General features: G+C 39.4%; 1 protein-coding gene and 1 long non-coding RNA gene across 4 annotated transcripts in view; one reads left to right on the top strand and one right to left on the bottom strand.

The window, feature by feature from the left end:
- sptssa (serine palmitoyltransferase, small subunit A) overlaps window positions 1-7208 on the top strand; it is an 11118-nt gene extending 3910 nt beyond the window's left edge. For all 3 annotated transcript variants that reach the window (XM_052020159.1, XM_052020169.1, XM_052020178.1), the window contains exons 2-3: window positions 1490-1626; window positions 6513-7208. In XM_052020159.1, coding sequence (XP_051876119.1) covers window positions 1524-1626; window positions 6513-6616 — 207 coding nt within the window. In that variant the 5' untranslated portion in view covers window positions 1490-1523 and the 3' untranslated portion in view covers window positions 6617-7208. The remainder of the gene's footprint in view (window positions 1-1489; window positions 1627-6512) is intronic.
- A 19680-nt stretch (window positions 7209-26888) lies between these two features.
- On the bottom strand, window positions 26889-71210 carry LOC127572677 (uncharacterized). The gene is made up of 4 exons (XR_007956653.1): window positions 71092-71210; window positions 46002-46097; window positions 33826-33895; window positions 26889-27033 (listed from the first exon to the last, which is right to left on the bottom strand). It is a non-coding gene; the product is annotated as an uncharacterized LOC127572677 (long non-coding RNA).
- Window positions 71211-72089: the final 879 nt, after the last annotated feature.

Genomic DNA, 72089 nt, shown 5'->3' with positions numbered 1-72089 from the left:
GGCTTTTTCTTAATCCTTCCCCTACCTTACCTGCTAAGATGTAATGGCGATAATACCCTCTTCCACTAAATGCAGGATGTAGGTAATACTTGAAGCATTAGCACCTATAATAGTGTTAGCTGATGCTTACAAACACTGCATGTAAACATAATGAATGCAGACTTTGATTGGGTGAACTAATGAAAAGTAGTGGTATTGTTGATGGTGAGCAGGGTACTCAGGCTACAGAATATTACTGATCAGCTGGTAAGATGGGCAGTGGCAGATGGAATTTGATCCTATTAAGTGTGAAGTGATGCATTTTTGGGGTGGGGATCCAATAAGGATAGGACATGCACCATGAATAATAGGGCCTGAGGGAGTTTTGAGGAGCAATGATTTTCATGTCCAAAGATTTGTTAAGGTGGCAGCATGGGTAGATAGGAGGTAGTGAAGAAGGCACAGGGGATACTTGCCTTCATTAGCTGGTGCATGGAGTACCAGAGCAGAGAGATCTTGGTACAACTTCATAAAACATTGATTAAGACAGTGCTTGAATGTTGTTTGCAGTTCTGGTTGCCTCACTAAAAGAAAGACTTGATTGCAACGAAGATGGTGCTGGGATTTGCCAAGATGTTGCCTCGGATGGAATGTTTCAGTTATGAAGAGAGACTGCATAGGCTGGCTTTGTTTTCCTGGAGCTGGAGAATGTGATAGAAGAATACAAAATTATGAGGTGTAGATGGGGTGGATAGTATATAGCTTTTTTCTCCCCATGGCAGTGGTATCTAAAACCAAATAGGTTTGAGGCAGGGGTAAAGGTTTAGAGGGGATCCGAGGAAGTATTTTTTACTCAGTGGATGATTGCAATCTGAAACACAATCTGGAGGCAGATACTCTCATAACATTTAAGCAGCTCCTGGACTAGTTCTTGAAGTGCCAAGGCTTGACAGGCTATGGCACAAGTGCTGGTGAATGGGATTAGTATTGATAGGTACTTGGCATAGATGTGGAGGGCAGAAGGGCTTATTTCTCTGTTGCATGACTGTTGTTGTATGACAGCTTTGCTTGTAAAGGTCAGAACTCGGATAAATTGAACACACTGTCATTTTGTATAAACTGTCTGGAAAAACAATGTCAAGCCACTCCACTTTCTCCCAGTAGGCTGAAGATTTGATTCGCAGCCTGTGATGATTTAAACCATGTGCAAATGTCTTTGGGACATGTTTTTAGATGCACATTTGTTTTTGTGGTATACAAAGAGGCAACATTTCTATTTTGGAATGAACATTTCTGGTGGGATTTTACAATTTCAATATCTGATGGTGTCATTTGAATCTCCTGTATTTTAACCAAAATTGGCTTGCTGCAATAGTGTGATTAAATTCCTTTTTTGTTGTTTGGCTTTGCACAAAAATTGCATTATTTTGGATTGAAATGGTGTAGTTCCAGGAAGTAGTTGGCACAGTAAATGGAGTCCTAGTAATTAATGTGTATATCTTCTCTCTAGCTTGCAATCTTTGGAGGAATCCAAGGCAGTGACCATGGCACTGGGGACAGCGTGGAAACAAATGTCTTGGCTTTACTACCAGTACCTGTTGGTTACAGCACTATATATGCTCGAGCCATGGGAAAGGACCATATTCAGTATCCTTCTAAAATGTGTTTGTCATTGTGTTTCAGTCAACCAATACATGAGAATTCTACTAAGTGACAATTTGTAAGGTTTAGAAACAGGAAGCAAATTGTACAAAATGCTTTGTCAACAATAAATGTGCATGTCCTTGAAAATCCAAGGCTTTTTTGCTTTCAGTGGACTAAAGAGCAAAAATTACAGTAGTAGCATTTAAAGTCATCAACCCTGATCTAAATAAAAGTTGCTCACTCAATATCACACCAATGTAAGGAGAGTTTGGTGCATTTAGTATCCAGTTGGATAACGTCCTGTTTCAGCTTAACAAAGAGCCACATTATTGCTGATTATTCTTTGTTGTAGACAATATCATGGACTTTATCTGAAAGTGCAGCTGCGATTGCATAACATTTTTTAATATTACCTAAAATGGAGTTTGTGATTATTGTGATTAATGCATTATTGTGGTTCATATAAAAATAATCTCTTTAAAGGCGTCCTATTACCAAATTGTCTTTTTTTTAAACTGGTGCGTGTTCCAATTTAACATAGCTAAAACCGACACACTGATCCTTTTTATCTTTTATTCCTTAAATCCTCTGAAAATGCTATAACCAGTAATATCAGCCTGAAGTTTCTGCTAAAGAGGAAATAGTTTCATGCTTTTTATGCTGTGTAACTTTGAGAGTCCCATGGAAGCGGAAGCTGAAGTTCAAATTCCCACACAGTTGTTTGCTGGAAATTTCCCTCTGCATCTGCTGTTGGATTCTTCCTGAAGTTTTGTGGTGGAGCACAAACATCCGCAAATTTGCACTTGCATTGAAGTCTGCCCACTATTCTTGTGCCTGGCACAACAGTGAGCTCATTCTCTTGAAAGGAAGAGATGAAATACTAATTTACTTTGTACTTCCGGTGCTTTTGTTTTAATGTGTTTAATTTTAATAATGGTTTTGAATATTTGAATGTTGGAGACAGTCAAGTGTTCCAGCACTGTCAGCTTTGGCAGGCCATTCAGGCTTTGTGACAGGGCTTAACTAAATATTACAATTGGTCAGGAATGCCAGTTGGTGGGATCCTGTGCTACTGAAGGTTTTGCCAATCAACTTGGAGCCCACTTCTTGTTCCGTATACTGACTGCTTACAAAAGAGACAGAATGAAGATTTGAGTACAAAATGTTTAAGTTTCTGGCAGTATTTTTCAAATTTTAATGAGGGTGATATGCTAATAACAGTCAGACTAGTTACTGTTGATAAAGTCCATTACACACTTATTTAAGTAACATTGTGCAATAGTAAATTTTGGGTTGTTTTTTTCCTCCTCTAGTTTCCAAGGTATGTATGAATATTTAGATATAAAAAGGGTCAGTGTGTTGGTTTTAGCTATGTTAAATCAGAACACGCACCAGTTTAAAAAAAGACAATTTGGTAATAGGACGCCTTTAAAGAGATTATTTTTATATGAACCACAATAATGCATTACAAGTAACCATCACAAACAAACTCCATTTTAGGTAATATTAAAAAGTGTTATGCAATCGCAGCTGCACTTTCAGATAAAGTCCATGATATTGTCTACAACAAAGAATAATCAGCAATAATGTGGCTCTTTGTTAAGCTGAAACAGGAATTTATCCAACTGGATATAAAACGCTGATAATTGTTGAACTGTACTAGTCTTCAGAAGAGTAAATGCAGCACTGGGTGGAATGGAGTTGAAGAGAGAATGAGAAGGTAAGGGCAATATATTGAATAATTTCAGACTTTTTAAAATAAGATGTCTGTGAACTCATTTGGTTCACTAATAGTTTCTAGGAAGGGAAATCTGTTTTCCTTGCCCAGTCTGGTCGAGGTGTGGTGCCAGACATTTAATTGCCTTTGAAATGGTTGAGGAAACCATTCATAGAACAGTACAGCACAGGAGTAGGCCCTACGGCCCACGATGTTGTGCCAGACTAATTAAACTAGTAATTAAAAGCCTAACTAAACTAGTCCCTTCTGCGTACACGTCATGTCCCTCCAATTTCTGCATGTTCATGTGCCTATTTAAGAGCCTCTTAAACACCTCTATCGTATTTCTCTTCACTCCCATCCCTGGCAGTGCATTCCAGTCACCCACCACTGTGTTTAAAACAAAACTTGCCCCTTACATCTGCTTTGAACTTGCCCCCTCTCACCTTAAACGCATGTCCTCTAGTATTAGACATTTCGACCTTGGGAGAAAGATACTGGCTAGCTACTCTATGCCCTTCATAATCTTAACCTTCTATCAGGTCTCCCCTCAGCCTCTGCCTCTCCTGAGAAAACAACCCAAATTTGTCCAACTTCTCACAGAAGATGCCCTCTAATCCAGCATCCTGGTAAACCTCTTCTACACCCTGTCCAAAGCCTCCACATCCTTCATATAATGGGGTGACCAGAATTGAATTCAATACTCCATATGCTCAGAATTTTATAAACTTGCAACGTAATTTCCTGACTCTTGAACTCAATACCTCGACTAATAAAGGCAAGCATGTCATATGCCTCCTTTACCACCCTATCAACTTGTATGGCCATTTTCAGGGAGCTACGGACTTGGACCCCAAGATCCCTCTGTACATGAAATTCATTTCTAGCAATAAATCCGACTACTGGCATTCCATGCCGAAAAGGTAATACTTTTAAAAGTTAGCCATGAAAGAAGTAACTTGCAGAGTTGTAGACTGACAGCCATATTTTGTGAGTTCGAGCCCCATCCCAAAGGATCACACAAATCTAGTTTTGCAGTCAAGTGCTGGACTGAGGGTGTGCTGTGGATGATGTTTTTCTGATGGGATATTAAAACGAGGCTCCACCTGGTTGCTAAGGTTGATGTAATACACCCCACAGCACTGTATTTGGTGTCCTGACCCCAGTGTTTATCTTTCTAACTGTTAGATGAAAAACAAATTATCTGGTCATCGTTGCACAGTTCTTTGTGGGAAGTGCACGTATTGACTGCTGCCAATCTTGTACTACAACAGTAACTACACTTCAAAATTAATGGCTTGAATGTGGTTTGGGACATGTAGTGATCACAAGATCACAAGACAAGGGAGCAGAAGCAGGCCATTCGGCCCATCGAGTCTGCTCCAAGGAAAAGGGAAACAGAAATGGGGTGGGGGAAAAAAAACTATTCTAATCCCATTTTCCAGCCTTATCCCCATACCCCTTGATACCCTGACTATTTAGATATCTGTCTATCTCCTCCTTGAACACCCCCACTGATCTGGCCTCCACTGCTGTGCGTGGCAAGGAGTTCCACAATTTCACCACCCTCTGGGTAAAGAAATTTCTCCTCATCTCTGTCTTGAAACTGTACCCTCTAATTCTAAGATTGTGCCCTCTGGTTCTGGACTCGCCCACCAAGGGAAACAGCCTAGCCACATCTACTCTATCCTTACCTGTCAACATTTTAAATGTCGCGACGAGGTCCCCTCTCATCCTTCTGTACTCCAGTGAGTACAGTCCAAGAGCCGACAAACGCTCATCAAATGTAGTGTAATGTAAATCATTCATTTTTTTCCTTCCATGTACGAGTTTGCTTGTGTTCCAGGCAAGCATGACTGTCACTTTCTACTCAACAAAGTCTATGCCTTGGGAAGGAGCAGTTAGTATAGAAGCAAAATTTTTTTTGACTATTTATGATTAGAGTAGTGCAGAACTGGTATTGTCACTTATCCTTTAGTAAGGAAAGGGTGTCATTTCATTATATTAAGTATTGTACATGAAGTTTTATACAAATGTATGTTACTGATGTCCCCTTTGAATTGTTAATATTTTGAGGCTGATGCTCTTGCATTGTTTTGCTGACTTGAGATTGTTTTCCATCATTTTCACATGCCACAGGAGATTCATGAGCTGGTTTATTTGATGAGTGCCAGGTTGCATCCAACTTTTAAGTTTTCTGCTATATTTTTATTTTATAATGTGAGGTGAGTTTGAAGAAATGGTGTAGTTTCTCCCCCTAGTACTTCATTGTAGTTGAGCCCAAGAAGTTTGCATCTGCTCAGTGATATCATTTAAATTAGTTGTAAATGAACTTTGGATCATCCTGTATCTCTTTGAAACTAACCAAATCAAACTGCAACTCAAAATTCAGTTTGCTGTTGATGTAGCCTTTTCAATCATTCGCTGATCAAACATGTTCCCAGGGTTGTTTACAGCTGAAGATAATCAATACTTTGAAGAAATAAAATGCTAATTTGGTCCATTTGCACTAAGGTAGCATCAGAAGGGCATTGAATGATTGTCATTTGCCTGCTGTTTAGCATTGTTTTGACCTGCAGAGGCTAATTACCAAGCTAATATGCTACAGTTCCCTCTAATACTTCTGTCCATGCTCCCGCCAAACTTTAAAACATGTAGTCACAAATTGAACAACTTCCAAAATGTTTGGATAGTGTTTTTAAAATACAGATTAGTTCATCTGCTTGATTCAGTCTTGGAAACCAAGCATGGCAGAAAAGTGTTTTTGAGTTTTATAGGAGAATGCTAATCACAGTTAATATTGTTGATATACAGTGAATTCCACTGAGGACTATGTGAACTCGAGCAAGGAAAAGTTCAAAATATTTGCATTCTTCTCATCCCCCACCCTCCCCTTCAGTAATTCTCACCAGAGAAATTGAATTCTTTGCAGGTTGTTGGATGTATACATATTCTTGGTAAGAACTGTAACATGTAGTATGAGTTCTGCCTCTTAGTTAAGTGTTGTTCACCAATCAAAATATTTGGTTAGAAACTCCTGTTATGTTTAATTGTCTTTCTAAACGCCAATATAGAAGAACTTGAGACCAGTACCATCTTTAATGTTTGTATATCCATTTCTGGTCATGTGTGATGCTTTTATTGAAATCTATTCCTTAACATTACTACTTAGACTCCCTATTGATATCTATTGTTGGGATGGCTGTGTACACAGGTTATGTGTTCATGCCTCAGCACATTATGGCAATATTGCACTACTTTGAGATTGTTCAATGACTGCCTTAAGCCTGGACCAAGGACCAGAAGTACACAAAGGAGAAGGAAGATCTCTAGTAACTGTTTGCACCTCGGTTATCACTAAGAATGTTGTTGAAGATCAACTTGAATGGATTACAAAACTAGAAGCTTGCAGAGTGGCAGACCAAAATAGAATGGAGTGTATTTCATGGTTTTGTATTTATTGTTTTAATATACATTCTTTCAACGTAACGAGCTGCCCTTGTTAATCTAGTTATTGTATTTACTGATAACAGTACTTGCCTTTTTTTACAGTGTGCATATTGCACTGTGAATGCATTATTGTATCTTTATATAAATGTCATTATTGTAGAATGTTCCATATGTAATTCAACTATATCTAGGACCTTAATGATCAAATATTTGGTAAAATGCCACATTTGATAATATACCAAGGTATGAGAACTTAAATTTTTAACTTTTCTGAATTTTTGGCACCTAGTTGGAATTTCATGAGATGCATATTTTGAAGTATCATTTTTTAATACCATTTAAAAATGCCCACCTGTAAAGACTTGTATAGATGTCATATTTTTGGTGTCCTAAATTAAATATAAAATTCCTATGATGACTTTCCCTTGTTTTGGTTTATTTGGTATTGAGGTTGGCCAGTGTGCTTAGTATTGCTTGGCCTTTAAGTGAGAATGTATGTCTCTTGTGTTACTGCTTGTGACAATATTCATCATGGGTAAGATGGAGTGCAACACGACTCAACTTGCTATTTTAACTCCTAGTAAAGAACCCATTGCAAATTTTCTTCTAGCACTGCTATTGTTAACTTCCAAAGGACATGGATGATGTATTTTGCAAACAGATATTAACTGCATATGTGAGTTTGTCATATAAACAAACCAGTTTTTGGGTTGAAGGTTTGCCAAAGGCTTATCAGCAGCAACATGTAGAGCAACAATGCTGCTTGTTCCTTTGATGCCAGTGCAGTCAATAGCAAGATGAGCATTCCTTTGTTTTTCTGTTTTGCAATGTGTGTTCCTAGGGTTGATCACAAGACTGTTGCCAATGAACTTGTTTGATACCATGCTGCATATTTTAGTCTTAGTAGGTGCCATGTACTCCCAAATGCAGTGCTTTTCTGCTTTCCTGTTTATCAGCTTGGAAAGACCTACTTCCAGTGCTGAGAAGTGGTCTTATGGTGCCGACAGCTGGGTAAATCAATGAGGTAAATTACTGAGATTGATCAGTTGGAATGCAGACATTTAAAGATAGAAACTTTCCTGAAAATTCCCAGATTTGTTTGAATGACCAGACATCTATGGATGTGGATAATCAATGTGGACAATACTTTCTACCAAAGATTCTACAAACTAAATTTGAACCTGTTCAAAAGGAAGTTGGTAATCAACAAAGATGAATATGAAGCTAAAGTTACAGATCATTACTCTGGCTTTATTGTTGATTTGTGCCTTATACTGTAGAATTCACTATAGTTGGTGCAGTATCTTGCTGTTTGGAGGAAATTTACCCAGGCTTTAAACATTAAGATGAGATCTTTATTAGTCACGTACATCGAAACACACAGTGAAAAGCATCTATTTTGCGTAGAGTGTTCTGGGGGCAGCCCACAAGTGCCAACATAGCATGCCCACAACTTCCTAACCCATATGTCTTTGGAATGTGGGAGGAAACTGGAGCACCCAGAGGAAACCCATGCAGACACGGGAAGAACGTACAAACTCCTTTACAGGCGGTGGCTGGAATTGAACCCAGGTCGCTGGCGCTGTCATAGCATTACACTACACTACTGTGCCTGCCCTGCATTAATTTTCTTGGTCGGGGATTAATCTGTTGATCTATTTTGTAGACTCTTTAGAAGCTAATTCTGTAGGAGTCCTTGGTAGTAATTATTAATCACTGCCTGCAAGGTAACCTGGCAGATCTAGTCATCTGATCATTCCAATTGTAATGTTGATTTTGCTATTCAATTTGGGAATGAGGGGTAATTGTAGCCAAATGCTGGAAGGAAATGGTGTGAGGGAGTAAGATTTGGGTCACAAGGAAAGGTTGAATGGAAAAGGAAAGGAACTGCAGGATGACTAAGGATTAGTACTTTGGGATATGGATATTGCTAGCAAGGGTAGTGTTTATTGCCATCCTTAATTGTCTTTGAAGATTATGATGAACCATCTTTTTGAATTGATGCAGTCCTTCATGAAGGTACTTCTATCATGATGGGGAGCTGTGTGGTAGTGGGAGGAGGAGGAGGAGGAGTAGTAACTTGCAGGTATTTCCATGATATTGTAAAATAGGGAAAACAGTGCTGTGAAGGAATTGGATAGTATTACCCTTTCACTAACTATTTAAAATGAGCAGAGATGACGGTTTTAAATGTTGCCTTCTGACTGGTTGCATGTAAAATCCACTTGCATTTCATTCCATTAATTTGAGATGACAATTGGGTGATCCACTCTGTTGGTTTGCTGCCTGTGTGACAAATTTCAAAGTTTTTTTTCCCAACACTTCCTCCCCACCCCCCTCCAACTCCAATAAATCCACTGTTGTTCCATTGCCAAAGTTAGTAACGCCCTAAAATCTCAAGCTTGAGGTCTCATGCAGCAGCGGCATTACATTTGTGAAGTAGTAGAATTCTACTGAACTCTTGACACACTCGGAATACATGAACATATGGCTATGTATTAAATAGGTTACAACAAATATCTGTTGAAGGAAGAATTGGTACTTTGATGTGAAATCTAATGTACATTACCTCCATATTTGTAATCTTACAGTAAGTTGGTGCCTGTATTATTCATTGATCACAAAATCCATGGATGAAAAATCCCTCAAGTTCCAGATCGTCTCATCCTGTTGATGTGCAAGCATGATTGAACTACAAACAGTCAATTTCTGGTATTTACATGCAGTGACAAAAAGCCTCAGACCTAAAGGCCCTAATTTGTAGCATTATATCAATTTTCTTGTAAACTACAAATGTAACTTAGAAAAAAAATTTGATGTGCAGCTGAACAACAGTCCTGTAATTCTATATTTGCAGTAAGTCCACCTAATTGTAGCTAAAGAACGAGACATACTTTCTTTGTCATCTTTTTTAGATTTTTATTAATATAGCAATCCTATTTTTTTCTGATGTTCCAAAAGGCTCTAATTTTGAACAGGACATATCAATTTGTATTCATAAGAGATACTAAAGCTTGCTTGATAGTCAGGTTTTTATTAAATATTTTTATTCATATGCAAGCTGAACTAATCACATATATTTGAATGATTTCTCTTCAGTCTTCCATTCTGCTACTTGCGGCAATGTACTAAGTTCCTATTTAGCTGCTGTTAACCTTGGGTAGTGTGACTGGATTTAATGGAATAACCACCAAATTGAGATGTGACAATAATATGATACTGGACAAATTTTATAAAATGTCTAACCTCATGACTCAACCCTTTGGACAATTTCCAATGACTGATGTGGTTCTCTTGGTCTTAGTACTTCAATGGCTATCACATTAAAAGTGGTAATTAATCTATCTCTATTGCCTGACATTTAAGTAGATACATTACAGTGTAACTGTGATAGCAAAGTACACAGGTGATTTTTAAAAAAAAATTCCAGTGTGGTTTAATTTTAATTCATTCTAGGTTAATTAAGGAAACTTGGGTATAAATATTAATGCCTGCCTGGACTTTAATAATCTGGATTGTGTCTTTCAAACACTGGAATCCCAAACTATCTTTCTCACTTCACTTAAGGATTCTTAATTTTTTGGGGGCATAGTGGCAAAAATTTCAAGTATAGCATTACTGATCTATGAAAATTAGTAAGCAGTTACTCATCACTGGTATTCTGTTCATCTTCAGTTTCTCTTTTTCCCCTTTGGTTATAGCTATTTACTTATTCTTTACCTTTCAACCCCAGTAGTTTATAGTAGGAATTAACCAGGACCAAAATATGACATTTTTCCAGAAAATTGCCAGGTACCCTTTTATGGGGTTAATTTCATTGGCAATTCTTAAACAATGTTCACAATCTCCTGAACAATCACTGAGCCTGGGTTTTATCAAGTCTGCTACTGGGAATAATCACCATAAATGGATTTTTCTTTTGACTGTCTTCTCATAGTTCAGCAGACAGTCTTTTATTTGATCAGTCCACTGCATTTCTGCAACCTTGTACTTGAAATGGTGTAAAATACTTGAAAAAATTTAACAGAAATAAAACCATGCTGTTAATATCAGCAGATCATGCAGCATTTGTGGAGAAAGGGTTAATGCCTCAGGTTAGTGATTAGCCCTTAGAGTAAACATTGTAACTTCAGCAGTAAACAATTTGGCGTGCTCACAAAGTCAATTTACTCGATCAGCATTTTGGTCCATGTGATCAATATTCTCATGGCCAACCTTCCCAAATAAACATGCACGTAATTTGGCTTGATTGTATTGACTGCACAAGATACCCATTGTATGTGTAACTACTTGTGTATTTTTACCATCATGCTGGTTGAAGATGTTATCTATTCTCTTATTATTCTTGCTGCTCCCAGAAGAGAATCACCCTGACAGTTCTGGTCTGTGAATCATAGTCCAAGAGCAGGCACAACAAATCAAAATTCAAAATCCTTCATTCTTTTATCTCTCGAGAAACAAAGGACTGCAGATGTTGGAATATCTAGATGAAAAACACTATAATGCTGGAGGAACTCAGCAGGCCAGGCCGCATCCGTGGAGAAAAGCAGGCAGTCAACATTTCAGGTCAGAACCTTTCAGGACTGGAGATAGGGGAAGCCCAATATATAGGAGGGAAGAGCAGAGCAGTGATAGGTGGACAAAAGAGGGGAAGTGGGGTGGGCACAGGTTGGTGATAGGTAGATGCAGGTAAGAGTCAGTGATAGGTGTAGGGGAGGAGGGGAGAGCAGATCCACTGGGTGATGGGTCAAAGGTAAGGAGGAAAAAATCTTTTTTAAAAAAAAGAGGCTAGGAAAAGGAAGAAGAGAGGCACAGTGGGGGGGGGGGGGAATGTTACTGAAAGTGGGAGAATTCAATGTTCATGCCATTGGGCTGCAAGGTTCCAGATGAAAAATGGGGTGCTGTTCCTCCAGTTTGCGCTTGGACTTCTGGTAGTGGAGGAGGCAGAGGACTGACGTATCTATGATGGAGGGGGAGTTGAAGTGACTCAATGGGGAGATGGAGTGCAGGTGTTCTGCGAAACAGTCACCTAGTCTGCGTTTGGTCTCTCCAATGTAGAGGAGATGTGTCAGTCCTCAATCTCCACTGCCAGGAGAAGTCCAAGCGCAAACTTTAGGAACAGCACCTCATTTTCTGTCTTGCAGCTCAACGGCATGAACATTTGAATTCTCCCACTTTAAGTAATTCCCTCAACCACCACCACCACCCCCACCTCTTTATTCCCCTCACCATCATGCTTCTTTTCTTCCCTTTCCTAGCCTCTTTCTATGTTTTTCCCTCACCTTTTTAAGATATCTTTATTAGTCACATGTACATCAAAACGCACAGTAAAATGCATCTTTTGCATAGCGTTCTGGGGGCAGCCCACAAGTGTCGCCACACTTCCAGCACCAACATAGCATGCCCACAACTTCCTAACCCATATGTCTTTGGAATGTGGGAGGAAATCCACGCAGTCAAGGGGAGAACGTACAAACTCCTTACAGATAACAGCCAGAATTGAACCCGGGTTGCTGGCGCTGTAATAGTGTTATGTTAACTGCTACACTACCGTGCTTATCACCCGGTGGGTCTGCTCTGCACTCCACCCCCGCACCTGCCTATCACTATCTCTTACCTGCATCTACCTATCACCACCTCGTGCCCACTCCACCTCCCCTCTTGTCCACCCATCACTGCTCTGCTCTTCCCTCCTATATATTGGGCTTCCCCTTTTCCTATTTCTAGTCCTGTAGGGTTCTGACTTGAAACATTGACCGCCTGCTTTTCTCCATGGATGCTGTCTGGCCTGCTGAGTTCCTCCAGCATCATGTGTTTTTCATTCTTTTATCCCTCATTGCATATCAAGCAATGGAATATAATTTGGTTTATAACATCCATTGATAGCTTTGCCTTTCTTAACTTATTTCCTGATGGGCAGAATTGATAAAACGTTAAGTTTTGATCCCAAGTGTGGTTGGGGGTGAAGGGAGAGTGAAGTAGAATTTGATTATTGAGAACTGCCTCTTCACTCTCTCGTATAACTTACATTCTATGTATTATCGGAACCTACATGTCTGTGATGCTGCTGCAAGCAAGTTTTTCATTGTACCTCACTGTACTTGTGCACTTGACAATGAACTTGACTTGAAGGAATTTGAAGGTGAGAATGTTAAAATACATTTCAATGGGGTGAAAGTTATTTGGGTTCTATAATAGGTAGGCAACCCCAAATGTCAAAGATGGAAATCATCAGCATTGTCACAGCTTGGAATTCAGTCATTCAAGCCAGGGTGGCCTTTTAATGTTGTGCTGAACTTCTCTACGTCCCAATAATGCCATGAAAACAAATACTTATTTGGTTCAGTCTTAGTTGAGCAACCAGTCTTCTTGTTCCTGATTCCTATCCAGTGACTGCCACTGAATATCAAGAAAATGAAGTTAGGATCGTGACTGCTACAATGCTGTCAAAAGTGGGAGAGGCTGTGTTATATTTTCAAATGTGTTTTTAAAAAAAATAGCAACATGAAAAAGGTAGCAGAGTTGCCAAAGAATGAATATAGCAGTTTTTGTAGAATTTCAAGGAAATATAATTTTGTAGCTCTCAATTAGTGTGAAGGAATTCAAATTTGATTCAGAATTAATAAGAACTGCATTGCATAATGCACGTCACTATGATTTGAATATAACCCAGAAGGAAACATGGCGGAATTTGATCTAGCCCTGCTTGTCGTGTAAAATTAGCAGGCTCAAGCCCATCGTATCCTAAGATTTCCCTATTTACTCACAGTAACAAAGTATTGATGGTAGAGGAAATGCACTAAAATTTATTTCCAGGCTTGAAGCAGGAAGCTGTCCCTTGATGCTGTATGCCAAAAAAGGGTGTGTCATATGCTAATAATAACTTGGAGTGTTTAATTAAAATGAATGTCTGTCAAAACAAAATTAAACCAAATAGAAGCAAGTTCACTACAATCCTCGCAGCATCTGCCATTACAGTGCAAATTTTATAGTCCAATCATTAACTGAAACAAAAAATACACTGCAACATTTGTTTTTTAAGGTGTCTACTGTATACCATTTAAGGTATTTCACTTAATTGTTAGTTGTGACTTTTTCTACCACTTCTGATAAAATTCTAATTATGCAGATACATTCTTGAAACTTTCCTAGCCCAATGTGTTTAATATGCAGTTAGGTGCAGCATTATCTTGATGCCTCAAAAAAAACTCTCGTCTTTTCTGGGTCTCAGCCTGTCAAATTTATATCACACCCTAAATGTTATTCAGTTTTTCAGAAGCTGAAATTTATCTGCTGTGCATTTACTTTATTCAGTTTTCTTTCCTGCTGTCAAATTCATATTTAATTTCAGGGAGTTCAGTGATTTTATGATTAACTGTCATCTGTTTCTGTGCAATGGAGTGTTGACAGTCTAGTTTAATTCTGAACAATATTTTAGCTTTAATTACTAATATTCATTTTCAGTTTTATCCTGTCCTTGGTTTCTATTTAGTCCATTGTCTTCAGATTCAGATTAGTTTATTGTCATATACACCAGGGTGCAATAAAATTCCTTGCTCGTGTGAAGCTCAAAATAAACAGTATACATGGTAATAACAGAACTTAAAATAGAGAGTACAAAATAACAATGGTGCAAAGATAGTAGTGCAAGCTGAAGTAGTGCAAAAAGAAACATTAAAGTGACAATAACACCATAACCGAGAGGTAGAATTAAGAGAATGAGAATGTCCCAGCATCACTGGGAAGGGGGATGTGAAAAAGGTGATTGCTAATGCTTTCAGACTTCTGAACCAATGATGTCCCATTATTTCTCACTTTTCCTCCTTGCCAAATGAATATGTGTAATTGGTGCTGGTTCGTAACCAAGCCATTGATTATCCAATACTCATTATTTTTACATCATTCCAAAATTAGTTAAGTATATTTCACTAATATTTTGCCAATAATTTTAAAATTGAGAAAAGTACACTTGGTTACCTTTTGGTAGATGGAACATCAACGTAACTAGAGTTAACATGGCACATTTCCTAAATTTATGATCTCCTGTATCCTGTAGGTTATAAGCCACAACTGCATGAGAATGTCACCACAGTTTCCCTTTCAATCAGTAAACTAACCTGACTTGGAAGTATATCATTGTTCCTTCTTTATAGCTTGAACTAAATCCTGGAATATACTAAACAAAATTCTGTAAGTACCTTAATCAAAAGGACTGTAGCAGTTCAAGAAGATGGGTTCACTTGGTTCTCTCAAATGACATTTACAGTTGGGCAATAAATGTTGATCTTCCCAATGTTGCACACCAATAAAATTCAGGGTCACCAAGCAGTTGCAGGTTAGATGTAAAGCAAAATAATTGTCTCTGCACCAACTTCAGGATAGCAGCTTTCTCCTCCACAAGTGTGACACCTTGCACTCGTCAGTTCATTAAATTTTGATATTCTTTTGTTTGATTATCAAATTTATTTTGCTATAGAGGTAAGCTTGTGCCTGTTCCAATAGGAACTGTCTGGGCCTTTCCAAACTCAAGTTGTTCAAAATCTAAAAAATTAATGTTCATCTCCATTCAATCCTAGCCTTTGTTGCTATGTTCATACCTTAAAATTCAGTATTAAATCACATGCCCTCTGAGAGTAAGTTATGATCAAAGAGCAATGAAGTGCAGCTGGCTCCACTATTTGCAAATGGATTTCATTGGCTTGTGGGCAGTTTGAAAGCATTAAGATTTTGCAAGTCAAAGCTGAATTTAAGATTTGGAGATGAGCAAGTGATAACAATATCAATAAGATGGTGCCACCAGTCTTGGATTTTATCCATTAAATCTACTTTTGAAATCCAAGTGACATCTTGGTAATTATTTTTAAAATTTCAGCACAGCAACCAGTTGTGGAGTTAGAAAAGGTGATTAGTCCAACTGTCATGGACCTTTTAATAACCCAGGCAGTCTGCACTATTGTGAATTTTTCCTAACTGAACTGTCTATTGAAAGTTTTTTTTTACTTGATTCCCATAGTTAGTTAATTGACAAGAAACTAGACCACATCAATTGAAAATCAGATTTACTTGATTCAACCCTGACCAACTACAGTTTGGAGTTGATATTTGGATGGTTCCACAGTACATTAGAGCATTTGAACATCTTTGTAAATATGTGTTTTAACCTTCAGTTCTGCTCTTCGCCATGTCTTTGCAGATACTTTTTACAATATTCAGAAGGACAAGTTTTTGATAAGATCCTGTTATGCATATTTCCTACCCTTGGGTAAGTGGGGAAGGATGAAGAAAAGAGTTATTTCATGGAGTGAGTGGTAAAACAATGGGCATCTAGAGGAGAAGCAGATTGCATTCATTCAAATGCAAATTGGAATTATTTCAGAAAATATTTTGGGATGCAATACAAGTTATTTGAGAATTCTAGTCCTAGTTAGTCTGCCTTTTATTTGGATCATTACTGAAAATCCACCTAAATTTGGACAGGTATACGGATCAGGCTGTTGGAAAATTTGCATGTTGGAGAAATTCAAAGAGAAATTCATAAGGCAATATTACTGTTTTGACAAAAATACTGAAGGTCTTTAGTTCAATGCATTTCACCACAGCTGGCTTTTTCAAGCTTGAAGGGAAACTGCTCAAATAGCTGTCGGGTTGGGGTGGGGGCTAGTGTGTGGGAAGAAGGAAAACTGGTGGAAACAATGTTGTTACTGTCTGTGCCAACCATCTGCTCCATGGTTGTGGCAGCTACTCTTGCAGCAGATGTCATCTAGCTCTCTGGCTGATCCAGGACTAGTGTTTCTCTAGAAAAATGTCTCTGTTCATTGTCACAAAGCGCCATCAGAACTTGTTTAAAACAAAGGGTCATGGTATCTTGATGGTTGTGACCATTCTGCACAAACTGTTGACTATTTTTTTTCAGAAATCACCCTGAGATGCAACCTACTGGGATGAATACTAATTATGCATAATATGACATTCACATATCCCTGTGATATGGTTGGAGGGTTTGCAATGCAGTTTCCTTTGGGAAGATGTTAGAAACAAGTTGATTTACATGAGACGTGTTGCATTTTAAACCGATGTAACATGACAACTGAGGTGAAGATTGTCCTACTACAGTGTATTACAATGTCTTTGCATCATGAAGTGCCCACAAATAAATTGTCAGTCTAAGCAAACCAATAATGAAAATGAGGTCGGCCCTACACATCTGCTCTGACACCCCCCCCCCCCAGACAGAACTTCCCTTGGCCCTCTCCTTTCATCCCACTAGCCTCTTCATCTAACAATTCATCCTTTGCTATTTTGCCAGCTCAACTGCGATGCCGCCACCAATCACATCTTCCCCTTTCCACTCCTCTCTGCTTTCCACAGGGACCACCTTGGTCCACTCACCCTTCCCCAACCAGCCCTTCCTGTCCCTGGTACTTTCCCCTGCACTGTAGGAAGTGTAACACTTATCCCTTCACTTCCTCCCTCACCACCATCCAGGGACCTAAACAGCCCTTCCAGTTGAGGCAGAGGTTCACCTGCACCTCTTCCAATCTGGTCTACTGCATTCAATGCTTCCTCTACACTGGTGAAACTAAGTGTAGACTAGGTGACTGTTTTGCAGAGCACCTGAGCTGTGTCCGCAACCGCCATCTCAAGCTCTGTTTTCATGTTATGTCAACTCCCCATTCCATTTTGAACACTACTTGTCTGTCCTCAACCTTCTCCATTGTTATGGAGAGGCCAAAGACACAATAGTGATGCAAGCATAAGTGATCAAGCTATTTCAGATCAGTATTTTTCACCAGCTTGTGTAAGCCACACTCCCTCTGCTCTTCTCTCACACACACTCACCTGTCCAACTAGTTTTCTTCTGTTCATCCCTCCCATTATCTTTACCCGACATCCACCCCCCACCCCCCAACCACCCCGTGTTCCATTTGCCGATCATTAGCTCCCCATCTGGTTCCACCTATCATCAATCAGCCTCTGTCCCATCCCCCTTCCTACTACTATATACTAGCAATCTTTCCTGGTCCATCTCAGTCCTGATTCAGGGTCTTGACCCCAAACGTCGACTTGCACCTTTTGTCTCCACAGAGGTTGATTAGCTCACTGAGTTCTTCCAGCGTTCTGTTTTTGTTGTTGAATGAAGTCATGGCTGAGCACAAGAGATTACTCGTAATCAAAGGCAGTACCTAGGCACACTATTTCTGCATTCGTCAGTCTTTTGAATTGTAACATACTAAACTTAAAGGATGTATTTGCATTTATCAGACACTCTTCAGACCCTGAACCACAAGGAAAAAAACCATATAATAAGCAGGACAATTGTGACAGTAAATAGACATGCAGAATTCTGGTCGAAAATTTCTTGCTTGAAAGTGCCCCTGTGCTTTGTAAAGCAAACTCTTGATTGTTGAATAGAGTGCATTTTTGGGAAGTTCCTCACCATCTATGTTGCTGCTGAGTAATTGAATGGAGGTAGTTAAACCTGGACAATGCTCCTTTACTGGCTTCAACCACAGGTGCAACATGTGCCAAAGTGAAACATCACTTCTGGCTGCTAACTCAATGCACAGTAAAAGGCGATTTCTTGTATGGTCCAAACTGTCCCTGCCTGACCTCCCTCTTAGTGGTTGTTTTACAGATAAGTTGAGGGTTTCTTGTCAAGAAACTCCTTGGTGCCACTAGTGTTTGTGAGAAACAAAATTGGAACAGCTGTTATAAAGGCTCACATAAGCCTAAGTGACAGCTGGTGAAAAATACTGATCTGCAGTAGCCTGAGGTCACTTATGCTTGCATCACTTTTGTCTTTCATATAAATCCTTGTCTATATCTCAGCCCTGTGCAAACCTTTAATATTTAATTTCATGGCTGTACGTTGTTTATCGTCGTGCTTGCCCCCACATTAAACTATAATGGCACACCATCATTTTCAATGCCAACTAGAAAAGGTAGAACATAATTAGCACTAAACTCAGCTAAATTTCATGGTCAGCACTTTCAGCAGGTTAATGGAGACCAAAATAAGTCCCATCTATGACTGTGTAATCTAGATCAAAATAACTAAAAGTAAATACAAACAAGCGAGGGTTTGGCATTCTTAGTCATTCAGTAAGAGTGTTTTACTAGCACTAGGCATTACTTTGACGTGTAACATTGACTTGATATTCTGACTGAAGTTTGGAGTTCTCCTGTTTATGTTGTGGAGGGAACCCATATTTGCTTAAATTGTTGTGTTGAACTTCATGTGAATTCGGTCGAAGGACATCGATGTTGATGCACTTGCAAGGACAACTCTGCCATCACTGTAGGTTTGTATTAAAACAAACAAAAATAAGATTCTAATAAGTAAATTCTGAAGAAATCCAGAAATCACAAGACAATATACCCATTGTCTGAGAGTCATACAGCATGGAAACAGGCCCTTCGGCCCAACTCGTCCATGCCAACTGTGTTGCCCAACGAGCTTGTCCCATCTGCCGGTGTTTGGCTCGCAGCCCTCTAAACCTCGCCTATCCATGTACTTATCTAGATGGCTTTTAAATGTTGCTAATGTGCCCACCTCGACCACTATTTCTGGCAACTCACCATTTGCATGAAGAAGCTGCCCCTGATGCCCCTTTTAAATCTCTCGCTTATGATCTTAAACCTATACCCTCTTATTTTTAGCTTGCCCTCTCTGGGGGAGAAAAATCTATGTGCTTTCACCCTGTCTATGCCCCTCATGGTCTTTTATACCTCATATCAAGTCACCCCTCAATCTCCTACATTCCAGGGAATAAAGTCCAAGGCTACAGAACCTCTCCTTGTAGCTCAGGCCCCCAAGTTCAGGCAACATCCTGGTAAATTTTTTCTGCACTCTTTCTAGTTTAATAACATCTTTCCAGGAAAAGGGTGACCAAAACTGTACTGAGTACTCCAAGTGTGGCCTCACCAACATTTGATAGAACTGCAATGCAACTTCCCAACTCCTTTCCTCAATGCCCTGACTGATGAAGGCCGGTGTGGCAAATTCCTTCTTCACCACCCTATCTACCTGTGGTGCTGCTTTCAGTGAACTATGCACTTGCACTTCTGGGCCCCTCTGTTCCATAACACTCCCCAGGACTCTACCATTCACTGTACAAGTCCTACCTGGTTTGGTCTCCCAAAATGCAATACTTCACATTTATCTGGATTGAAAACCATTTGTCAATCCTCAGCCCACTTAACCAGCTGATTGATCCCCCTGCAACTTTTTAAACCTTCGACACTGTCCGCCTATTTTAGTATCATCTGCAGACTTGCTAACCATACCTTGTACGTTCAGATCCAAATCATTTATATAAATTACAAACAACAAAGGTTGCAGTACCAACCCCTGTGACACACCACTAGACACAGGCCTCCAGTCCGAGAAACAACACTCAACCATCATCCTCCACTTCCTACCACTGAGCCAATTATGAATCCAATCAGCTATCTCCCCCTGGATCCCATGAGATCTAACCTTGCAGACTAGTCTGCCGTGAGGGACCTTGTCTGTAGGATAATTGAGCCTGGACTTAAAAATTAGTGATTCATAAACTCTTGGGGTCCACCATGAAACAGTAGATCCAGCATGACATCCTACATGGTCAGTTCTTTACTTTCCAGATCAGAGGAAATTAAAGACTTCATTACTTTTTTTTTGAAACATGCCTTTTCAGCATTTCTGCTCACTCCCTATCAGAAGGCACATTAAAAGCATTTTATTTGGCATATTCTCTCCTTGCCCATAGCCTGTCTGTCCCTGTGCCTCTGCTATGGATGATGTTATAGATGTTAAACTTTCTCACTTATTGTTTGAAATTTGGATGGGCTTGCATCAATGATCTTGTTCTTTCACTGACTCAAGAATGTGGGGTGCATGTTGTTTTCTGATTCATCAGCTATTTCTCAAATACAACATGCTTGTTCTCTTTCTCTAACGTTATGCTAATAATCTTATAATCTGGAAAGGGTGGCCTGAAAGAGTTGTGTTGGCAAATTTTAGAACAGCTTTCAAAATGGAGCAAGACATAGGTCCTCCTCAGGTTACAACAGAGTTCCAGTCCTGAGAACTGTTCGTTTAATTCAGCCATTCACATTTCTCTGCAAGATGTAATGATACTGCCGCAAACTGAGTTCCCACCTGGCAGAAGATGCCTGCAGCCCCGCAGCAGCCGTCCCCTGGATCTCCCAAATGCCCGTTCATAGATATGGGCTGTGCATAAGTTGGGCATTCATAAGCTGGGGGGGACCTGTAGATATTTGTAAAAAAAAATTATATGGCTCTGGAAGTGGAGGAGGAAGAGGGAGTGGAACTAATTGGATAGATTTTTCGGAGACAGGACTCACACATTGTTATGACTATGTTATGATAGACACAGATCTGGTGGGAAACTCTGGATCTGAAGAAATTTTAGATCATCATTTCCTCTCAGATTGTGCTGCAACCACGAGTTTTTTTTAAAATTAAGTTTGATTTTCAGACTACTTAATTGGAATTTAACATTTGAAAATCTGTAGAAATATAGAAAGTTGCAGCAAGGATGTATTCAGTTAATCTTGTCTCAAGCAATAGAAAACCAGTCCTACTATTCCATGCTGTGACAATCTTATGTACAAGGACATTTCTCCTAACTTCATCCCTCTTTTTTTTAAAATGGAAATTTTAAATTGATGACACTCCCTAACAAGGGAAAGTGATCTTCTCTCGTCACTCATTTAAAATTCATCACAATTTAAAAAAAACTTAAAACTCCCCAGGCTTTTCTACTCCAGTTAATTATCGTTTGCAAAGCTCCGGATTCAGTATGGTAACTCGGACTCAATGAGCTGATGCATGGGATTTGTTATGATGAATTTGTTCTTTATTTCACTGATTCTCTTGTTCCAAAGGATGTCTCGAAACAACCTGGTTAGGTAGTTGTTCTGTGCTGGAAGGTAGGGGGTAGGCAGAATGAACAGATAGAACAAGGTGCAGTATGGTTGTTTAGAACTGTCTTTCAATGTTAGTTTCCTGTTATTCTGGTGAATGTACATCAGACTATTAAAGGAAAGATTTATTTTCTATAATGAGATGCCCAAAAGGTAACCTTAATAGTTGCATATGATATTATTTCTTTATTTGTAATCTGGCCATTAATAAATGCTTCAGCCTGTCTATCTGCCCTTAGATTTCCAAAACTTATATTATTTTTTTCATCCACTCACTTTGGCATATTATCAGTCAGCATGTTGCTACAGTCTTCAGGTGGTTAATGCGTTTGAACTCCACAGTTATTTTGCATGTTGTTTTTCAGGAGCTATTCACGTTTTACAGCAGTAACATGTTCACTGAAGGTTTCACATTGAAATCAATCAGCAAGCACAGAAATTGTTGGTTGGCTGATTCCGAATACATTAAAATAGTTTGAAATTGACAAGTAGCTTGTTTGGAAATAGATGCCACAGGCAAACAAATTTATTCAAAAAGAAAGATTGAATAACCCAGTCAGTATCTTTGTATGTTAAATCGTTGCTCTCCATCTGGTTTATTTTTATTAGTGCTAATCAAAGGGGAGAAGGCTGCAAAGCTATAATCAAAGATTAGGGGAATGGAACTAATTGGCTAGCTCCTTCAGAGTCAGTACTGGCATGATGGGCCAAATGCCATTCTTTGTGCTGCATGATTTATGAAACATTTTTGTACTCGAGGACAATTCTGCAATGGTGTCAGCGTAAGCTGGTGACTTATCCCAATCCTCTGGCATTATGACTGTGAAGCAGGCAGCAGGTGTCTGTGTAAATGCCAATGCCTCTTAAACATTGCTACCATATCTGCTTCTATCACCTCCCCTGGCAGCACATTCCAGGCACCACCCCCCCCCCCCCACTCTGTGTATAAAAAGAAATTGCCTAGCACATCTTTAAACATCCCCCCCCACCCCCTCACCTTAAACCTAGGCCCTCTAGTATTTGACATTTCCATCCTGGGAAAAAGACTCTGACAATCTATCCTGTCTACACCTCTCGTAATTTTATGTACTTCGATCAGGTTGCCCCTCAGCCTCTGATGCTCCAGAGAAAACAATTCATGTTTATCCAACTTCTCTTTATAGCTTACACGTTCCAATCCAGGGAAGAACCTCTTCTGCACCCTCTCCAAAGCTTACACATCCTTCCTATAGTATGGCAACCAGAACTGTATGCAATACTCTGAATGTGGCCTAACCAAAGTTTTATACAACTGCAACATGACTGGCCAATTTTTATACTCAGTGCCCTGACCAATGGAGGCAAGTATACTGCATGCTTCTTTACCACCCTATCCACTTGTGTTGCCATCTTCAGGGAGCTGTGGAGTTGTACCTCAACATCGCTCTGTAGATCAATGTTTCTAAGAGTCCTGCCATTTACTGTATACATTTTTACTTGTACTTGACCTCCCAAAATACATCACCTCATACTTCTCCAGATTAAACTCCATCTGCCATTTCTCTGCCTAAATTTCCAACTGATCTATATCTTGCTGTAGTAACACATAAAAAGCTGGAGGAACTCAGCCGGTCAGGCACCATCTATGCAGGGAGTCCAGATGAAGGGTCTCAACCTGAAATTTCAACTGTGCATTTCCATCCATAGATGCTGCCTGACCCGCTGAGTTCCTCAGCGCTTTTTTGTGTTACTTCAGATTCCAGCATCTGCAGTGTCTTGTGTTCTCTATATCTTGTTGTATCCTTTGACTTCCTATCCAGAGCTCTGAATTCTAATGTCATCTGCAAACTTACTAATCGGACCACCTACATTAATATATATTACAAAAACAGAGGTCCCGGCACCCTTAATAGTCTTAGATTTGTTGTCAATTAAATGCAGCACATGTTAAAACACATATGATAATGACTTAGCCTAATAAATATATTTATCGCGATTAGTTAAGACAACTCAGATTTACTACATAGTTCAAACATTTACTTTTTAGTTTCACAACCTTAAAACTCATTAACCCCTTAGCTACACAACTCTGTAGTTACTTTCACAACTTCCAAAATCAACTATTTGTATTTAGATATTACCTTTGAGGTGAACCTGGCCAGGAATTGACTTGGCGAGTTCTTCTCTGAGTCCCTAACTCAGTGTTGGCTTCTTTAGTGGTTGGTCTCTGGAGCCAGGTTGGTCTCAGGTCATCCCGTAAGGCATCTTTATGTACATTTCTTTGCATACTTTACAAAAAAATCATACGCTACAAGTCCAGACCTTATCCATACATGTTTCTTTAATCCCTTGAAATTCCTGCTGGTGCTGTTCCACATTTAGCTCAACCACTGGTTCTTTAAATATGTTTATTTGTACTTTTGCATTTTATCAGACTCTTTCTTTCATAAGATGTCAGTTCCCAAAACATCTGTATCTGTGTGTTCTCTTCAGGTAATGGGATAATTCAGAGCCGAAAAACACGATGGTGCTGGAGGAACTCAGCAGGCCAGGCAGCATCCGTGGAGAAAAGCAGGCAGTCAATGTTTTAAGGGTTCTGACCCAAAACATGTCCTGAAGAAGGGTCGACTGCCTGCTTTTCTCCATGGATGCTGCCTGGCCTGCTGAGTTCCTCCGGTATAATTGTGTTTTTCATCTAGATTCCAGCATCTACAGTCCTTTGTTTCTCTAATTCACGAAGTTGTAAAGGTAACTTACCTTTGTTCTCACCTTGATGATGACCAGGTGTCAGTCATGTGACCTTCCTTCACTGTGCTACTTTGTTCTTGGTTACCAGGCACCTCTTTCTAGCCAGCAGTGTCCTCCCAGAGTCTGATAGGGTACTCAACATCTCTCTCTGGCTACTACGCTTATCACTCAATGGATTATAGATAGCATTATTATCAAGATTATATGTTGCATTTTCTATCAGTACTTTTCCAGGCCCCTGTGATATTGTTATCTGGCTCTGAGCAGAGACCTCATGTTCTTGGGTCTGAATGGAGCTTCCACCTTCATCACCCAACTTGTTCCATTGGAATTTTTTGCCTCATTGTTTTCAACAGTGCTTTCCCCAAACTTAATTGAAGGAAAAGTTAAATTCTGAAAATGTTGTTATAGAAAATGTTATTGAAATAAAATTTGTTTACACTTTTACCTTTTTCCAGCTTTGACTGTATTTATGTGGTGTTGATTTAGGATTGAATTTTAGCAGCCTGAGCATGGCAAGTGAGTACAATTCCAGCCAGTAGCCAGAGTTAGCCAATCAGAACCAAAGAATCATTCCTCTGTAAATTGGGTATGGCGAAGGAGAAGTTTGGCAAGGAAGAAATCCTTAGTTTTGACATATCCTTTGAGCCCTTGATTAAACAGTTTATTGACATTGTGTTTTCATTAACATGAAGACAAACCATTAAGATGAAGAAAACTAAAACTAAGAAAAAAATAAAGAAAAATGTAAGAGAAAAGTTCTCTTGCTATGTTTTATTTAAAAAGTAATTGTGCAGGATGAGATGTTGGAGTTTCTGGTATCTGATTTAATGTTGACTTTGGCTAACTGTGTGGGTGGGTGGGTTGGGGGCAGGGATGTGTGTGAAAGGTGTACAGTATAATGAATTAATGTTTTCTTTTTGAAATGCAGGCTGTCCTTTGACAATCCTTCCTGTGATGAGACTGTCCTGGAGAACATGAGAAATAATTTAATTCAGGTTGCTGAGGCAATAGCTAAGTTCTTTTCCAGCATTCCTGCACCTATAAGATTTGAATAATGCTTGGTTTTGGTCTTGGGACTAACTCTAACATAAACATGGAAATAAACTAAAACTGTAAGAAAAGGCCAACATTTCAAATTTCTATTTGTTTTTCAATTTTACTTTGATTTTATTCTGAAAGCAGAATTGCTGATGCTGTTATTGTTCTTGTATAATAAGATGTCAGTTTAAAGTGTTTTTTTTTGCAATTCAGATTTGTTATTTTGACATAGAAGCACAAAGATTTGGATGCACCCAAGCAAATTGTTGAGAAATCAATCTTGCAGGCAATAACACAATGATCACTGTGTGTTTCCATCTACATAGAATTTATAGATTAGACCCATCTGGTCCAGGATAAGGTTTATGCACCATACGGACCTCCTCTCACCCTTCTTCATGTAATTGCCACCTTGACATTTATCTCTCCTGCATGTTCATACAAGTTCCCCTTGAATGGATCTATACTATTCACTTTATATATTTCTTGTTCCAATGCATTCTACTTTCTGGTAAAGAATTTTCTCCTAAATTCCACATTTATTGGTGATTCATTCATGACCCCTAATGTCGAAAACCCAAACGGATATATCTCTACATCTATCTTACGGAGCCCAACCATAATCGTTAACGCTTTATCAATGCATCCCCCTCAAGCCATTTTTTCCATGGCAAAGAGCCCCAACTTGTTCAATCTTTACTAATGGACAATTCAATTCATTATAATCCTTGTAAATATTTTCTTATACCATCTAGAATTCCTCTTGTATCTTTTATAACATGGAGATCAAAAATCATACGCAGAATTCCAAATATTATTTAAGCTCTGACACTCAGATTAAAAAAAGCTATATTTAGCCACTGTAGGTGAAGACACTTATAAATAGATTTCCACTGGGAAGTGGATATATTTACCGTTAGCTGTTCTGTTCCTTTTTGTATTCATTATAAATTATGAGGAAAGATCAGAAAAGCTCAGCAGAACATTCAAGAAGAATATGAAGTTTAAACCTTGCTCAATATAGATTATTAAGTAAAATTTTAAAAAAGGTATGCTTAGAAACTGAGACAAGAGGACATACATAAATTTTGGACAGATAATTGCAAGGAATTGTTCTTAAATTCAAAATAATCTAAATAGGGTGAGCCGGTTACATGAATCAAAATTATTCATAGCTCAAAATACAGTTGGAAACTGATGTGGTTGAGGGGACAAACTTTAACAGGCAAAATAGTCTTCAGTCTCAACTTTAAGAACATAATCAAAAGTTATATTTTATCACTCTGATGAACAGAAATATAGAGACAATTTCATGTACAAGGAGTTGTTAAAGCAACATGTTACCCTTTATGGCCTGAAGTGATGACTCATAGGTATGTGAAATAGAAACTGCAAACGTTGAGGTTAAGCAGGAGCTTGCTGCCTGAGCAGCTGAATATCTCCAGCAGTTTTTCTTTTAATTTCAGCATTCCAGCATCGGTAGTTATTTGCTTTTCAGCTCAATGACGTGAGCTAGATATGGAATTGGAGCACGGGTCCCAGACCTAAAGCAGTCAAAAAATATTTATGTGAGATAATGGATGTGTGCATACATGCATTGTTAAGGACTTGCATGTGCACATCTTCAAAAGCTGGCATAGTTAAATTTTTTCACATACTCTGTAGTTTTTAATGTTTGGGTCTGTAACAGTTTTGTGAAGTGATACTTAAAATTTATACAAATAATATCAGTACGATGCTCATAAAAAAACTGGCCAACAATATTTAACACAGCCTTGATTTTAAAAATCCATTCTGGGGTTGAGTATTATCAGCAAGTTGTTACTATCTGTTAACAGTAGATGGCAATATTAACCTTTGAATTCAGTGCAGGCACTTCACTCTGAAGTTCAAGGCGATTAATGCAGGTGACATTCAGCTATAGCAAAGCCTATTTACATAAATAGCTTGATGTACAAGGAACAGGCCACAGAATTGTTTTGTTATTTTCTTGTAATGGATTGACCTGTTGTGTGTTTTCCCATGTGGTGCTTCATTTTAGTAATAGAATCTAATGTTAAGATAAGTAAGAATCTGCTTGCATGTGTGGTGATGGCTGCTCATGGATCAATTCTTTATTCAGCCTGACCACTGTTGCTATGGTAAGCTTATGGCCAAGTCTTGACCTTATTCTTCCTTTACCGTGGACCTACTGAGTCCTTGACTGACCTTGGGACTAGCTTCAGCCTTGAAAATAATCTGTAGTCTATTGCTGTACCACACTCCACAAACCCCCAATTTCTCTGGCATAATTCATGTTCAAATTGATCTTTTATGAAGTGGTTAGTGGGTATTTGGAGCTGGAGTACATTTTTATATTTACTGTAATGGATAATTTAAAGATTAGATAAAATGAGTGACTTTGTACTAAAGCCTGCTGTACATTCTCATGTTCTTTCATAGTTAATTCCACTGCATGATATTATTACCCTTTCATCACAGTGCTCCTAGGCCTATTACCAATGACATCCTGATTCAGTGACTAGAAGCATTCACCTGCCTTTTTGGGTTGGTTCATGCTCTCCTCCACCTGCTCATATAGTAACGTACAGGTGGCCTGGCAGGAGGGTATGGTTGGTATCATTCCCCCATGGGACATCAGCACAATGATGGAAAATAACTTTGCAGTACATCACACAAGGACATTGACTCTTGTGTAATTGCATGGCATACCTCTTAGTGTGGTTCTGTGTTTGGGTAAGTCATTTAGTATCTGATCCAGGTATTATCTATCATACAACTTTATGCACGTCAATTTGGCTAAAAAGGTGATTCATAAATTCTTTAAAATATATTCTCTATTGAACTAGCTTGTAACTTGTAAAATATACACTAGGTTAAAGTACATTTTCTGAGAATGGCTATAACTTCCACTTGCCTGAGTTTAATTAGTAAGCATTACTACCAGCCTGAAACCCTTCAAAGGTTTTTAATGCATTTAGAAGTTAAGAGAAATTAAGATTTATGTTGATATATAGTGTTATCATCAAATGCTTAATGTGGGGGTGGGTAATGCGGCTTAAAATAGTAAAAACGTATCTTCTTATTTATACCGCAAAGCTTTCCAACTAGTGGACTTAATGAGAAATAGAAATGGTACATGCATGACTGGCCAGATGGAATGAGTAAATTAGGATTTGCATTATTACAGTAAACAAATAGGCTCTAATTTCAGGAACAGCTTCACAAGTGTTGCAAGCCTAATTATTGAAACACATCAGTCAGGATTCAATCTGCTGAGCAGAATTTTAAAGGGGTTGCATATGATAATTCTAAGCTCCTGTAAAGGTGACAAATTCTCTTCTCATAGAGATGAAAGATCTCCAGAGTGTTTGTCACCAGAACTTTTATTAAATATATGTTGGAGACAACACTGTGTTGTTTTCAGGAAGGCCAAGTTAGATTTCCATTTCAGTACTGAGTTAATTGATCTTACTCTGGGAATAGAAAGGCTCTAGAATAGAAAATCTGGAGAGTTTGTTTTATAGTGCTTTCCAGTAATTGCACATATGATCATCAGGTATCATAGAAAACTTAAGGTACAGAAGAAGACCATTCAGCTCATTGTGTTTGTGCTGAGTAAACCCAATCACCCAGCACCAATGGCCCCAGCACTCATAGCTCAAAGTACACATCAAAGTACAGTTTATATGTGAAGAAGGTTTCTGCCTCTACCACTCTTTCAGGCAGCAAGTTCCGGACCCCTATCACCCTCTCAGTGGAAAACTGTTTTCCCTCGGCTGTCCTCTAATCTTTATACCAGTTACTTTAAATCTGTTATCCTGTTTTTTGAGCCTCTGCTATCTTGGCTCCTTATAATTTAATTCACCTCAATTAAAGTCTCCCCTCAGCCTCTCCTGTTCCAAAGGCAACAACCCTAGCTTATACGATCTTACCTCTTAGCTATCATTTTCCAGATTTGGCAACATCCTCTCTGGATCCAATTCCATTTGCTACTTTCCTGCTCAACTAAGCATACTATCTTACTGCAATCTAAGGTTTACTTAATGGTGTCAACCACAGAGTCAATTTTTTTTAATAGTTGCAAACTTCATTTTCATGCCCCCTACATTTACGTCTAATTCATTTATATAACATTACAAAAAGTAAGGAGCTGAGCATTGAGCCCTGTGGTAACAATCTTCCAGTCCCAAAACCACCCCTCAATCATTATCCTCTACTCCCTCTACTGACCCAATTTTGGATCCAATTTGTCACTCTCCCTTGCATCCCACAAGCTTTTACTTTTTTAACCAACCTTCAATATAGGATTTCATCAAAAGCCTTGCTAAAATCCATGTAGATCACATCAAATACACTGCCCATCTAGTAGGGTTGAGATCTGCTATGATGATTCCATAGTTAAATAGCCTGCTAATACCCGACAGGATTCACACTTCCAGTGAAGAAGAGGAAATTTGGTAAATTAAGGATTCTGAAACAATGTTGCCCATCTTATGTAAAATTGGTGTGTGAAACTGCTTATTCTAAGAATGAGGATGCAATCCAGATATAAAAGGTGTTATAATAGAAGCAACCTTGTCAATTAGCATTAGCTGCTTTATCCTTGAACTATCACAGCTTTAACTTGAGCTGTCTTTTAGTTTGTAGAAAAGTAAAAGTGTCTGACTTTCAATTTTAATGTCACAGTTAGTAATAAGTGAGGTTATTCATTTTCAGTATTCATGATGCAATATGTTCTTGGTCTGGTAATGATTGGAACAATTTACTCTATCTATTGCACAGACTAATCCAAATGGTGATGCTTAGCTTATTTTTGGAGTGAAGCAATGCAGGATTGAATCAGATGAAAAGTGCAAGTTGGTTTGTTCACAATACAGGGATTAAATACAACAGTCCTTCAGGAACGGGTATCAAATAGCATCTCACTTGCTGCAATGCACAAGTGCTCAGCTAATACATTTCCAAAGATTTGATGCCCCAGAGGGAAAAACTGCAGCTTCCTTAATCTTCCAATTTAGGCAAGCCGGTTTAGGCTGTACATTCACAATCAGGATTCCGGGCGCAAGTCTTCTCAGTTTCCCCAGTATGTTTTTTAGTTTCCATCATGTGACTAAATAAGAGAGCCTGTGCTTGAACTGGCTTATACTTGTTCTGTAAACCTCCTGGATTGGTTATCCTTATCTTTTAGCTTTTTTTCTCATTCAAATCCTCAAGGAATAGCTTGGGAGAATCCCTTCCAAAGCTAACCTGCTTCTCCAAAAATGGACTAATAGTGATTCACTCATGTTGTCCAGAATATATGTTCCCATGGTAACCCAGTCTTAAAGCCACTGACTTAATATTTGTTTCTATGGTTGAATAGAATTAAAAGCATTCTTCTGCATAGTGTGTTGTCCTGATCAGAAATTTCTCACTTACTTAGATAAAAATGACATTTTGTAGAGACAAAGATTAATAAAATGTTTCCTATTATACAGTTAGAATCTAGTGAAGCAGAACAATTTAACATGCAACAGTAATTGCTGAGTTTATCAAAGTACATTTAAGAGATACCTTAACCTGTAGAGCAGTTGGAGACTAGCAATAATACATTTCTTAAGAATAGGAGAGAGTAATCTCCTTGGAAAGAATCAGAGCTTGGTATCTGTCCTAAATTACAAAAGCAGCCTGTGATATCAATGGGGACATGACAAACTTTTTATTTTAAATTTGCCGTAACAGCCGAATGCAGTTGGAATCAATTATAGTCAAAAGGATGTTTAATGAATTTGACCCTGTTCAAATTCATTAAACACAAAGTCATGAAGAAATTGAACTGGGATGTCAAAGGAAATAAAGGAAGGACACCATAGCATGATGTATTCTCTGAGAATCTTGGTAACTTAATGCAGAGGAACTAAGTACGAGGTTCACCTGATAAAAACACTATGATAGATTTGGGATATATTTAGACATCCTGTGTCGTCTTTTTACATTGTTGCACTTTTGATGAAACACAGAGGCAGTTTTAGGGGGCCAGCATACCATAAGGACCATGAGTAATAAAGAGCTCCAATTATCAACTTGTTTCCCAGTCCTTATGCGTGTCCCAGGGTGTAGCACAGCTTTACTGACTGAGAAAGAGGGCAGCACAGTGAAACAGCAGTTAGCATTGTTTCACAGCTCCAGAGCTCTAGGTTTGATTGTGACCTTGGCGCTCTGTGTAAAATTTTGCACATTCTCCCTGTAGCTGTAAGGGTTTCCCCTGGGTGCTCCAGTTTACTCCCACATGCTATAATGAATGGCCACAGTAATTGCTCTCTGTAGCTGTGACACTTTACTCTGTACTGTTGTTGTTTTTACCTGTACTACATCAATGCACTCTGTACTGACTCAATGTAACTGCACTGTGTAACGAATTGACTTGTATGATCGGTTTGTAAGACAAGCTTTTCACTGTACCTCAGTACAAGTGACAATAATAAACCAATACCAATAGATGGTGGGGTAGTTGATGGGGATGTGCGAGCTAAAACGTATTAGTATAGGTGGGTGCTTGTTGATTGGTGTGCAATTAGTGTGGCAAAGGGCCTGCTATCTTGCCTTGGATTTGTAAAATAACTGAAGTTGGAATGGAAGCTGCTGTCTCCTTTACATTACAAATGGAAAACAAGTGGGTCAAATTTCAAGAAAAAAATGAACATCTTTGTGCAGAATAAAAATGACAATATAGATAATAAGTTAGTTGGAGTGTTCAGTTTAAAACTTTTAATGAAAGGAGCTAATATTTGGACATGTAATTTCCATGTAGTTCAGCTGTTATGAATTAATAACTAGAGGCAGATGAAATAATATTCCATAATTGTTAAGGAATTCCATGGAAAATGCCAGGACAAGTTCAGCTCCAATAACTCTTAAGCAGCTCAACACCATACAAGACAAAGCATCTCTCCTGATTTGTACCACCCAAAATATTTCTTCTCTCCACCTCTTGTGCACTGCAGTTACTCATCAAGGCTACTTGGACAGAACCTCCCAACTCTAACACCCACTTCATTGTGTCTGTGATGCTTTGTCTTCACTCAATTTGGTTCTAAACCAGACCACTCACTTAATGTCTCCTCACACACTTGCCTAATGCTTGGGTCTATTTTAGTAGCTTTAGTTATTTCCACTGCTGTGACAGGAATCATTTACTACCCCATGCAGAGTTTATATTTTGCTTCCTATGTTCACTGTGGCCTCTTCACAAAGTAATCTTGACTGTATATTTCTATTTTAGTATAAGTAATCAATGTCAGATAAATGTGATTTTAGGTGGCTTTTAATTTGTCTTTATTTTTAATATAATTTTATTAGTTAAATCTATTTCAACTGTGGTAGTGAGGTCTGCAGATGAGCCATGGAGACAGAAATATTAATGTAGCCTTGGGAATAGCTGGGAGGAGTTGGTGAGGACATACTTAAATTTAACTCGGTTCACTACTACGCTGATAAAGACCATTTAACTTGGGTAATTCCTTCTCTCATGTTTCATGTGTCTTATTGAATGCTTTAAAGTATTGGATCAACAAGGTAGGTAAAATTTCTGGATGCAGCTGTATTTTTGATAACATTACAAAGATTTACCCCAGTTCTGGTATTTCAGTGTCAATGTTTCAAATTAATTTGACTTAGTGCAGGCATACAGTAGTGTGGGTAAATTCGCTGTTATGGAATTTACAAATCATTACCAAAAATCTGGGATACAGAATAGAAATTCACACTAATGAAATCTGTGTGAAAAAATAAATTTTTTTCAACTTACATTTCCTAACATATAGATGATGCAGCTTCATGTTATGGAAAATTACGACGTGAATCATTTTCTAGGAATGCAACCCCCCTACCTAACACCATAATGTGGAGGTCACCTGTAATCTTGAGACAATCCCCTGGTACTGGTTATATGGGGGCCCCTGATTTAGAAGCAATAGGTCTAATCAGTGAATTTTAAGTTGCAGTTTCTTGATAAGTCTGAACTATTGACCGGTAGTATACATAATATTTTAAAATATTATCAATATATTTTTATCATTAACTTGAATTGCAGGCACTTGTTGGATAGCACATGTTTCATGCTGGAGGTTGCACAAAACTGACCTTCAAAAAGCACTTAGATGCAAGGATTTACCCAATCATCATATTAAAATATGCTTACTGCCTAGTTCCCTGCAAAGGCAATGGCAAGTTGCTGTTGTGAAGGAGCAAAGCAAGTATCAGCTTCAACGTATTATTTGATGTGTTCACTTCTAAGATCCATGAACATTAAACAACTAAAAATTATTAGTAAAATATTTGGTTTCTTATCTGACCTGAAGAAAATCCAATGAAGATGGTATGAATAGTCTCTTAACAGATCCCTCAACTTGAATGGACATTTGTCTGTAAATGGGAAAAAAGTGACAACAGATGTAGGTAGCAATTATAGTTCAGCATGCTTGCACCAGGGATTCTGAATTCCTTTACAAAAAGCAAAAGGAAAGTGACACTAGAAGATGCACATAATAAATTCACAATAAATGAAAATGAAACAGCAGAAATATAAATAATCACTTTGCCTCATTATTGGGCAGAAAGACAAACAGGACAGATGTGGTATTAAAAAATGGGAGCAAATGATATAACAAGATTTAAGATAGAAAATGGGGAGTTAATAAATCCATCAAACTTGTGGAGCAGACCCTGGAATGGAATGCATATTTATAAATATTCCTTAAAGTCTAGATCAGTGGCAGAGCTAACAGCTCCTAGGTTCCCTATATGTAAAAAGGGAGATAGAATGTCCATGAAGATATAAAGCAGTTTAAGTGATGTTGATGGCAGGAAGTATAGTGGAATGGTTATTCAAAGATGTAAAAAAAACCCCTAGAAATTTAAAATAAACCATAGGCAAGTCAGCATGGATTGAAAAGGACAGGTCATGCTTGACCAACCTTATTGAATTCTTTGAAAACCTGATGCATAGATTAGATGAGGTAATGTGGTAGAAGTAATACATTTGGGTTTTCAAATAGCCTTCAAGAGCTACTGCACAATAGATTCACGACCAAGTACAGAGCATGAGGAGTTGAGAGAAATAGAATGAAAGGAAAGCTTGTTAAAAAGCAGAAACGATAGATAATTATTCAGACTGGCAGAATATGTGAAGTGATGGTCACCAAAGAACGGTGCAGGAATCACTGTTGCCCACCACTTGCATAAACAAATTGGACTTCAATAATTTACATAGAATTTCAAAATTTGCCAATGACTTAAAATTGGAGAGATTCATAAATACAGAAGACTGTATCAAAATACAGGACAATGTTAATAAACTAGCTGAATGTCCATGTATATGCTTAATCAATATAATTTTACAGAAGTGCAAGAGGGTGCATTTCAGTTGAGATCAGTAGATAGCTCTATTCTATTGACTGTAACTAACTCCAGTCCATTGTGTCTCTAAATATCTTCATCCCCACAACTATACCCAGCTACTTATGTCTGCACCTAACAGCTGTATTCCTGTGTCTGTAGTTAGCTCCATCCCACTACTTCTGTTTGTACCCAGCTCCAATTCCATGATGAAAAGTTATAATTCTAAAATTGTAACTCTGCTTCTTCCTCCATGAACACTGCCTGATCTGCTGAATCTTTCCAGCATTTTCATTCTTTATTTCCAATTCCCTGTATTCATGTAGCTCCCTTGCATCTGCCTGTACTCAGCCCCATTCCCTTGTGTCTGCCTGCACCCAGTTCCTTTCCTCTGGACCTGCCTGTATCCAGTTCCATGTCCATCAGACTGTACCCAGCTCCATTCATCCATGTCTGTGTGTACCTGTGTCCATTCACTGTGTTGCCTAATCCTTATTCATTCTCTTGTATCTCTATATGCTGAAGGGAATGGAGCTGGGTGCATACAGAGGCAGGGAATTGCAGCTGTGTACAGGCAGAACAATGGAGTTATTCCCCTGTCCCTATCTGTGTCCATATCCATTTTCCCACATCCCTCTGTACCCAGCTCCATTCCTCAGGGTTTGTCTGTACCTTTCTCCATTGTCTTGGCTCTGCCTGTACCCAGCTCCATTCCCGTGTATTTATATCCAGCTTCATTTGTTCTTCATGTGTCTGCCTAAATCCTGCTTCATTCTCTAGTCACTGTCCAAATTGCTTGTCATATGTATCCTTCTTCATAATGGAACAGTCTGCATCTGTAATTACTTACTGCCAGTCAGGGCTGAAACCTTAAAGTCACATTCTATCTCACTACGATCACTTACAGCATAGAAGCTCTGCAAAATAAATTCTGTATTGTCTCAGAGTTGAATATTTTGCACATTATTCTTTAGACACTTGTTATGAGAATCTTGCTGATATTGCATTTGAGATTACATTTCAATCTGTGGTCTTGCATTCTATGTTGAAGCTGATGCTACTATTTTTTTCATCTGTTATCATTAAGTTTTGGAGTCTTCAAAAAAAAAGTTGTGTGTGGAATGACTATTGGTGTATCTATATCAGTGATTTATGGTCATGTGATACTATTCCTGATCCTAGACCAAAGTTTTAGGAGTTGTTCATTGACTCTAGGCTACTGTTACATTTGGGGCTGGCAGAGGATGAAATTTCATAGCACACTTTGCTGCCATCTCCATGGAAATCACATCCCCACATGCCCTTATGTCCCAAATGGCTTTGATTGGATCCCTTCTTCTCAGGCTATGCACAATTTGTCTTTTGAGTGCTTGATCCAAAATATCTCCAAAGTTACAATATCTTAATGTAGCACTACAATATTTTCAGCTTTCAAATGCATATTGGAATTTATAACTCTCATTTTGTCAAACATTTGTGGGTTGAAGGATTCTTCCAACCTTTGAACAATGCTTGCAGATGAGATATTTTTACCTTTCTACAGAGCTACAATTGGGAGTCAGTTTCTGTAGGTAATTTAAGTTGCTAATGTTTCCTTATTGCACCATTCAATGCCTGCAATTTTTCCGCATTGTCTTCCAGCTTAAGAATATTGTTGATCTTGAAGAGCATCTCCGTTATTTTCTCCCAATTGTAATGTATCCTCAAGTGGATCTTGGATACTACTGTAATTCGGGTCAGATCTACTTACCATGAAAGTCACAAGACACAGGAGCTTCAAGTAATAGTGTTTATCCTAAACAGCAAGGAACACTTCCTGCACATGGTGATTACCTTGTCCTGTGTTTACATCATACAACATCAGTACTTTCTCTGATAACTTGACTTATTTACATGATTATACACAAAGCTGGTATTACAAGGAGAAATTGAGGACATTTGGGATAGATGGATTTAAAGAGGAAAGAATAGAAGGATATACAGCTAGTGTTACAGAAAATAGGGTAGGTGGAGGTTGGTGTGGGGAATAAAAATTAGCACAGACCAATGTGTTGAAAGGCCTGTTTCTGTGGTTTAAGTTCAGTGACCTGGATATTGTTGAGTGGGACTTCTCCTCACACTTACTATTTGGATTACCATCACCCCACACATCTGGTTTGTATCCACAAGGCTGGTTTATCTGGTTGAGAATGTCCTGTTCCCACATGGCAAAGCCTTGAACTGTGCTAGGGCCTTCTGTGATGTAACCAGGTCACATGGGTAGCCAGAAAAACCCTGGGCCATGACACAGCTGAGGAAAACTTTGTTAGACGACAAGCCACACCCTCAACTTTGTCTGTCACAGCTGTTGAGCTTATGGACTTCTGAACATTATTGACACTTCGAAACATTCTAATAAAAAAATTATTACAAAATAATGTCACCTAAAAACTCTTAAATAATTGAGAACATTACTTCAAATGCAAATTATTAAAAATGTAACATTATTCTTTACTTCTCATACCTGTGAAATTTCCATTGAAAATTATGGAAATGCCATGTGAACTTCAACATCACAGGAGTCTGTGATAATTCAATTCACTCCTTGTGACATCAAAAATAACTGAGAGCACTGGATTCAGCAAAGGCAATGGGGCAGACAACATCCCAGCTGTCGTACCATAGGCTTGTTTTCCAAAACTAGCTATGTCTTCACTAAGCTGCTCCAGTATGGTTATAACACTGCCTGACAAGGTGAAAAATTGCTCAGGTCTATCCAATTCAGAAAAGCAGGACAAATCCAATCCAGCTCATTAACAGTCAATCAGACTAATCTCAATCACCAGCGAAGTGGGGGAACATGTTGTCAACACTGTTATCAAGTGTCACTTACTCACCAAGGAAGAATTAGCAAAATATTTTTTTCTAATCATTCATTAAAGATAATGTGTTTCCTTTGACTCAAATTTTGTGGTTACAGCTAGACAAACAGCACCTGCAATTTCCCACAGACATGGGATATGGTTTAATTGGAATGTCATTTCAGGACCTCAGCCTCTACCTTGAATCTGGAATATGTGTGATCAGGAAAAGCAGTGATGTGCCTCTTTAATCAATCAATTTGAAAAATTTTGCTGTGTCTGAACCAGGAAGTCGATGTTAGTTCAATACCATATCGTGTACAGAATATCAGAACATGAACTAGAGGAAAAGTGAATGGGGATTGGGTAGAGGGAGGTAAAAGAATCAAAATCATTTTTAAATACATTAATAAAATTATTTTCAAATCTCCAACAACAATATAATTCTGAAGGAGTAAGGTGCTATTTTCATAAATGTTAATTTTTAGTGCTGGATAGGTTATTTTGCAGTATTGACGCATTAATAAGCAAGGTGTAGCTTTTCTGGTGTATTCAATGGGTACCTTTTACATAAGTACAGCATTTTCCTACTGTTCCATGCATTTGTTTAAATACAGTTTCTGTAGCAACTGAGCATCTCAGATGGACTCTATTATTTTAACTGCAAACTCAAGCTTAATATTTCTTGCTGTGTAATGTTACTTGCTTTAGAGTACTAGTGGTAAAATGATATTTTATGTTACAGAGAGATCAAAGCCCCGTCAGTGCCCTGAGATCACTAAGACTGCCCCTGGAGCTCCACCTAAACTGATTTGGACATATTCTCTCCCAAGTTAAAGCAGACAGCACATGAATTATCAATCCTTGTTCCAGGGTATTTATTGGAAAAATAATGTATAGTCTGTGGAAGGAGTGAGCTTAATGAGTATTGCTAGTAATGTTGGAACTGTTGGAAACTACAACACCAGTGAGAGATGATGGATTGGTTGAAGGTCATAAATGTTTGTGTCCAATTTAAATTTGTGTACCTAAAGGGACCCCTGTTGTGAGGATGTCTCAACTTGGATAAAGGTGCATTGAGCAGGATACCGAAAGGAAGGAGAAGTGTGTGTGACCATAACTATAAGTCATTCAAAAGCCAATAGCGAAACATACTCATGCATAACAATTTAGATGTCTCCAGTCTAAATATGCACTATTTTACTATCTGAATGCTGACAAGGAATCTATTGAAACCTACTGGCCTAGAAATTCCACTGGTAGATGCAGCAGCAACACAACACTTGCTGTTCTGGTTATGGATCTACAGTTGTAAATTTTTGTTATTGAAAATGAGAGTAAATGCCAGTTTGCCAACATCTTCCATCACTTTGTGAATGATTGAGAATAGTGCGACTGGTAATTATCTGGATTGGATTTGTCCTGCTTTTTGTGAACATACCTAGACCATTTTCCGTATTGTTGGGTAGATGCCAATGTTGTAACTATGCTCGAACAACTTGGTTGATGACGTATCTAGCTCTGGAAACAAACATCTTGCTATGTCATTTAATGTCTAGATAAATTATTTTGTTTTCATATTGTTATATCATTTGGTAAACAAAGCTTCAGCCTGTCTACATTGTGACAAGCTTTAGCAAAACCAGTAATAAGCTCTCAGTAACTCTAACTCCTGTCTGCCTGACAAGCACCAGAAATTATCTGATGCCTAATGCAAGTGTCTATTTGCATTTTCTTAGAATGAAAGCTATCAGGCTTCTCAAAATTGGAGTATTCATAACTCAAAAATACTTCCCAATTCTATGTGCAAGCTTGACATTAGGGGGCATTCAATACCAGTCAGGAACCTGCTAATTTTACCATTCCTAGCCCAGGGATATCAGAACCCCTGTCAGAATCAGCAACAGGATCAGCTGACTCAGTAAAGAGCAGACATGATACAGACAGTTCCAGGTCTCCAATGTTGTTTAATCACACCAAGCACTGCATTTAACCCTCAACCATCAGGACAGCTTAATGTTTTATTTTCATCATTGAATTGTCACGTGAATTTTGATTGCCATGGTATCTTGCATGTAAATTAATAAGCAGTAGGATTGTTCTAGATAAGCTCCATATTTTTAATTTTAACCATATAATAACATTAGGAAGGGTTTTCAAAGTTGTGCTGAAGTATAAGGCCACCTTCACGCTGTTCTAGTGAATTCTGCAGTGAGTCATACTTGATGGCTAATTATTATGCATGATGAATATTCTCTGTCTCCAACCAGCTAATGGCTGGATTATTATTCTTTTACAGAGAAATGCTAGTTTTCCACTTTTTGGAGATGCTAAAGTCCAAGGTAATCTAGCCCACTCTTCCAGAAGCAGTAATCTACATGAGGCTGTGAGGATGTATGTACCTTCCACTCCCCATTTCTGTATAAGAATCTGGTCAAAGAAAGGATTAAGTATTTATCAGTATCTGGGTTTTTTTTGAGTCTCAGACAGCAGTTCTGTTGGTTGGAGCAATTTTTATCTGATATAGTTTTAGCATCATTTGAATTTATCATTAGGATCATCCAGATTTTGAAAAATTGAATCTATACAGAAATCATTGTTCCAAGATGAACGTTTAGGTTCATGTGTTTCATAAGGTATATTATGAATTTAGTATAAACTAAATGGATAATATAATCAGAAAATCTTTCAGTGTTCAATAAATTGAATAAATTAGCAAGGTTTTGTACTCTTGCCAAAATTCTTTTTAAATTCATATTTGGGATGTTAAACCTGTTATTAGTCAAGAAATAACAATGTGTCAAATATATTCATTTAAATTGATATAATAGACACATATATCATGTATATTGTTTCCTTTTAATTTATTTTTTCCCCTTTCTAAATTATTCATTTCATTTTCATAACTTCCTCACTTTCTAGGTGAGGTAACAACAGTAGCAGCTGAGGAAGGAAAGTTTTATTGTTAAGATTTGACTGCCATATGTTAGAGGTACGGGGTTCTCCATTAATGACCCCGAGCACTGCTTGTCAGTCACAGATCTTCTGCTCCTTATTTCTATATGTAGCAAATACAATTTTTAAAATATTATTTTTAGTGGAAGCAACTTGGTTCAGACTCGTAGTTCTTGATTCTATCTAAAAACAAACTGACATCATCATTGTATGGCAAGGTCATTGACCAAGCCATCTTTGTCAGCAACAAAAGCTCTTCTTGCAGCAGAACAAGATCTAGGGTGCAACCAATTCACTCAGCTGCAGGTGGAGCTATCACTCACCAAAGCTGGCTGGTTTCCTGGAAACTGAAACAAAACAAAAAATTGAACTCCAGTTACAAGGTAATTTTTTTTTGTCATTTTCTTACTCATAAGTAGCCTGGCTAAGCATACGCAATTTTGTACTTGGACATGATACCAGAACTTGTGGAATTATGGTTATGAAGAAGGTCAATGTTTAAAACATGGGATTGTCCATTTAAGACAGAGGTGAGGTAAAATTATCTTTCTAAATGAGGTATTGTTATTGGTTTATTATTGTCACTTGTACTGAGGTACAGTGAAAAACTTGTCTTGCATACCGATCATACAGGTCAATTCATTACACAGTGCAGTTACATTGGGTTAGTACAGAGTGCAATGAGGTGGTACAGGTAAGAACAATAACAGTACAGAGTAAAGTGTCACAGCTACAGAGAAAGTGCAATGCAATAAGGTGCAAGGTCACAACAAGGTAGACCGTGAGGTCAGAGTCCATCTCATCATATAAGGGAACTGTTCAATAGTCTTATCACAGTGGGGTAGAAGCTGTCCTTAGGTCTGGTGGTACGTGCCCTCAGGCTCCTGTATCTTCTACCCAATGGAAGAGGAGAGGATAGAATGACCTGGGTGGGTGGGGTTATTGCTTCACCAAGACAGTGAGAGGTAAAGACAGAGTCCAAGGAGGGGAGGCTGGTGCCTGTGATGCGCTGGGCTGTGTCCACAACTCTCTGCAGTTTCTTGCAGTCCTGAGCAGAGCAGTTGCCGTACCAAGCCATGATACATCCAGATAGGATGCGTTCTATGGTGCATCGGTAAAAGTTGGTGAGAGTCAAAGGAGACAAACCAAATTTCTTCAGCCTCCTGAGGAAGTAGAGGCGCTGGTGAGCTTTCTTGGCCGTGGCATCTACGTGATTTGACCAGGACAGGCTGTTGGTGATGTTCACTCCCAGAAACTTGAAGCTCTCAACCTTTTCAACCTCAGCACTGTTGATGTAGACAGGTGCATGTACACCGCCCCCTTTCCTGAAGTCAATGACCAGCTCTTTTGTTTTGTTGACATTGAGGGAAAGGTTGTTGTCATGACACCATTCCACTAAGCTCTCTATCTCTTTCCTGTACTCCGACTCATCGCTGTTTGAAATACGGCCTACAACGGTGGTATCATCTGCAAACTTGTAGATGGAGTTTGCCTTCTTCAAAGTGCAATAGTAGCAAAGTTTCTGAATAGTTTTAAGGAGAGGTAGATCAATTTTTGATAAACAATGGGATGAAAGGTCACTGGAGGTAGGCAGGAACATGGAGTTATTGTTACAGTCAAATCAGCCATGATCTTATTGCATTAGGCCACAGTCAATTGGCTAGGAGGGTACCCTGGTCATAATAAGAATGTTCATATGTAAATATAGTTTGACTTTCCATTTTACCATTTGTTAAGCTTTAGTTAAGTAAAGCACATGGTTAATCCATATGGCTAAGAGAAAAATTCCACACTGCAAATCATAAAAATACACAACATTTGGCAGGGTGGCTCAGATTATGAGTTCTGTTCATGAATGCAAGATATATATGGAAGCTCAGATTTGGCTTACATTATGTGATCTATCAGTGTTTGCACAGCTTTGCAGTCTAACCATGAATGAGAACAAAATATCCCAGACCACAGACAGGGAAATTGGAAAGGAGGAAGATTAGTTATACTGATTAAAAAGCTAATTTACAGCAGTAGAAGGAAGAGTTTTCAGAAAGGATGATCAGGCAGTAGAAATACTGTAGGAAGAGTTAAGCAGAATCAGTAGATACAGGGCTCTGGTAGGAGATACTTCTAGACCTTTCATATAGTAATATGTTTGGGAGCTGCAGAACTATTTAGTGAAATATAGGAAACTTAATGTTCACATAGATTGGGAAAAACAATAGCTTAAGAAGGGAATGCACTGAATTTCTAAAATGTAAGATAAGATAAGATCTTTATTAGTCACATGTACATCGAAACATACAGTGAAATGCATTTTTTGCATAGTGTTCTGGGGGCAGCCCGCAAGTGTCACCACGCTTCCAGTGCCAACATAGCATGCTCACAACTTCCTAACCTGTATGTCTTTGGAATGTGGGAGGAAACCAGAGCATCTGGAGGAAACCCACGCAGACACAGGGAGAATGTACAAACTCCTTACAGACAGCGGCGGGAATTGAACCCAGGTCGCTGGCACTGTAAAGCGTTATGCTAACTGCTATACTACCGTGCCTGCCAATTAGTTTATTAGAAAAATTCGCTTATGTATAACACAGTAAATTTAGCCAACAATCTGATGGTTTCAGTACATCTTGCAAAAAGTCATGATAATATGACTGCACTTTATATTAGGTTAGAAAGAGAGAAAGGAAAGACACAAACATGATATTAAATTTAAGTAGAATAAATTTTCAGAGATAAGATATAAAATCACCACTGTAATCTGAGATAAATTGCTAATGGGTAAACCTATAACTAAAGAGTGGTAAGACTTCAAAGAAAGTTTTGGTACAATATAAAACCACTTTTACTCCTAAAAGAACCCATTTGTGACCTTAACTCTTGACAACAAATAATATGAATGACTGAATGGAGCTAAGAAAAAAGCTTACAAAGTGAAAAGCTTATGAACGAGAAGAGCTGTTAAAAAAAAGAATAACTCCAAATTAAATTGGGAATGTTGGCCTTTATCTCAAATGGATTCAATATTAAAAAATATATGTGTTGTTCCAGATATACGAAACTCTGTTCAGTATCCTTTTGTTATTCTGTGTTCAAATTTGGATACTGAACCTCAGAAAGATATATTGACCTTGGAAAGGCTATGGTGCAGATTGTCTGAAATTATGCTAAGGCTCAAAAGATTAAATTATTAAGGTAGTTGTACGTATAAGAGTAAGGGCTGGTCCAATCTAGGTCCATAGATTGGTTAAAGGATTCAATAAATTGATTACAAGATTTAATAAGGTAGAACAAAAGGAATTATTTCCTTTCATGAGGAATCCTGAAACAAATATAATTTTAATATTGGAGCCAGGAAATTTCAGAGTGAAATCAGAAAACATTTTATCCATATGTAGTGCAAGTATGAAATGCACTCGCTTAAATAAAACAGATGTTTTAAGTCTGATAGTATGTTATTAGCAAGTGCATCAAGGATACAGAACAATGATGGATAAATACAGTGGAGTGCAGCTCAGCTGTAGTGATGGAACTGATTGCTGGAAGACACTCAAGGGACTGAATGGCCCACTCCAGTTCACATATTTGTGTGTCCAATGCTTGTACCCCTTGCATATTGCATGCAGAATTTACTTAATTTATCTGTCTTAATTCATTGAATCCAATAATATCACAGCACAGAATGGTCTAAACAAACTAAGCAAACAATTCAGTGCATCTTATCCCAGCTGGTACAGCACGAAGCACCTAATCTCACTCACCTCCTTACACCCTAGCATTTAATATTCCTCCATTTCAAACAACCATCTAATTCTCTTTTAAAAGAATTTATGGACTGTGTATCAATGATGGCTTGTGTTTCAATGATGGTTTTCCTGTGCACTGAAAATTTTTTGACCTCTTTAAATCGTTTTGTGATTACCTTAAATTTGTGTCCTCTTGTAACTGTCATGCCAACTAGCGGAAACAACCTGTCACAATTTACCCTGTTATATTGGGTACTACTTTCCAGAAAGCTGCCAGGAGCTGAAAAATGAAATCAAATAATTGTATGCTGGCTCACAAAACTGGTGAGCACTGGCTGTTACCGTGGCAACCTGAGCCTTTTATCTGCTGCTGCATGCTCAATAATGTCAGTACCTCAAATAATTAACACTTCCATAAAAACTGTTGCAAAATAAATTCTAACTCCCTCAAACCAACTACATAATCAAGTCAATCTAATTGTTGCATTTAATAAATAAAATTATAAAGGAATCTCAATATTTTCTAATTAAATTGAATAAAATGGACCTCCTCATCACATATACACTGCTTCATTAAATCAGCTGCCACATGTAATGGATATCATCACATGCATATTTATGGTGAATGTGGTTAAGCGAGCTACTGCAGACTACTTTATAGTCCCTACCATAAAATTGTATCATCATACACCATCAAACAAAGACTTCTGAAATCAAGTACAAAGGCAGTTTATCCACTGACTAAGGAAATGTCTGAAGGCGTTTTACAGAGAGTGGAAAGATATCTATAGATAAAAGAAAGAAATGACAATTTGCCATGCAAAAATTATGCAAACTGATCAACAGAACTTGAAAAGAGTCCTGAAGGTGGAGAGAAAATTTCAGAGTTAGAAGGTTTAGGAAATGATTTTTAGAAAAGAATACTGAGGTAGCCAAAACCTCCATCACCGTTGAGGTCGGAGAACTATACATCATCCCGGAATTGAAACAGGAAATAATTTCAAGGAAACTTCAGATATTGTGAAGGCCATAAAAGGATTTTCAACAATGGGGAAGTGGAGATCAGTAAGAATGGGATAAAGTTAAGAAAAAGGAGGAAGCTGGTACAATATTTGTTTTGTATTACAGGCCATCAAATGATGAAGATCAGATAGAGATGAACATCTGAAGGTAACTATGTAGGAACAACATAGGTGAATTTAAGTATTCTAAGTAATACTGAACTAAACTAATACATATCTTCAAAGGTGGGGGGTGGAGGGTTTGGGATTTCCTTTTGGAAAATGGCAACACAAGGAAAGAAACAGTTCCTGATTTTGTTCTCCGAAATAAAGCCAGCTAACCAATTTGACCATACAAATAGTTAAGTTCAGTGTAAGAATAGGAAAGATCTTAAGGCAGGCAAATGGGATTAGTGTAGATGGGCAAAAAAGGTTAGTATGGACATGATGGGCCCAAGGGCCTGTTTCTATGCTTACAACTCTATGATGACTGGATTGGAAGAAGGCAAAGCCCTTTGAGATAAAATTAAAACACTGGGTTTAAAAGCCCAGGTCCAGTGTTTGCCACTTGCAGGATTCCTGTGTCCACACTTACCTTCTGCAACTGTATGGGTCCCAATGTCTGCCAGCTTCACTGTTGCTGCCGTTCCACAAGGCTCATTCTGTCAGAAGATCTTCCAGATGGAAACAGCTAGAAAACAGTAAAATAATAAAAAAAAATTATTTTTGAACCACAATTAAAACATTACTATTATTTAAAATAAACTTGATAAAAACTAGCCACTTACCTTTTCAGTGAAGATCACTGAACTCATTCATCTGAATGGGGCCAGTTATGGCTGGCTTAAGGCTAAGTGTTCAAATATGAAGTGTATCTGACCCTTCTGCCTAGTAAATTATGGAACCACTGCTGGAGTTAGTATTCAGTCCACTGACCACCGGCATGTCTTATAATTCCATGCTGAGTACAAAAGTGTGATGATCTGGAACCCAGTGATAGACACACTGCAGCTTAGGTGGCACTTCTCTAGGGAACTGCTGGATAGCACTTGGCATAATCTAGTCCATTAGAAAGGAAGGCCATGTTAGATTTAGTGATGACTAATGAGCAGATTCTAACTAAATGTGTGAATATTTATTTGATGTTAATCATAATGTGATCACATTTATTGCTGTGCTCGAGGAGAAAATGTGGGAAAGCTGGTAAAATTAAAGCTTTACATAAGAGTGACGTCCATTCAATGAGACAGGCTGTCTATGGTAGGCAGGACATATCTAAAAATCAGTAAAATGTCAGCGAATCAGTGATAGGTATTCAAAAATAATTTAGTGTGATAGACAAGCTGTTTAGAGACTTACAGGGCAGAGCTCTTGAAGCCCCCAAAATTATAGACAACTAAGGAGGTAAGGAATAACATAGAACATTCAAAAAAGGCACAAACTAACACAAGTACTGGCTCATGGAAAAAATAAAGAGTGATGATACAAGAAGAGCTACAAGACAGAACAATGAAAAGTAACTTGCAAAGAATATCAAAAACAACACTCAAAATTGTAACAATTGATTAGGAAAATGCGGGTGGCCAGAAGTAATGTGAGCACTTGAAAATTTGTGACAGAAATATTGCAAATGATAATACAGAAATGTGTACATATGCACACGAGATAATCATTATTTAAAATAGAGAAAGAGGGTTGCATAGCAAATCTTCCAAGGAAATGAATATAGAATAACCATAAGGTCTCAACAAAATTAATGTGCACCAAGTAATTGTAATTTACAAAATAGATGGCAAATGCAGTGGACCATATGGTTTCCATCCCAGAATTTTAAAGGAAGTGGTTGAGAGTATTGCAGGTGCCATACTATCATTTTCCAAAGTTCTCTTGAATTGGGAAATTTTGCATTAAAAATTTCATGTCTCTGTCATTTAAGAAAGATGGGAGAGGGAAACAGGTGAACTATCAGCCAGTCAGCCTACCATCTATTCTTGAAAAATACTAGGATCTGTAATTAATGGTTAAAAGATCAAGGACAGCTGGAATGGATTTGTAATTTAATTTTACTTATGGACATGCTCTTATAATTCAGAATTTGGAATAATTTTAACATTGGAAATGCATTGGATAATTTAAGTGAATAAACACAAGTCTGTTAAACAGATGTAAACAATTGGACAATTGGATTGATATTGTAAATGAAGCAGATGGTGGACATATGGATTTTCAGAAAACATTTGCTCAAGTATCTCATAAGAAACTTTAGAGGAACTCAGATTTGATCTGTAAGATCTGGCAGTATGACTGGAACAATAGCTAATATACAAGAAAAATTGTTGAGGTGATTGAGTATCACTAGGACTGGGAAGGGTTGGAAGTAATTTAACTAAATGCCAATGATAAGTTCCACTTTTGATTGCAGCAATGTATTGATAGTTTGAATTTGTATACAGGGAATATAATTCTGAAATTTGTCAATGACACAAAACAAATGATTTTAAACAAGGGATTTAGTTTGAACTGGAAGTGGTGAAAGAAGTTGGGATCTTTTATGCATAGTAGGTTTTGTAGCATAGGATACTTCATCACCTCCTATTAAAATTGTTTAAAACTTATTAAAAATAAAAAATATAATTTTCTTTTAACATTTAACACACTAAAAATATACTCACACTTAAAACAATTAAAAGATAAAAAGCGACAAAGTAATAATAAATAACTCCACTGACAGTAGCTGATTGTCCCATTCATGTGAATGGTGGTGTTTATGCCAGGTTTGACCTGGTACAGAAGCAAAATACAGCAAATGCCAGAGATCTGAAATAAAGGCAGATAATTCTGGAAATATTCAGCAGGCTTAGAGGGAGAAACATCTTCCACTCTCCTCCCCCTTCAATCTCCTGAAGGGACCATTCCCTTTGCAGCTCCCTGGTCCATTCTTCCATCTCTACCAACCACTTCCCTTCCTTGTTGTACTTTCCCATGCAACGGTAGCAGCTGCAACACCTGCACTTTTACTGCCTCCTCTTCAGTCATCCAGAGCCCCAAGCACTTTCCAGGTGAAGCAGTGATTTAATTCTTCCAAATGAGTAAACTATATTCCGTGGCCATAATGTGGTTTCCTGTACTTCAGGGAATGCAAATGCAGAACATCCCCATTCAGCCCACAAGCGTGACCCTGGCCTTCTAGTTGCCTAGCACTTTAATCTACTGTCCCATTCCCCTTCTGAATTCTTTGTCTTTGACTTCCTAGCTCAATTAACAGCATCTCATCTTCCATTGAATTCAGCAATTTCAAATAACCAGTTAGTCCAGTTTTGTATCTCACATTTCCTGTATTCAGTTTCTTAATTCATTTTTTGCTTTGTAATTCATCAGCCTTTTGCACCCTATTTCTGTTGTGTTTTTCAATCTCTCCTGGTCTCTACCCTATCATAGAAATTCCCATTTGTTCTTTGAACCTCCCCACTTTTCGGCAACTTAAAGCTTGTTTCATTTCCAACCTTTGTCAGTTCTGATGAAAGATCATGGACCTAAAACATTAACTCTATTGTTCTCTTCACAGATGTTACCTGACCTGCTGAGTATTTCTAACGTTTGCAGTTTTTTTTCTGTTTTTATTATATTGCATTTTAACTAGTTGCAGGTTCTTTGGTATGCTTCTAAGTCTAACATCTGTGGAAGTTCATACAGCCCCCACTGGGTTCCATGAGACAATACAGGGGCAGCTACATTCATGGCAGCAGGATGGGGATTACTGCTATCTGCTTAGACTTATGCCAGCACTGGAAAATAGGACTTTAGTAAATCCTGGGTTAAAGATCAGTACAAGCATTGGGGCAGAAGATTCAAACAAGGAGGTTCGGGACTGATAGGCAAAGATGGGAGGAATTGCTATGTCTGAGGACTGTAGAGAGAAAAGGTAGGTTAGAGAATAGCCAGCAGTCATAAATATAGAATCCTATATCTGCAAATGTTAAAATATGACTTGTTTGTCACTCCTGAAGGAGTCCTGTGATCCTCCCAAGCAAGTTAGTCTCTCTTGAGATATGCAGTTTCCTGCTCATGAATAAATATACTGTATTCAATAATTTTTGTGATTTATTTCCCATTTACCTGTACTCTTCTATGAAATGCTGCAAATTTTATAATGACTAATACAAAATTAATTTCTACTTTCCTTGGGGAATGTTTTAGATTATACTTATTATCTTTCTCACCTCATATTATTCTTGCTTCAGGCTGTTTTACTAAACTGATTTTTACAACAATACACATGCATAGTGGAAGAAATGAGCTACAATGGACATTTCCTGACAGAAACAGCAGTTCTTGTTCTTTGGGTGTGAAATGAGCTTGGCAAGCTACTTACATGAATTTTGTTTGTCCCCATTGTAAAAGAACATTAGTATAGCTTGTTAGTTTAAAACTTTGTGTCCAACATACTAGCACCACAATGTTCTTAATAAACAACAGTTGCTGCCTTCAACAATGTTTTAAGATGTTAATTTCTAGAACAATGGTAGATTTTTCTGTGGTGTTTTACTAACTCTTGGTAGAGTGTCAGGAGTACATAGTCTATTATTTTTTAAAGACTCTGCTGGTAAACCAACCACAGCTGCCAAAACAATTGACATCTCCAAATTGAATCCTTTTCTGAATATATAGGTGTTACATATTCTTTCAATACCCTTGAAAGTAGCTGCTTGTTTAAACCTTAAGTAGTCTGGTACTCTCTCCTGCTCAGAACTGCTGGGATTGAAGTCTGGACTGGGGAGCAATTCTGTGGAGATCTGGCATCAACAGAAAACAAAGAGATTGGCACAGTGAGTTTGTTGCTTAAGGGGGAAGATATGGAAGAAATACTTGTTACTGGCAAGGCTGTTGTTGGGAAAGCCTTAGGACAAACTGTGGTCTTCAGAGAACCAATTGTGCTGGGTTTGACCCTGTATGAACTTCCAATTTTCAGTTAAAAATGATTCATGCCACCAAGATATTATCAGACTCTAACTTTTGAATACACAGTAGGCTGTACCCGCAGGAAGCTGAGCACGTTAATTTTATTGATGAATTAAAGAAAGCAAATCCAATCCCAGCTCATCATTTTATTACCCAGCATTCTTTGTGGCAGGAAAACACAATTTCAGTCCAGACTATTATTCAGTTGATCACCACAACACTCTAATAAATTGTTATAGTTCATATCCTTGTCAATTTTGTGGACTTAACTTTCATAAATTTAGACTCCCTTAAAGAAACAAACAGCCATATAGTGTATGGTATGTAAAGTAAGTTCATTGTAAATCTACTCATTCAGTGCCTCTATAATTATAATTTAAAAACGTGCAATAATTCTATTACTCTGCAAGGCTGGATACCCAAGAGTAAAGATAAAATTCGGACCAGGGAAGCTAGAATTTAATTAAAGTTGTAATTAAAAGAGTTTTGCACACATTGCATAAATAAATATACCTTTATTAATCATTTAGTAGAACTTAGGGAAATCCTCCATTGCAAATAGTTGCATCTGAATCATTTATTTGGTCAACTACAGTGACACAATGGGGAATATAAACAGCACAATGTGTAATTGAGGCAAATAACCAGCTAGTTTCAAGGATACCTCTATTAAAGCTGCTCAGTGATGGAAGTAAACTTACCTTCAACACTATCACAATACATTGAAACATATAATCTAAATGATGAATTCAAAGCACACATCATTATCCTTTGCTTTTAAATATTGACTATATTTTCCAAACCTTTCATGTATTTTCATGTTACAATCAGAGATTGCATCTTTTGTGAAATAAATAGATGTAAATGACCTCTACAACTGCAATTAAGGGTACAATGTCTAGGAGATGAAACTAATGATAAGATAACTTTATTAGTCACATGTACATCGAAACACACAGTGAAATGCATCTTTTGCCTAGAGTGTTCTGGGGGCAGCCCATAAGTGTCGCCATGCTTCCGGCGCCAACATAGCATGCCCACAATTTCCTAACCCGTACGTCTTTGGAATGTGGGAGGAAACTGGAACACCCGGATGAAACCCATGCAGACACAGGGAGAATGTACAAACTCCTTACAGATAGCAGCCGGAATTGAATCTGGGTCGGTGGCACTGTAATAGCGTTACGCTAACCGCTACACTACTGTACCTGTCCAAATGACTACTGGACATCCTGTAACTGGAAATCAACAGGTTTTGTAAATTTGGTGGAAGCCATGGCAGAACATTGTCACCAATTGTCAGACATGGTTCAGAAAACTTTAGTAGATGAGGTGGTTCTAAAGAAAGAAGACTTCCACCAATGGACCCCAAAAAGCCCTCAAGAAGCAGACACTGGAAGTTCTGAGTGCAGTGCTACAAAGAGCTAAATAATCTTGTGTGCGATCAGACTCTGAAAATGTCGTCAAATAATCTCACAACAAATGCATCTCTAGTTTCACATACTATTCCACATTAAACATGCCGATCTCTCACCTAATATAAATCTCCATCAATTACAACTTCTACTTGACATTTATATTTCCCAGCACACTCAACACAATTGTCACTACTTTGTCTCACACACACACACACACACACACACACACACACACACACACACACACACACACACACACACACACACACACACACACATCTTTCATACATGGCCTGCTATGCAATCATGGCAGGTCCATGAGCCAAACATGTAGGTCCAATAATTCAATGACCTGGAGGACAGAGTGTTGACTATTATTGGAGGGGCCAAGACCAAGTCTGTTACAAGTGGTGGCACAGAGAATATTGAAGGTTTATGTATAGAATCAGACATACAATGTGGAAACAGGCTCTTCGACCCACCACGTCCTGCCAGCCATCAACTACCCATTTATACTAATCCCTTTTCCCAGCCCACAGTTCTTGGGTTTCTATGTCATGGGATTTTGAGTGCTCAAAATGTTCATCTAGGTACTTACTAACTGTTGTGAGAGTAGGTGTGGAGTTTCAGGATTTAGGTCTAGTGATAATAGAAACACAGAAAATCTACAGCACAAAACAGGCCCTTTGGCCCACAAAGTTGTGCCAAACATGTCCCTACCTTGGCTTACCCATAGCCCTCTATTTTTCTAAGCTCCATGTACCTATCCAAAAGTCTCTTAAAGGACCCTATCGTATCTGCCTCCACCACTGTTGCCGGCAGCCCATTCCACGCACTCACCACTCTCTGAGTAAAAAACTTACCCCTGACATCTCCTCTGTACCTACTCCCCAGCACCTTAAACCTGTGTCCTCTTGTGGCCACCATTTCAGCCCTGGGGAAAAGCCTAATGAAGAAACAAAATCAGGACAATAAATGACTTGGAAGCAGTATTGCATGTGTTGGCGTTTTTATATGCTTCCTGTTCTTGTCTTTCTCTTTGTAGATGTGTTGGACTTGGCAGATATTGTTGAAAAATATTGGTGTTGAGCTTCTTATTGGAAGTGCCTTCATCCAGGCATGTAGTGGGATCTATCATATTCCTTCCTTATGATGGGTAGCTGGTGGAAAGTCTTTGGGGAGTAAGGAGGTGAGTCACCACCTCTACCTATTTCGTAACCACTGTATTTAGATCTAGTGATAATGAAAAAAACAAAATCAGGACAAGAAGTGACTTGGAGGTACTGATCAGTTAAATTAGTGGCATTGGCAACACCCAAGATATTGATTGTTGGGTATCAATCATGTTTGAATGTCGAGTGGAGATAGTTAGGTTCTCTCTTGTTGAAAATGATCATTGCCTGTACTTGCCACTTACAGGTATCTGCCTATGCCTGTATGTTAAGCTTACTCTTGCTGATTATAGGCATGGGCTGTTTCAACAGCTGAAAAATTGCAGTGGAATTGAACATTGTGCAACAATCCAGCATCTCCAATCCTGACCTTCTCATGAAGCAGCTGAAGATGGTTTGGGCTGAGGAAGTCCTGCAGTGATCCTGATGTCCAGGAGCAATAATGATTGACTTCCAACAACTGTAAACCATTTTTCTTGGTTCTGCTGATGAAAGGTTTCCCTATGATTCCCATTGACAAGTTTTACTGAACTTGGTACCACTCTCAGTAATGCGCTTGTTTTAATTTACATTTAGACAAGTCCCTGAGGTGGGGCCTGAACACATAACCTTCTGAGTTAAAGGAACTGTATTATCAAATGCGATACAGCTTACACCATTTTGAATATCACACAAAACAAGTTAAAGGAGATGCAGATTGATAGGTTGAACTTTGTGGTCATATTAAAGGTAGGTTTTGCTTTTCCATATATTTGTGCAGAAGATTTGATGGGTTTAAATTCCTTTCATATAATATCTAAAGCACAATTGTGTTGATTTTCCCAACAAGTCTTTCAGTAATTACTGTTATATGTGTTCTCTCCTTTTATGAGAAAATCTTCAATTCTTTGTAGGTACTATCACTATTTTCTCTTTTCAAGACAAATATATCTTAATTAAATGCAGACTGTGGAAGTTTTCTTATAGTGAAAAAAAGTAATGTTTTCTGTATCACTTTAAGCTTGCTTATCCTCTCTCAGGTTTTCAGTCATCACTGATTTATTATTATTGACAGGAATAAAAATGCTCATTCCTTATTAGAAAAATCGGAGGCACTTGCAATGTCTCAGCATTGGGATTAACAAAACAAAAAGTCAGCTATTGTTCATGGAGCCAATTTTTATCCCTGAGCTTTCTTGTTTACTTTCCTTGGTAGCTTTTTAACAAATGAGAATCAGAAGAAAATGTCCTACCTCAAAGAGCCCAGCCGTTCCCAGCTGTGAATAATAGAGATCTATTTTTTAAGGACATTACTATCTCTTCACTGTATATAAGGGCTATGTTCAGTGCAGTGGGAAGCCCATTGCAATAGAGGGTGATAGGTGATTTAATCATGAACCTATCATTTTCAATGAGAGAAACAAAGATACTGGACATTAAAAGATATCTTTCATTTATATTTCATAACAATCAATAAAAACTGACAGGGGTGGCCATTTTTAAAATTTAAAATATATTTGTATTTATATACTTATATATTTATATAGTGCCTTTAATGCAATAAAACATCTCCAAGTTCTTCATGGGAGCTTTATCAAACAAACTTCCATTGGTCCACAAGGACATACCAGGCAGCTAATTAAAAGCTTGGTCAAAGAGGTGAATTTTAAGGAATATCTTAATTGTGGGAAGAGGGGAAGACAGGCTGAAAGATGTAAGCTGGGCCTTGGTAGTTGAGAACTGCTACCAGTGGACATGCGATGGTCTAGAGGCAAGAATGGGATGAGTGTAAACATCTCAAAGGATTATAGTGCTGGCAGAGGTTACAGGAATAAGCTTGGGGACAACGTGGAGAGATGGGAAAACAAGAATAGAATTTTAAAATTGAGATGTAAATAAGCAACTATGGGGTGTCGTGGAGAATGAGTCTGACACAGCAGTTTTGGATAACCTCAAGTTTGCGGAGAGGAGGATGAGTGAGGCCAACTGTTAATGTAATAGAAAAGTCAAGTTTAAAGATAGCAGAAACATGGATGAAGATTTCAATTATCGATGATCTGAGATGGTGTGATAAAGTTTTAGTGATAGCATCGAGACATGATCTGAAGGCCAAGAATTATACCCAGGTTGCAAACAACTTGGTTCAGATGTTTGCTAGGAAGAACGCTGGAATCAGTGAGCAGGGAACAGAGTTTGTAGGATCAAAGTCAATAGCTCTGTCTTTCAAATATTTAGTTGAAGGAAATTTCTGATCAGCTGTTACAGGATGTCAGAACAGTGGATGGATGTGATAATACTTACAATATCAGTTGCAGACACTAAAATGAGAACTGTTTATGGGAGCATCCTTTACAAACAATGCTTGTGTACACTCTTTTCATACACCAGAGAAACTGAACTATATTAATCACATATATTCAATAACAGAACATTGTCACAAAGCTTTAGACTCGCTGAAGATGTTTCTTAGGCAAATACCTCAATATTCGTCAATGCTTATCTGGATGTCCCACTTTTCACTGCCGACTAACCAGAAAAATAATGCAGTTTTAACATACTTATAGACCCAAGACATCTTAAAGCACTTCATCACTAATCAATTAGTTTTGAAGTGCTGCACTATTGTAACATGAGAAAACACAGAAGCCAATCTGCAAGCGCCAAAGCTTCATGATTGGTAATATGATGAATAATTAGATAATCTGTTCTTGGAGGTGTTGACCAACATGTATCCCTCAATCAACGTAAATAATGCTGGGATGTTTAATGCCCAGATTAGAGGTCAGTAGATCCTCAGTTTATTATCTCATATAAAAGAAAGTGGCCTAGAAATTCTATTGTGTAGTACAACACTTTCGTACTCTATACAATAGAATTTTAAAAGTCCATTCTCTAATTGGAATTAGGTGTGGTGGTAGAGCATTTTGGCAAATTAGGTGTCAGTCTTTTGCCCGTTTGATATAAGTATCCATGAAGACTGCTGGACTGGAACTAGGCCTGGCTTGTTCACACTGAGAAGCAACTGGAGGATTGAGGTCTGTTTTGACATTATATAAAGTGCCCAACCTTGTCTGGATGACCGCTGGGGAGTCCAAGAGGTTTGTCTTTTCCATGTAAGTTTTTCTTTGTTGTGATGCGCCCCAGTTCTGTCTCACAGTTGATGACCTCACAATCTCCTCCCTGTTCATCCAATGATCCCCACCCCCAGATAGAGCCTCCGGCTCCCTCGACCCAACTCCTTTCCAATTGTCTACCGCTGACCCTCCCTTTCCATCACTCCCAATCTGCTGCTAAGCGGACTTCCTCCACAAACTCCACTTTCTGCAAAGGCTGGAGTTCGTGGAGGAATAGTTTTTGTTCATGGCCTCACACAAAATTGGCATAGGCTACTCATGCTTAACTGTCTTAGTGTGCCTTTTCCTTTCCTGAGAAGCCTTACCACAGGAGTGAAACAAACTATATTTTAAAACTCTTGTTTTTAATGTTAGTCTAGCGTATCTAATGGAAAAGTAAACTGATATTAACATGGTATAGAATATCTAATAGGTAAGTAAGTCAATATTAACATGGTCCAGGGAGAAGCACTATAGTTACAAGATATATAACCCCATATGTAAATTCAAACCCAGGTTACCCCATCTTTTCTCCAGCTGTAGTGAGCTGAGAGAGAGATTTGTGAATTACTGCCTGTGAAGATTCCATAATGTTTATTCAGATCAAGGTATATTCATATCATTTGGAGTAATTCTCATAACTTTAAGGAGGAGGTTGCTTCACAGAGAAGAAATCGTTAACATAGATGCTTATAAACTCTTCACAATCTACTGTTCTCATATTCCTTGAATAAACAAAGACAGTGCTGGGACTTTAAAGGACTCACAAAGGTATTAACTGTGCATTTAAGTTACTACATGTGTTAACTGTGAGCCAAGGAATAATGATTTTGTGATTGACACCATTTAAGCAGGTTTTAACCTTTTCAACCCTAATCTTATATCTGAGAGTAAATATTCCTAACTTTAGATAAAGCAGGGATTAAAATGCTTGTAAAGGATCCACTTTTCCATCCACGATCCTGAGACTGTAAAATAAAGCAGTTCAAAAGAGCCCTTGATTTTACTGGAACTTCACTAGATTACAATCCAGCGACCATCAGCTTCCTAAACACCACTTCCTCCTCCATACTTATTGATCTTATTGTTATTTGTGAGACTCTGCTGTGGGCCAATTGGTTATCTGTTTCCTATGCTGCAAGTGCTAATGGTTTCAACGGTACTTGATTAGTTGCAAACTATTTTTGGATATCCTGAGATTATGAAAGGCACCATATAATTGTGAGCCTTTCCCTTTTCTCCTTTCTTATCAATGACTAACCCTTATCAAGTTTACTAATCCTGGGTGTTGGGCTAATGGCTGCTCCAAGGGATATGGTGATGAAAATGATGGTATTCTTCACCTCATCTGACCTTCTGTGAAAATAGCATGGGATTAATCTACAACCATTATTTTGCATCATTTTGTTACAATTAAAGATACATGCTGTTCCAAACAAGCTTTTAATCTGGTGAAAGAGAAAACCTTTGCACAAACCAGAAACTTCACTGCAGCCTCTTTATTGTCTTTCAAAACATTATTCCTCATAAGCAGGTCATTACATATCTAATGTGATTTTTAAAAGTGATTATGTATTTCTTCCAGTGCTGGCACTGCCGTGCATTTTGAAGATTGCAATGAAGGTATGTTGACTGAGATGTGATTTTAGAAAGAGAAGTAAAAACAGCAGGAGTAAATGATATTGTTATCTAGAAGAATAAAATGTAAAAATATCTTGCCAGCTGTAAATGGAAAAGAAAACTACTTAAAACTACATCAATGAAAAATCATTCTCAGTTTCTAACAAGGACATCTTCATTTGTATCTTGTTGCAAAAGATCATAAATATTTTTCAGAATTATTTTTTAGTTCCAGGAAGGTACTGATAAATAGCAATTGTGAAAGGAACTATTCACACAACCTTCTGGGAAAGGTGATTCTAATTGACACCCATATCCATTGGCTTGCACACAAATTGAGGAAATGTCTAATTCATTATTTCACATATACTTATCACAACATTTTTGAAACAGTGTTCCAAAGCACATGGATTACATCAAACCTGTATTATTACTTTCCAATTCAGTTTTAGAGTGAGATTGCCTTCCCAAACTATTGAGGTCCCTTCTCTAGTTCTTTGGATTATTTTGTCAGTAAGGCAGATCCCTCTGTGCCATATTTTGCCCACCGGTGCTCCAATATACAAAACAGAAACAGAATGTTGGCATAAATAGCTTGTGTTAGCTTGTGTCCTTCACAGAAACAATAGTCCTAATCCCTTGGGGCTGCCTGTTCCCTTAGCCTTTTTCTTTCAACTATCCATTTACAATATAGACTTAAACGCAGATATACTCCAATAATCCAGTATGTGACTATTTGGAAATCCTGATGGTTTGGTATCTGGTTTACCAGATAATATTTCCCAATCTCCCTTCTGATCCTCTGGGTCCCTAGTTCCTATGCTCTTTTCCACTCACCAGGGCCCTGGTTCGTGTGTTCCCATTCACTTCACTTGGACCGCACTTCCAAGATATCTCCAAGATGACCAGGGTCTCATTTCCCACGCTTGCTGGGATCATTGGGAACCTTATTATAATACAAAGTAACTTCTAAAAAACAGTGAATTAAAATATGTTAGTGTATTAATATGAATAACGACAAATAGACTGGAAAATCTGCTACTCCAGCATCACCAGTGTCCTACATATGCCAGATTATATGAGTTTTACTGCACACTAACTTTTTAGGTTCTTCTGCTCTCCATCTAAGCTTCAATATTTAATTACAAATGTTCTATCTTCTAGACCCTTCAGTCTGGAAGTTTCTCCCTTTATCTTCATAATTTTAAACATTGCTATCAAATCCTTCCGCAATCTTTGCTCAAATGAAAATAATTGAAATTACAATTTTAAAAAATTCTTAATTATTATGATATTATGTTTCAAAATGAACTCCAATTCTTTTCTGCTTTATTAAATGCTCAACTGGAAGAGGTAACCACATGATGAAGAAATGTTGCTGGTGCGATCTATTAGATAGTAAAAGTAGAGCTTTGTAGAAGACAAGCCCATTCTTATAACACCGGCAATAAAAATAAGATAATATTTTGGGAATCTGCAGTGCACAAATTTTGAGAATAGCTTTTTTGAGTAAGTTGTTTTGTACATCTCCTCAAGCTATGCTCCATTCCTTGCCTAGAGGGTAGCAAAAAATCCACTCCAAGGCCACTCGCAATGTCATTATGACAACTGCCTTCTGAATGTCTCTCCCTACATGTGGCGAACAGCAACTTGCCATAACTAAAATGAGAGTAGAGCAAGTGAAGAATCATAGTCACCAGTACACATACCTCCACTGCCTTTATCCCTGGCTGTACAAAGTAACAAAACAATTCCTGCCCAGAATGGAGATAATTGGATAATGTTTCCATCATTCAGTGCGGTCTTAACAAAGAAGACAGCAGTTGTAGTTTATTTACATGGCAACTTAAGCAGAGTGTATAAAATTAGAAAGGGATTGGATATAGAGAGTGCCCTGCTCTAAGTGACTGGAATTGATGTTACACAATTTGCATATAGATTTTTGTTGGAGCAATTGCTGCATTTATGGAAAGAAGTTACTGTGGTTCCAATCATGTGATTTGCTTTTAGATTCTGAAATGGACTTTGTTTGCTTTGTTGTTGTTGACCAAATGTTGTTTCCTGCAAATTAGACAACTTACTGAAGGACCTGCTGTAAATCGGAGTTGCCTTCAGCAGGTTGGCTGACATCGTGGTATCACTAGACACTCATCAGATTCTTTTTGAGTCACAAGGAACACACTAAGTGTATTCAATTTAAATATTTTTTCACGATTGTTAATGGTTTGACTTTTGTAAAGGTGCATGCTGAACCTGTCCCAGTAAAGGCTGATCATTAACTAATGTTATAAATGTTAGCAAAGAAGAATGTGAAAATGATTGCCATGTAATTAGAAGAAGGAGAAAATTATTGTCATATTAAGGTTAGCATAACCTATACTCTGCACTTACTTTGTAATCTATAGCATAATTTTTAACAACATGTTGCCTCTCTTATTTCAAACAAACTGCAATGAACAGTAAGTTATATTGGGTGTGAGGTGGGTGATGAATAGAGCGGCTGAAACTATGTGCACACTTCGGCATACTCAAACAGTGCAACTTTCTGGTGATGATCGGACCCTGAATGAAAACTTAACACACATCCAGGCTTGACCAAGTGCAGCGATTCAATGAATGACAGGAGTTCAGCTCACAAAAAGACAGCTATTGTATAATCAAAACCAAAATCTTGTCTGTTTGAATCCATATCCATTCACAATAATGTAGGACACCATTAAACCATTGAAGCAGGCAGTATAGATATGTTCAAGTGACAATTAGATGTGTTTCTGGGGAAAAGAAGAAATGAGGTATACAGTGAAATGTAAAGGATTAATTCTGAAAATAGAATTCACTTTTTGGGCCCAGTGTGGTACAAATCTAATTTTTATTAATTGTAATTTAGAAAGAAATTTCTGAATTATTTCTTGTGGTGCAATAGTAGTTTGTTAAATTAGAAAGGAAAATAAGGCTCTAAATGTTCTAGAGAAGATGAAAGAAACTGCAGCTGCTGAAATCTGGAACAAAAATAGAACACTGGAAGAGCCCAGCGGGTCAAGCTATATCTGTGGTAGCAAAAGGTGTAGGCCACCATTTTGGGTCAAGATCGTACATCAGGACTGATGCTGGACCCATTGAGTGCCTCCAGCATTTCTGTTCCAACAGTTCTGGCTGTATTTCCATCTTGTCCCCGTTTTGGAGAATGTGTTAATGTGTATCAATTAACAATGATCACATAAAATTTTGGATACAAATAATGGCCTACAAATCGAATCATGTAATGATTTTCTCCTCAGTGTGGTGTGATTGAAAATTTGACATTGCTCAGAGTGATATGTGATAATGACCATTTCAAAGTAATTCCATATCACTGAAAATTCAGCCACTTTCTGTCCAAAGTGAATCACCCTAGTGTGCTCAGTGCAATTGGAAGCAATATAGAGAAAGTTAAACCAAGTTATCATGAGAGTGACCATCCTTCATCACTTATGGGGCAAGGTTTTAATAAACACATGATTGGGTTGGGACACTGCAAGCTATGTCCCATACTTACAGTACCTTTGATATTTTGCCACATAGCACCCAGACAACACTGGCTTCTCCCCCTCCTGACCTATCCCTCACTTCTTATTTCTGACCCCACTAAGGCATAGGGCCCGACCACCCAATTTTGTTCCAAACCCCTTGAGATTCTGCCCAACGACAGGTGTTTAATCTTTAAACCCACCCGTAGCCCATTCTGTCCAGGAACAGAGCTGAGACTTATGAACGAAAGGCTCCAGAGTCATTTCACATTTGGCCTGCAAATCTATGTCAGGTTTCTGCATGATGGGTAGGATGCCCCATGATACTCTGAATTGGGGTTGAAGAAGAGGGAGAACAATCAGAAAAAAGAGGAACATAGCACATTGCAATAGCAGTTGTTAGCTTTTGGTTGCTGCAATTTTCCAAGTTTTAAATGGCGCAGATCCAGAATTTAACCCTTCAAAGGAATTTGAGTGTCATGTGTGATATTGAAAACTTTTGGGGGTGAAGTTACTTCACTCTGCAGCTCTGTTCTCTCTCCATTTTAAACTTGTGCTGCTTTTGTCCTATAGTTAGATAGGTTTGCACTGAATCTTGCTCACTAATAACATCAAAAATTCCAGTAAATTACACAATCTTCACTTACAAGGCAGTTTTTTGCTGTTTGTGTGTGATGCCCCATGCCCTACTAGAATTTGCCTTCAAACATTGTTTACTTTCTCTCAATGTGTTTAGAAAGAGACATTAAAATATTTCATTTTGCTCCATTTGTTTTAAAATTAATTTGTTTTGGATTTATAATGTCTATATGTGCTGCTAATGCAGTATAACAGATTTAAGTAGAACTATTTAATCCTCAATTAAAATTGCAGTTTTCACCACTTCTCTCTTTTGTGAGTCCATTGAGTAACAATCTTGTAACCATGGGCAACTATCAATGGTAACTTTCAATGGGCAGGCACGGTAGTGTAGCGGTTAGCGTAACGCTATTACAGCACCAGCTACCCAGGTTCAATTCCGGTCACTGTCTGTAAGGAGTTTGTATGTTCTCCCCGTGTCTGCATGGGTTTCCTCTGGGTGCTCTGGTTTCCTCCCACATTCCAAAGACGTATGGGTTAGGAAGTTGTGGGCATGCTATGTTGGAGCTGGAAACGTGGTGACACTTGCGGGTTGCCCCCAGAACACTCTACGCAAAAGATGTATTTCACTGTGTGTTTTGATGTACATGTGACTAATAAAGATATCTTATCTTATCTTAACTGTAACCATCCCATAGAACCATAGAACCATAGAACCATACAGCACAAACCAGGCCCTTTGGCCCACCATGTTGTGCCGTCCATCAAACCACCCTCACACTACCTAACCCTTTCCTCCTGCATATCCCTCTATCTCACATTCCTCCATATGTCTATCCAACAAGCTCTTAAACCTGTCCAATGTATCTGCCTCCACCACGACCCCAGGCAGTGCATTCCATGCACCAACCACTCTCTGGGTGAAAAATCTCCCCCTGACATCTCCCCTGAACCTCCCACCCATAACCTTAAAGCCATGCCCTCTTGTCTTGAGCATTGGTGCCCTGGGAAGGAGGCGCTGACTGTCTACTCTATCTATTCCTCTCCAGTTAAAACTTCCCAGTTCCCAGTTATTGTGGAGCTGAAAGATTACCAATTGCGCTTAATGAAGTTTGTCATTATGCAACTAGCTTACTTTGAGATGCTGTACTATTTTGCACGTGTTTCTCAGAGAGTGAGAAGAAAAATCTTACAATGCATGAAATTACGTTGTGTGATCTGACACTGAAGCTGCAATTTCATATTTATTATTTTAGGGGTGTTGTGTATTTTTTTATACTTTGAGGCCTTTTTTTTGTTAATTAATGATTGATTTGCCCAAGCTGTATGGATATTTCAGTGTCCTGTGATGTTTATCTGGCTAAATCTGGATCAAAGAAATCCTCCATAGCATGCTTGCTGGAAAAAATACTTTGTTCCATTTTCCTTCACAACATCAAAAATAATAAATGTAGTCTTACTGTTTGAACATTCTGTATTTTTCCCCAACAAAGTAGAGGCATCAAGTTTAAAGTAATATTCTCTAAAGGTCATCCTGACAGGCATTTTAATTTATCTTGTATTTACTTTACTGTCCAGTATCAATAGGTGACAATCTGATATGAATCTTCTATTTCTTTGGGGACAATTAACTGAACTAAAATCAATTTTCCAAGGATCAACTTAATGTAAAATAGGAATCATTCTTTCTAACATTATAGAGGCATGTTATCTAATTATTTTGAGTTAATCCAGAATTTGGTGGTTTCATTCTTAAACTCTCCACCATATTCACTCACTTTTCTGATATCCACTCAGAAGCCATTTCTGTGATTCCAATAAAAGGTTCATGGGGGCTGGGGGGGTGCGGGTGGGGGAAAGAGGTGAGAATCAATCAATCAATGAAGGTGACACTGGGAATTGGCAGGATGAACTAAAAATGTGCACAAGTACTTTAGTACACGTCTCACCACATCATAAAACTGGAATTTTATGGCATGGTAAAACCAGCAAGCAGAGAAGACTTCTTTGACAAACAAAACCTGGGAGGCTTTAGAAGTGACCATCAACCCACCGGTCACATACCAATAGGAGTTTCCCACTTGAATCATCAGTCGCTATTTCTGCCATTCCCCTTGGCCACCATCCTTTTTTATCAGTACCCAATCTCTAAGATAAAATGGGAGATGTAGTTTAGATCTAAAATTCTTAAACACCGTGGTAAGGCAGAATGACTGTAAAATGCAAGGGGAAAGGTGAACTGGTGTTCCTAAAGCTTGCAGATGATTAAATTTGGAGATATTGGTACATGGGGATGAAATGAAGAAGTAAAATGACGAATGATCAAGAATTCAAAGCAGCACTTGTGAATTGAATAGAATTGTTCAGTAAAGTCTTCCTAAAAATCTTACATTTTGTGTTTGTTGAAGGGCAAGTAAATTGAGATTATACCAGAAAGGCTGTGGGACATGCAATACAGTGAACATAATAGTAAGGGAGCAAAATCCAGAACTGGAAAGGAACTACCAGGAATTCTAGCTTAGAGAGAATAAATGCCAGAAAGGGAATAAAAAAAAGTCCTGTTTGAATAAAGGCAGTCCATACATTCTTCCATGATAATGGGTTGAGAATGAAAGCCATTGTAAAGCCTAGCTGTCCGCGGACATCAGTCCAGTAGAAAATGGATTTGTAGGTTTGTAGTGGGATGCCAGACTACCTCATGTTAGATACAGTATCTGTGTAGATATTGGCAGAGATCAAGATCAGGGTGTGATCCAGTCACTCAAGCATGAAGAATGGTGCTTTAGTATGATACTGTAGCGACCTACCTCCGAAACGAACGAACCGGCTCCAAGAACGGAATGCACGTCGGCAGGAAGGTCGGCAGCAAAATGGCGCCGGGCCTTCTTCTTCAACAGAGAGGAGAGAAAGCCCGCACGCGGGAAGAGTTCGGTGACGCACCGCGGGTGTCACTTCCGCCCAGAGAGGGCAGGATCTGTATTGGGTTTAAAAGCTAGCGTGGGTAGTTGAAAAATAAATCAGTCTCGAGTTCAGACCTCCGACTGCATGTTTCATTCTTAGCTCAGTGCATAGCACCTCGCTACATTGGTGACCCCGGCGGTCCAAATGGGATTTGGACCGAAGATGAGCGACCCTTCAGCTGTTCACGCAGTTTCACTTAAACTGCCAACTTTCTGGACGCTGCGGCCCCAACTGTGGTTTGCTCAAGCAGAGGCCCAGTTCCGACAGATATCTTCTAACTTCACGCGCTATTATTACGTGGTGAGCTCCCTCGACCAGGAGACAGCCGCCCAGGTCGCGGACTTCATTCAGTCGCCCCCGGAGGAAGGCAAGTACGCAGCATTCAAAGCACTGCTCATAAGGACCTTCGGACTCTCACGGCGGGAGCATGGCGCCCGCTTGCTGCACCTGGATGGCTTGGGGGACCGGCAGCCGTCTGCGCTAATGAATGAAATGCTGGCCCTGGCTGACGGACACAAGCCAAGCCTCATGTTTGAGCAGGCGTTTCTAGAGCAGCTGCCCGACGACATACATCTGCTACTCGCCGATGCGGATTTCAGTGATCCCTGGAAGGTGGCGGCCCGGGCAGACGTACTGTGGAAGGCCAAGAGGGAAAGCAAGGCGTCTGTCGCACAGATCAACAGGCCACGTGCCCAACGGCAGACCAGACCAGGCCCGGCAACAGAGCACATGCAACCTAGAGGTAGGAATGAGGGAGCCAACGCTCAGTGGTGTTTCTACCACCAGCGGTGGGGCGCAGAAGCCCGCTGGTGTCGCCCGCCCTGTGAGTTCCCGGGAAACACCGAGGCCAGCCGCCACTGATGGCTACGGCGGCTGGCCACCAAGGCAGCCTTTTGTTCGTCTGGGACAAACAATCGGGACGCCGCTTCTTGGTCGGCACCAGAGCGGAAATCAGCATCTTACCCCTGACGGGGCACGACACCTGCAACAGGGAGCCAGGGCCCACCCTCAGGGCCATGAACGGCAGCACGATATGAACCTACGGCACCCGTACAGTGCAGCTGCAGTTCGGCGCCAGCCGGTTCATGTGGGACTTCACACTGGCCGCCATGGCCCAGCCACTCCTAGGAGTGGACTTCTTGCGGGCCCACAGCCTACTGGTTGACTTACATGGGAAAAGACTGGTACATGCCAAGACTTTTCAAACGTTCTCCCTGGGCAAAGCCAAGTTGCCGGCCCCACACCTGGACTCCGTCACGCTGTTGGACAACGAATTCACCAGAATACTGGCGGATTTCCCATCGGTTCTGGCACCGCAGTTCATGGCAGCCATACCCAGACAAGGAGTACAGCACCACATCCCGACCAAGGGACCACCCCTCCACGCCTGCGCACGACGACTTCCTCCTGACAAGCTCCACCTGGCGAAGGAGGATTTCAAGCGGATGGAAGAATTGGGGATTGTATGGAGGTCCAACAGCCCGTGGGCTTCCCCCCTGCACATGGTGCCCAAAGCAGCTGGGAGCTGGAGACCGTGCAGCAACTACCGTTGGTTGAACAAGGCCACAACCCCAGACCGCTACCCCGTACCCCACATACAGGACTTTGCAGCAAACCTGCACGGGGCGAGCACCTTTTCCAAAGTGGACCTCGTCCGTGGATACCATCAAATCCTGGTACACCCCGAAGACATCCCCAAGACAGCGCTCATCACCCCTTTCGGCCTGTTCGAGTTGCTGTGGATGCCTTTCAGCCTGAAGAATGCCACACAGACATTCCATCGGCTGATGGATGCCGTCGGGCTCGACCTAGACTTTGCGTTCGTCTATTTAGACGACATCCTCATAGCCAGCCGCAATCGCCAGGAACACCTGTCCCATCTCCGCCTGCTCTACTCCCGCTTGAGTGACTTTGGCCTCACCATCAACCCAGCCAAATGCCAGTTCAGGCTCAACACCATCGACTTTCTGGGCCACAGAATTACCAAAGATGGGGCAACTCCCCTGCCCACCAAGGTAGACGCAATCCGCCACTTCGCCCACCCCAACACAGTCAAAGGCTTGCAGGAATTTGTCGGTATGGTCAACTTCTACCGCCGGATCCCCCCCCCCCCGGCAGCGCAAGTCATGAGCCCTTTGTTCACCCTGATGTCGGGTAAAGGCAAGGACATCACTTGGGACAAAGAGGCCGCGGCCGCTTTTGTTAAAGCCAAAGAAGCCTTGGCAGATGCCGCGATGCTGGTGCACCCCAGAAGGGACTTTCCAACTGCCCTCACAGTAGACGCGTCCAACACAGCAGTCGGTGGGGTGCTGGAGCAACTCATCGAACGGTGCCAGCAACCCCTGGCGTTCTTCAGTTAGCACCTGCGGCAACCTGAACTCAAGTATAGTGCTTTCGACTGGGAGCTGTTAGCACTTTACCTGGCAATCTGGCACTTCAGATACTTTTTAGAGGGCAGGCCATTCACCGCATTGACGGACCACAAACCATTGACTTTCGCATTCACAAAGGCGTCCGATCCCTGGTCGGCCCGTCAGCAGTGACATCTGTCCTACATCTCCGAGTACATGAAGGCCATCCAGCATGTCTCGGGAAAGGACAATGTCGTGGCGGACACACTCTTCAGGCCAGCTATCCAGACCCTGTCCCGGGGAGTGGACTACACAGTGCTAGTGGAGGGACAACAGGTGGTTGCCCAGCTACAGGACCGCAGTCTCGGGTTTGCAACTGCAGGAGTTCCTAGTAGGTCCAGCTGGGAGGACCCTCCTATGCAACATAGCTACTGGCCAACCTCGCCCCATCATCCCGGCATCCTGGCGGTGGGGGGTTTTCAACTCCGTACACGGTTTGGCACACCATCCATCAGGACAACCGTCTGGATGGTCTCCAGCAGGTTTGTGTGGCACAGGCTCCACAAACAGGTCAGCGAGTGGGCCAAAACGTGCATGCAGTGCCAAACAGCCAAGGTGCAGCAGCACACCAAAGCACCGCCGCAGCAGTTCGAGCCCACCCACCTGAGGTTCGACCACATTCATGTGGATGTTGTGGGGCCCCTGCCTGTGTCGAGAGGAGTGAGGTACCTCCTAACTACGGTCGACCAATTCACAAGATGGCCAGAGGCAGCCCTGCTCACTGACACCTCTGCCGATTCCTGTGCCCGAGTGCTGATTGCAACCTGGGTAGCACGCTTTGGGGTACCGGCCCACATTACCTCTGACAGAGGCACCCAGTTCACCTCCAGCCTGTGGTTGGCTGTGGCCAGCCTGTTGGGAGCATGTTTGCACCACACAACCGCCTACCAACCAGTCGAACGGGCCGGTGGAACACTTCCACCGCCACTTGAAGTCGGCTTGCATGGCCCGCCTGAAAGGGCCTAACTGGGTGGACGAGCTCCCCTGTGTCCTGCTGGGAATCCGCACAGCACCCAAAGAAGACCTGCACACCTTGTCGACCGAGCTGGTGTACGGTGCACCCCTGGTCGTCCCAGGGGAGCTCATACCAGCCCCAAGGGGGCAGGAAGAAGAACCAGCAGCAGTCCTGGACAGGCTACACGAGGAGCTCGGCAACCTGGCCCCCCGTACTGACTTCATGACACGGACAAACTCCGACCTGCATACCCAAGGACCTGCAGAACCGTAAGTTCGTTTTTGTTCAAAGGGGCGCGCACAGGACAACCCTGCAGCGGCTGTATGAGGGACCGTTCAAAGTACTGAGGAACAACGGGTCCACATACGTTCTGGACATTGGGGGGAAAGAGGAGGTTTTCACGGTAGACTGGCTCAAACTGGCCCATGTGGACTTGTCGCAGACTGTCGAGGCTCAGGTTCCAAGGTGCAGAGGCAGACCGCCCAAGCTGCGACTGTCCCAATTTTGGATTTTGGGAGGGGTATCGCCGGTTCTGGGGTTGGGGGGGGGGTCATGTAGCGACCTACCTCCGAAGCGAACAAACTGGCTCTGAGAACGGAGTGTGTGTTGGCAGGAAGGTCAGCAGCAAAATGGCGCCTGGCCTTCTTCTTCGACAGAGAGGAGAGAAAGCCCGCACACAGGAAGAGTTCAGTGACGTACCGCAGGCGTCACTTCTGCCCTGGGAGGGCGGGATCTGTATCGGGTTTAAAAGCTAGCGTGGGTAGTTAAAAAATAAATCAGTCTCGAGTTCAGACCTCCGACTGCATGTTTCATTCTTAGCTCAGTGCGTAGCACCTCACTACAATACATTATGTTAAAGCATAGATAACATGCTTCAAGAGAGGCAAATGAAGAACTGTTTATAAAACTGTTCAGGGTGGCTTTGCAGTCCTTCATTCAGATGTGCGACTGGGGCTTGACTGAGTATATTGCACTGGATGTCTCCTTAGTGTCATTGGTGGTTTTGCTATTGAAGGTCTCACCAAGCCTCACTGGATGCTTCCAGGAACCTGAGACCATATGATATAGGAGCAGAATTAGGCCATTCGGCATTAAAACATGGCTGATATTTTTTCAACCCCATTCTCTTGCCTTCTCCCCATAACCAATCAACAACCTATCAATCTCTGCCTTAAATATACCCAATGACTTGACCTCCATAGCCCTCTGTGGCAAAGAATTTCACAGATTCACCAACCTCTGGCTGAAGACATTCCTCATCTCAGTTTTAAAGGGATGTCCCTTTCTTCTGAGGCTGTGCCCACAGATCCTAGGCTCTTCTACTAATGGAAACATCTTCTCCATCTCCACTCAACCAGTAAGATTCTCCCTCTGCATCCGTACCGGGTGAATACATGAGGATTGTGCAGATAGTAAATATGGTAGAGGTTCAGTCAAGCGTGATTAACTATTTAAAAATCTTACACACAGGATTAACTGTGACTGGAAGATAGTTAAATTATATGTGATTTCTAAAATTGCGATTATTTATGATAAAACACTTCTTTGTAATCTTACGTTTACAGTATGTATCACTCTAGATGCCATCTTGTATATTATATTTATATTTTAAAGATACATTAACTTTTTACTTTTATTTTTAACATTTCCTGGGAGAATTAAACATCACTGGGTAAACTTATAAACAGAGGTATCAATCTCTCAGCATTTTCTGTTTGTTGAGGAGCTTTCCTGTTGTTCTGGTCATTTTTCCTTTTGTGCTTCATATTCCCACACAAAGTTGGCAGAGGACCGTGGAAACAATGCCTATGAGTAATTCAAGCATTGTCTTTGAGCCAAAAACTTAATCCACTAGACCCAGTTATTAGAGATGAATGAAACAAACTCAGATAACATGTAAGCATTCTGATTTTCCTGCAAGTAATCAAGCAAACCTCCACTGAAAACATTATTGAATCATTACTGCGGAGAAGTTGACTTCTGAACATTGGCAGCTCTGATGTTTAGGGTATGCAGAGAGGAGATTTGTGCAAATTCTGTTTTTATAGGATTGCAGTTGATCTAATTTTACTGACACATCATTACAAGGCAATAGAGAGCTTATGTTGCTGGCATGTTGGACTCTAATGGCATGGGCTGAGTGATGAGTTGGCCTCTAACAATGCAATGATGAAGGCCCATCTGTTTTAACAGCAGGCACAGCCCCACCCCTATTTATCCCAGTTGACTCTGCAATCAGCACAGAAATCAATGGGGTCACAGATCCTGCAAAAGGATGGGAGAGCCAGTTCCTGGGTGTGAATGCTTGGAATTGTCAGCAAAAAATATTTCTGAGCTATACTGCATGTTCAAAGTCCTGGATTTGCTGGCATTTATCAACAAAATCCTGGCCAATATTCAGGAAGATTTTATCTGGTCACTATGGCATACAGATACTCCTTGTGTACAACATCACTAAACCTTATGCTGAAGGCCTTTTTCCTTATTTGTATTTGTCAGAACACAAGTATAGTGTGCCTGAATCTCCTCATCTTTTCTGTAACGGTACTAATCCCTCCTCCTGTACACATGTCTGTAAATAAAATAGGCCTTGGTTCCAAGATACTGAGTCCTATACACGAGTTTGTTCCAATTATGTTTACTCAGGCTCCTTCAAATTAAAGATTTTCAATCACAGCAGGTAAGAAAGTTATTATTCTGGTGACATATTGCAATGTTTGGACATCTTAAAAAACAACAGTACTGAAATCTGCACAGTATTTTCTGTTTCTTTGAATGGCATCAGTAAAAGTCACATTATAAATTGGAAATGTTCCAAAACATGCCGTGCTTGGTTTTCATTAATGATGGTTGAATGAATCGAAACTTTAATTTTCATACTTAAACAAATATGACGTGCAAATCTCCAACAAGGGAGATTCTAATGTCTACCCATACACACATGTTCACAAAAAGCATTAACATTGCTAAAACTTCATCATCACAAGAGATTGCTACTAAACAGAAACTCACATGGACCTTTGCAGAATGGATATCCTTTTATGAATGACTCACCACCTGCCAACCCCAAAGTCTTTCTACCATCTACGAGACAAAAGACAGAGGTGTCATGGAATATCCTTCATTCAAGAAGTTTGGGACAACCTGGGACAAAACAGACCACTTGGTTGTACCCCATCAACTCTTTCCATCATAGATTCGTTATAACTGTTGCGTGTACCATCTACATTCTCGCAAATTCTTAAAATTATTTCAAAAGGATATTCATAGAAGCAATGAACACATTTGCTGTACTAATCACATGGGGATCAGAGAAGTAGTTTCTTAATATCAATGCAGGAAATAAAGGAACAAGTTTACATAAATCAGAAAAATAAAACCCAGGAAAGAGGAAACAAAAACTGGATGTGCAAATCTTCAAAAGGGAGAAGACCAAAGGAGTACAGAGTAAAATCAAAATAAAAAAAGAGAAAACAGGAAGCATTAAATAACAGGAAATCCATCTGAAAACTGAACAACAGAAAAAATCCAAGAAACAGATGGATGCAGGAATTCTGACAATTTGAGAAGATTCATTACGTAAAGTAATTGGCCTTATTTCTCAACAGCTGCAGCCATTGAGACCTCATGTGGCACCAGAACTCGGGAAGACTGCTTTAAAGAGGGAACAAGGTCATCCTGTTTTTCTTCCTCCTGCTGAGATACATAGCGTTCTACAACAAAAGGAAATCAAGTTGAGAACAAATAAAACTCATCCAGTGGGAATAATCAAGTTCGAGTGACAGTGGAATCTCATCTCCGTAAATGGAACCCCATCTTTCATCGGGAGAACATTTGAAATTCACCTTCAAATTCCAATAGAGCATTTCAATGCTTTAAACTCATTTTTAGTCCCAATAACATAAAATTCTATTGGACAACCAGAATTAGAGAAACAGATGTGGCTTCATTATTCTGTTATATTATTGTAAATCTACAAATGCCATTCATTCCTTTCATAAATTAAATAT

Source organism: Pristis pectinata, chromosome 1 (assembly GCF_009764475.1).
Source record: "Pristis pectinata isolate sPriPec2 chromosome 1, sPriPec2.1.pri, whole genome shotgun sequence".
In the NCBI taxonomy this organism is placed as follows: Eukaryota; Metazoa; Chordata; class Chondrichthyes; order Rhinopristiformes; family Pristidae; genus Pristis; species Pristis pectinata.
The sequence above is the reverse complement of the archived record's forward strand: the minus strand, read 5'-3'. Positions and strand labels throughout refer to the sequence as shown.